Source organism: Esox lucius, chromosome 21 (assembly GCF_011004845.1).
Source record: "Esox lucius isolate fEsoLuc1 chromosome 21, fEsoLuc1.pri, whole genome shotgun sequence".
NCBI lineage: Eukaryota > Metazoa > Chordata > Actinopteri > Esociformes > Esocidae > Esox > Esox lucius.
The window spans coordinates 14,553,039-14,604,729 of NC_047589.1; the positions used below are offsets into that span (position 1 = coordinate 14,553,039).

The following is a 51,691-nucleotide window of genomic DNA, read 5'->3' on the forward strand; positions in this document are numbered from 1 at the left end:
TTTATTTGCAGAGCCTAAATGTAAAATCTCCTTTAAATAGACTGTTTGCCCAGAATGTTTGTCTTAAAAACACAGTCAAAGCCAAATCACACATAGCCATCCTAGAGGAAATTTCTAAAGAGGCACTCAAACGTGTGGTTCTGTGGACACTACGTTAGAAAATTAACTATGTCTTCATGAAGGCAACGCACTGTGCAAAAGTAAATAGCATATAAATAGAAATATTCTATTTCTATGGTAAACAGCATACCAGACGGCTGCTAGCAGAGGAATAAGCACAGTTGTGCTTTTCAGACCTTGGTTCTTTTTGACCTATCTGCCATTTCGTTGTTGAGCAGTATCCTAGCAACCGGAGAAAGCTTTGCAGTGTCGCGCTTGGCTGTTTCCAAGGAAACCTACTGGCAAATTTGATAGCTAGATAGTTGGCTAGCTCGTCGTCCTTGAACAAAATAGTTCAAATATTAGGTAAGTCTGCAAAGTCAAAAATACATACTTGTAGACATAATTTGTTTGTACAAACCCTTCAACTATGTCGTAAAGTTTCGGGTGGGTTTATGGAATGTTAGCAACGCCGAACTGCTGTGTCTTATGGCTACAGTACAGCAAGAATGTTCTTTTTCACATGCGACGGGCTGTAAATCTAATAACATAAACTACGCAAGTTCTTCTGCCAGTCTAATTAAGGTTGAGAAATGAATATTTTGTCTTGCTAGACTTGTCACTATCAACAATTCCACAACATGTTTTAATTTAGATATTTGCTGTGACAGGTATAATGGGGATAGCACTAACTAGAGCGGCCCAGTGGACCACAGCAAGTTCGGGGACAGGCAAACTGGAGATCACCCCAATCAACGAGTCTCTGCTGAAAGAAATAGCGCGGTTTGTGGAACAGTTCAGCGCCAGACACCCTCAGGAGGCTAAGCACGTGTTCAAACAGCCTCTGCAGTGGGCTACCTCGTTGGAGGCTTGCGATTTCAAAACAGAGTATGACATCAGGTAACGTAATCATTGAGGCAACTTATTAATGTAATTTTGCTGACTCAGCATGTTGACAAAGAGTCTAATAGTATTTTGAGCTCTGCAACAGATTCATACTGTACACAGACCCTAATCAATTTACTTATGGGCAAACGAACATGTGCCCCTAGATTTTTATCATACTACTTTACAGCAAAATATGTCTTCTTTGTTTTACTTTTCAGCGGCCCTACTGTGAAGTCGCAGGAAACAGACATAGATGGACATCCTATGTTGCAGCTCACCCCTCCGAGCATTTCTGTGCGCAGCCTTAGTCAGCTCTCCAAATTAGTAGAGCTAGCACAGGAAAAGAGGCTCAAAGAGGTCCGAGCTTGTCTGGAAGGTAAACCATGGAAACCACAGAACAGGATTGGAATCCAATTTGCATCCTGAGTAGTCAGGACTATATACTTCCCATAAACCCACAGACATAATTTGTTTGTCCTTCTTATCTTCTACTTCCATCCTATTAGAAACTGCCATTAGATTTTGTTTGCAAACCGTCAGTTACATTTACTGTAGCCCAAGGCCATAATGTGGTACTTGATAAAAGCTATTAGTGTAAAAAACAAAGAAACACGTATGTCTTTCTCACCATTGACCAGGTCCCTCTTAAAATTCCTATTCTAACTTCTATAGGACATTCTAATCAAATAAAAGTAACAGTCTGATAAAATACATGAACCCACATATGAAGACAGGACTAGCCCCCCCGCCCCCCCATCATAAACAGAAAATGACTGTCATTTGTAGCCAACAGAGACCCTGTTGCAAAGATGCTGGGGCCTAGCTTTGCCACCGTGGAGGGTGAGGACAGCTCCGTGCTGCGTCTCCTGGAGAAGGTGAGGGAGGGGGACCTGGCCAAGGAGACGGAGACTCAAGTGAGGCTACTCATCCTACTGCAGCAACTGGACACGCATCTCCTCAGCAACTCACTCAAACAGATCTCTCAGTGGGTGTCTCTCCCTTCTTCCCTCCGTCTGCATCTCAAACAATAACAAATCAGTTTGTCTCCCGCTTGACTTGAGACCAAACATAATGGTTTGACTCTGATTAGGAACAGTTTCTTACCAGACGTAATAACCGCAAATGGACCTAAGATTAATTGTCTGTATTTAGTTTTTTTTTTTTGTGTTGTTTTTGTTGTACAGGGAGGTTAGACTCAGTCCTGCTGCAGTGAAGAATGATGTTGAGCTGCTGAAAAGCTTCTGCTGTGATGGGGAGAAAAGGGTGTTGAAGGCAGTTCAGTACACATCAGGTTTGAGTTATCTTCACATTCACAGTTTGTTTCTTTCTTTAGAAGGTAATTGCTATTAGGGGTTAATACTGAAATATTCCACAAAATATGAAATGTCTGTTTAACCCTCAAAACGCATGGAAGTCATTATATATGTCAGATTTCAGTTTACTGAGACATTAATCAATTTTTTCATTTGCCTCAGTCGCCGCAGTAGATTTGCAATGCCATAACAATTAACTGTCCGTCGGAAAAAGCGCCACCCCCTGTACACCACAGTGATAAATGCTGTCTTTTGAAAAATGTGTCCCCTTACACAGAGGAAAATGGAAACCGTCTATGCAAATAGTCTCCAACCTGTGATACTGGGCACGTTATTACAGTGAAGTATGTCACGACACTCTGCAGCCTAGCTAGTCGAGGATCATTTATCAGGGAGTGAAATCACAGTATGCTCTAAATAACCTGGTATGCCGTCTTCAGACCTGTTCTCAATCCCAAATGTCGTCCTATTTAGTGCACTACTTGTGACCTGAGCCGCGTATATGGTCAAAAGTAGTGCGCGGAATAAGGGGAAGAGTGCCACTTGGGACTTGGACTTGTACTTCTCTTTCTCCGTGGCGGAGTGATCTGTCATCCTTGCTGGCAGTTCAGGCACCCGCGATGATTTCTACTTCTGTGATGCTGCACTCTTTGAACCCATATTGGAACTTTATCCCCCCAATTCCTCCCCTCATATGCACCTTAGGGAAAAAAACACACAACCTGACCTAATTCTCTACGGAGCACTACTGTATGGTGGAGTGGGGGTTGATGAATGTTCGTTGTGCGATGAACTGGCGTGTGTTGTAGTACACTGTCGTCCGTATTTTTCCGTAGACTACGAGTTTGCCAACGGCTGTCGAACTCCTCCTTGGAGGCAGGTGCACGGAGAGATCTGCTACCTGGTCATACAGACGTGGGATACACAGCCGCTGTACGTTACCTGCAGCACCGCTGGAGTCTTTCTCAACGGGGTGAGAGTGCTAGATAGATTACTCACTCTGAATCAACCTCAAGTTCCATCACACTGTGAACCACATTAATTGAGGGTTATGTGAAAAGCGAAGAACCAATTGGAAAACAGAAGTATTTCCACAGAAATGCATTCATTTTCCGTTTCCGTTTCACTGGATTTTAGTCAGTGTTTCTCATATTTGTGGGGTACTCATTCAAATGTACAGGATGCGTTTTGTCATGAATGCTGTAGGCATCAATGGATGTGTTATAATCTAGATGTTTCAACACACATGTTTCTTTGGCAGTTGTTATGAACTAGCAGGGCAAGTTGTCAAGAAAATTAATCTTGCAGATATACAATGTCCAATGGGTCTGTTAATGATGTCCCGCAAAGTTTCCAAAATATTAGGTAAGTGTCACTGAAAAGTTTAGCGATTTATGTACTGATGTAACATTTACTGTATGGTCGGATTCCAAGTTAGCCCCGTGTTGTTAAACATTTACAACAACCCCATTGACCTTAACGCGTGTGCAATTAATCACAAGAGAACATTTTAAATGCGTCAGCGTCTTTCACTCTCTGTCACTGCCTGCTTGCCTGAGTTAGTGCGTTTCCTGTGCCCCTGTTTCCTCACCTGGAATTGGTTCAGCTCAGGACACTGAAACCCATGTTCCAACATGTATGAAGTTGATATTATATACACACAAAACCTCAAAGATTAAAAAGTTTCACATAATGTCTGTAGTGGTTATGGGCGGTGGTTTTCAATTCCAGCCTGTGAAACTGCATTTTAAAACCTTGGAGGTCTCAACTCAGTTCTGACAGATATCAAAATGAGCTAAGAGAATACTCGAAGGCCCTAATGGTAATACAAGTCTATTAATTGATATGTCCAATGTCATCCTTTTCTATACAGGGCATAAGGCCAGAAGCTGAGGAAAATGCTTTTGACAGAACAAGTGAGGTTTACAAAGACCTGGTAACACTTTTGAAAAGCATGTCTCCCCATTTTGCTGTGAACATCCACAAACAGGTAAATTTTTACGTGAAGTAAGCTGGTGTTTATTTAAGGTCATATTTGCTCCATCTGTAACCCTATTAAGCAATATACATTTTACCATCGATGGCCATATGTTGTGTAGAGTGTTTAGGATGGTGAATAAGTGTCTGCGCTTGTCCTCCTTTGTGAGCTAGTGTCTGGTTGTCACGGTGAAACGAAAATGTTCTGAAGACGTAGCCTTGCTTTCTAAATCACCAGTTCAGTTACTCACACAGACACAAAGTGATGCTTCGCTCTGAGACGTCAGTGATTCATTCGATAGTCCTGTTTATGATTGGATGAATTAGCAAATCATCTCAATAATGGCTTCAAGCTGTGGGGGAAAAAAATGTTTTCATTAGAATTTCTTGACTTTTTTTGTCACGAGTGAAACGAGTGATGTATCATTTACAAGCCTACTAGCTATATGGTTCCTGGGGCCAAATATTTACAGACATTTTACAGAGTATATGATGTGTAGACTCGCTCTGAGGCATGAAGTGTTTAATATTATTAATAACAAGTATATTGAGTCATTTTTTTCCCCCCTTATTTGTTCATTCTTCTACGTGCAATATTTTACAGTAAAGACATGTTGTTTTAACTAGGAATATTAGTTTTCCACTTTGCATCATTCATTTCTGTTAGCGAAGATGAACATGATTGATGTTGCTCTTACTGATTTCTCCCGGGCCCCTTTATGATAACTATAATTTTGTCCTTGAAGCTATTGAAACGGAAATTTGATTATTAAGTCTTTCCTGTACCCCTTTCTGCAAATCGTTTATCTTTGACATAAATTAAGATGTTATCACAAATATTCATTTTGAAGATCAAAATGCGCTGGACAAGAATATTGTTGGTCTTTCCGCCCACCATTTCAGGAAGTAGAATAGCTCAAGATAAAAGAAAATGTGTCTTTGACGCATGATTCCCTTTTGATGGGTGTATTGGAACTGCCCTAACATCTCCACTACTTAATCTATAATCCATTGAAATGACAGAGACATTTACATGTTGTAAATGCACTGGCCTATAACAACAGTTGTTCTCCTCATTTTCAAATAATGACATTATCAAGGAGAAAGAGGCGCCTTGCCATCACTTTCACTTGGCCAGCCTGTGGGCCTTCTTTATAGCTGGCGTTAGAAGTTTTAGTGTCACAGAGAGATGGGTTGAGTTGTGGGTAAGCGAGGCCCGTATAAAGCCTAATGGGATATGCCAGTCTGCTCCGCTCTTCTCTCTCTCAAACGGCCATCTAAGCTTTACTATTTTACGAGTCCTGTGTCTGTGAGGAGTGATGCCATGCCATGAGCCTAAACCCGTCGACTGGTTTGAGAATGAAGGACAGTAGGCTGTAAAACACCACTGGGAATGAGTTTGCGCAGATACAAATCAAATGACAGTTTTTCTCAGTTAGTTTTTTGACTCCTATGAGGTTACTACATCCAGAATACCTCGCACTGATGTTGAAAGGATGCAAGGGAGGGTTCCGAACTCCAATCTGGTATTTTTAGGCTCTGCCAACCGATTTCCTTTCTGTATTACTTAAGCACAGCCCTTGTGTGCGAATGGGTCAGCTTGAATCAGCCCGTAAACGTTGATTTGTCAGCCGATGGAGACGTGTTCTATTTATTGACATTATAATTACACATATGCTACCTGTTCAGGCTGATATTACTGAATTAAATTGCACTCACTCTTGAGGACGAGATTACTTCCCAGTGAACTCTAGAAAGAAGAAGAAAGCGGCCCTAGCCTGTGTCAGGCCAGAAACACTATCTGAAATAGCTCCGGCTGGGTCTCTGATTGCATCGCTAGGAGCCCTAAGTAGTGTTGTTCCAAATCAGCATGAAGCCTGGCAGCTTGATAGCCAAAGATAACAACACCAATCTCTGAACATGATCTACTGGTTTCCAGCTTCACGTAATCAGATTATTTTTCACAGTTTTATTAGATGAGACATTCTCAATCAAAAAAGCAAGCGGCGGCCAGGGGAGGAAGAATGCAGCAGCAGGGACACATACCACACAGGCGCTGCTCAACGTTTCGTACTAGTGTAGGACTGGCTCTTTTTTGAAATTACGACGTGATTAGCAATTGGACATGGTGTCGGTGTGTTATGCGTGCGTGATCACATGCGAATATGCAACACCACTCAGAGAATGTTATTTTTCAAATCTTGAAAAGTTGAGCTCTGCTGTCGTGTTCAGAAGCTCCCCTTTTTGACAGCTACCATCTAGCAGAAAGCTGGACATTTGTTGCATGTTATTTTCCATCACCGTGTGGACATGGTAATTACAGTACACACACGTCTAATCAACATGTCAGTATTTGGAGTTTCATATCTCATGGATGGTTTTGACACAATTGGAGAAAGGAAAATAGTGCAGGATAGGGCCAGATGGAGCAGGACAAGGCAGGGCCAGATGGAGCAGGACAAGGCAGGGCCAGATGGAGCAGGACAAGGCAGGGCCAGATGGAGCAGGACAAGGCAGGGCCAGATGGAGCAGGACAAGGCAGGGCCAGATGGAGCAGGACAAGGCAGGGCCAGATGGAGCAGGACAAGTCAGGGCCAGATGGAGCAGGACAAGGCAGGGCCAGATGGAGCAGGACAAGGCAGGGCCAGATGGAGCAGGACAAGGCAGGGCCAGATGGAGCAGGACAAGGCAGGGCCAGATGGAGCAGGACAAGGCAGGGCCAGACAGAGCAGGACAAGGCAGGGCCAGACAGAGCAGGACAGGACAGGGCCTGACAGTGCAGGACAGGGCCAGATGGAGCAGGACAGGGCAGGGCCAGATGGAGCAGGACAGGGCAGGGCCAGATGGAGCAGGACAAGGGAGGGCCAGACAGAGCAGGACAAGGCAGGGCCAGACAGAGCAGGACAGGACAGGGCCTGACAGTGCAGGACAGGGCCAGATGGAGCAGGACAGGGCAGGGCCAGATGGAGCAGGACAGGGCAGGGCCAGATGGAGCAGGACAAGGCAGGGCCAGACAGAGCAGGACAGGACAGGACCAGACGGAGCAGGACAGGACAGGGCCAGATGGAGCAGGACAAGGCAGGGCCAGACAGAGCAGGACAAGGCAGGGCCAGACAGAGCAGGACAGGGCCAGACAGAGCAGGACAGGGCAGGGCCAGACAGAGCAAGACAAGGCAGGACCAGACAGAGCAGGACAAGGAAGGGCCAGACAGAGCAGGACAAGACAGGGCAGGGCCATAGCGTTTGGAGTGGTTTTAGTCCAGCACACAAAGTTTCTCCATTTCAGGTATCATTAAATAAAATGTAAGGTTGGGCACCTGAAATGCAGCCTTGGTGGACTGAGTTGGCCCAGATTGTTTCAACAGCAGGTAACTCAGGCTTTTATGACAAACAAGCTGGCTTTGGAAAGTGACCAGGTGTACTTGGCCAAGGAACACAGTCATGGCATTCCATGTTAATTATTTTTCCTCCATTACTTCTGAAAATCACAAAAAATATAACTCATTGAGAGCAATGGCAGTCCAAGGCAAGCTATTTTCTGCCTTGCAGGTGTCTGCGATAAAAAAAATCCCTGCCTGCAAACCCTTCATGTTCGTCTTGTTGGCATTGTAATATTAGGTTGTAAAGTAGCTTAAGAAGACCTTCAAGAACTTCAGAAATCATCTATGTATAAGAGTGACACAAGGGCTCCACTTTCTTTGTGCCAAGCTCCAAGGTTATAGGCTGACGAGCGAAAAGAAATAATAAACTTTTGATCCTGTTCTGCCAATCAAAATAGAGGAACCTCTTCTGTGTTCATAAGCTCTGGGAAAGTTTTAATAATATATACAGTATCTCACAAAAGTGAGTACACCCCTCACATTTTTGCAAATATTTGATTTTATCTTTTCATGTGACAACATTGAAGAAATACACTTTGCTACAATGTAAAGTAGTGAGTGTACAGCTTGTATAACAGTGTACATTTGCTGTCCCCTCAAAATAACTCAACATAGCCATGTGACTCATTAGTGTTACAAGGTCTCAGGTGTGAATGGGGAGCAGGTGTGTTATATGGTATATAGGCCTGTTCTGAGTGGAACCTGTCCTGTTAAACTGCTGTATGGTCTTGACCACCGTGCTGCAGCTCAGTTTCAGGGTCTTGGCAATCTTCTTATAGCCTAGGCCATCTTTATGTAGAGCAACAATTCTTTTTTTCAGATCCTCATAGAGTTCTTTGCCATGAGGTGCCATGTTGAACTTCCAGTGACCAGTATGAGGGAGTGTGAGAACGATAACACCAAATTTAACACACCTGCTCCCCATTCACACCTGAGACCTTGTAACACTAATGAGTCACATGACACCGGGGAGGGAAAATTGCTAATTGGGCCCAATTTGGACATTTTCACTTAGGGGTGTACTCACTTTTGTTGCCAGCGGTTTAGACATTAATGGCTATGTTGAGTTATTTTGAGGGGACAGCAAATGTACACTGTTATACAAGCTGTACACTCACTACTTTACATTGTAGCAACGTGTCATTTCTTCAGTGTTTTCACATGAAAAGATGTAATGAAATATTAGCAAAAATGTGAGGGGTGTACTCACTTTTGTGAGATACTGTGTGTGTATATATATATTCCCATTGCTCAATGAGAAAGGCACACTTGTTATTCTGCTGCAGCCAGGAATGATAAGAACATTTTGTATTATTATTAAAACATTGATACAAACCCTGATTATTTTTTATATGGTTCTACTAAGAAGAGTTGAACGGCACCCTGTCAGACACCAGGGTGTGATATGTCTCTGAAATAACTGAATAACAAGGCAGTGTGTCAAATTTAGAATGGAAAATACACTTTATAAGTTGAAATAATCACAAAAGGACCAAAGCCTTTGTGAAAAGAATAATACTTTAGGGGAAGAACTTTTTAACGATTGAAGTCCATATAATTTTACAACCCAAATTTATTGTATATTTCACTGCTTGCATTTCGGTGCAAATTGACAGGTCCTTTCTACAAAATCCCCCCCCCCTTCTCCTCAACAGGATTTTGCCTTTCAAGAGGAACCTTCATCGACACAAAAGATCCAACATATGGAATCGGTTGATGCAGAGGAACAAGGCCAACCCCAGAGGTCTTACGATCACCAGGAAAAGAATGTGCATGAGAAGGCGAGACAACAGCCTGTGCAGAACAAGCTGGGCGGCAAAAAGAAATTAGAACCATCTTTGAAATGGAAGAACCTCGGTCTCGCATCTCCTTATGAGTATGTGATAATTCCACCCCATATATTCAATGTCTTTGAAATATGCGCAAAGCTACCACGTACTGTGCATGGCGGGAACCCTCTGCTCCAATAGATTAGTTTTTAAGATGGGGGTGATGCTGGAGTCAAGCACTCCACTGGCTGAATCTGTCTCAGCTTGTATTCCTATCCACATGCCAGCAGTCACACACCATAAAGAGATGGTTTATATGGCGTGTATATTTTAGGGCAATCACAATTATTCCTGATAATATAGACAATCCCAGTTAATGGGTGTTTTCACTGTGTAGAACCCTTGTGCTAAATTCACAGACAGGAAACTTGGGTGTTGGAGGAGAAACTCACAGAAATGATTAATGTCACATGTTCTTTGATTGATAAATAGACCTAGTAGGGGTTTGTGCTTTTTCATCTCTACCTTGTGATACTTGTCCCCATTTTTGGCAGGCAACTGGTGCCGGAGTTAAATCCCTGTCCTATCCCTCAAAGCACTAAATAATGATGACATTACAATAACTATTTTCCAAAAAAGAAAAAAGGAATAGATAACGATTTCTGCTTCTTATTTCATTTTCCTAGGGAAACCAATGGCCAGAAATCCAAAAGGAGTGCTGTGGCTGTGAAGTCTGTGGGGACTCAGGAGAAGATGCAGAAGAAGGCCAATTTCTCAGTGTCCTCCCTACCAGGTCGGCAGTCGTCTATCAAAACGTAGGTCTTTCTCCACATTCTCCTCACACACGAATGAGGAACCATTAGATTTCTAATAAGTAATAGAAAAATAGTGGCGCAATGCTTTGACCTTCTGGTGATCTTTCCCGTAACAGTGGTATAGAAAGTGTTTTTATATAAGCCGACGTACGGGTCTGATGTGCTCTGTCTGATGTGCTCCGTCTGGCAGTGAGGTTTTCAGCTGTCTCCATTATTCTGACTGCCAGTGTATACAGGGCCACTAGTAAAGTGACTGGTTCGACATCAGTCACCGTATTCCCGATAGGTTTTCTCCGCCGTGCAACAGTGACGGTTGCTATTCGCGCAGAAGGGGACATTTGGTAGCAGGCTGGCGTTCCTCATGACCAGTGGTGATACAAGGGGACAGCCCTGGGATGGCCGTTACGGATTGGTTCACTGTTTATCATGGCACCGCTGCGCTGCCTCGGAAACCGTCGTATTGGCCGATTTCCTCTGATAATGGCCTCCCCTGGAAATGCTATCTGTGTACATGGGAAACGTTTCCCAAAGGCCCCATTTGAGCATGTACCAAATTTAATTTCCCCGCTGTGCCCAGGTTTCATGATGCAGTTATTCGAGTGGCCCAACTTACTTTCAAAGGCCTCTGAATTTCTGTTTGCGTGTATAGAACGAAGGCCAGGGAAGAGAGAGGTCTGGTCTATTTAGGATGATGATGACGACTCCAGTTCCCCCATTACTTCGGCCCCTCTCTCTCTTTATGCCTGTCTGCTGCTGCTTAGATGCAGAGGAAGTTCAAACCTGATACTTCCATTTAAGTTTTCAATCTTAATGTTCCATGATGTATTAAATAAGCTTGCCGTTATTTTAAATCACAAAAAGGACCACACTCATATTTTCTAACATGTAGAATTGATTTCCTGTGTGTGGTTATATTTGTATAGTTGTTCCACGTAAGACGATTTGGATTTGAATGCTTTCACAAGGAAAGGCCACTCGGTTATGTTCTGTGTTGATTTTACGCCCAACCTAGACGTTGATTCTTATCTGTTTCTGTGTCTGTCTGCTTCAGTAAGACCCCGGGAGGAGAAGGCACCGTCCGTGACTTCAGTGAGAGTTCATCTGAGAGCGAGGAAGACGAGGAGCAGCCAGAGCGTCGAACAGAGAGTAACACAGACCTTCCCTCCGAGTACTGGCAGATCCAGAAACTCGTCAAGTACCTCAAGGTGTAGTACAGCGAAGCCTGCGGAGGTCCGACTTAGACTTCTGCCTTTGGAGTTTAAAAGTCTAATGTTCTATCAGTCAGTCCAAAGCAGGTAGGAAACAGTCAAGTCCACGTTCCTTTCCCGTCGTCCGTACAGGAATTTGGATGCAGTGTGGAATCTATATTATATATTTTTAAATAGTCTAAATGAAGTCATTTCTTTAAGGTAAGACTTGTGACAGTCATAATGGTCCGGTTGTCACCTGGGAGAAAGAACGTAATTGCCAAAAACATTATTCCACATGTATTGTTTTCATTCATTTCACGACATCAAGATCAATAACGCAAACTGACATTGGGGGGAAAAAAAGTTATAATGTGCTCCTGTTTTAAAGCGCCTGCTTTGTAGTATGATTTTAAGTGGTTGGACTTGGTCTGTGGATTCCTAGTTTTTGACACATCCTAGGCCTGTTTGGGTGCACATGTGAGCCAACACAAGAGTGGAGAGGAGAGCTGTCTAAATGCAGCAGCTGGATGCAATGTTTGCCCACACCAGAAAGCATAAATGAAACGCGGCTCTGAAAGTTCTGACAGTGCATATGGTGAATATTAATGTGTCAAAACACAAAAGGAGAGAGGACCAGAACGCCAGTGACCCAGACTGACTGAATACCTCCATCCACTGCCGCATCTGAGAGGAACTCTCCCTCCTCTCACTCACGGGCGCGCTCTGTGGTTACAATTCCGTTTATTTGGACTTGTGCATGGATACCGTTCAGAGCAGTGACACGATGGCAACTGTAATCATACGATATTATGGTTCACCGTTTATTGCAAATCTGGACACTATATTGTTAAGAGAATAATAACCCAAGGTAGCTACTCACTTTAAATTCCAGTTTAGGAAATATACTTAAATTAACATCTGTAATAAAAAAAAAATTATGACCAAGTCGATTTACAGTAATGATTTTTTTTTTTTGGTATTGTCGTATCTCTTAAGATCTAGCACTGTAAAATATGAGATTTGCGGGCTGAGATACAGTAGTTGGCCCTGTCCTTGTTTTTACACACTGCACTGCCACTGGTCCCCCCTAATAAGATCATGCATAGGACAAACGGTGGTAAATCTCCTAAAGAAAACATTCATGCAAGTTCAGCTCCAGGTAGATATTTTTAGCTTAAAAAAACCTCAGATAATGAATGAAAGTTCCCTCTTAGGAAAGAGCAGTGATTCTCTTTTCCAAAACCAATTTTAAAATATAAATGATATAAAAGGGCCAATTTCAGATAAGGGAACTTTCAAAGTTAATTAGGTTTCTACATGTTCTGCTTTTCGGCTGAGACTGGAGTGCATTCGCAGTGAGAGTTTATCCCTTCTACAAGATGCATTTGTAAACCTGCACTTCCCAGGCAGCATTCTATTTGTCTGGAAACCACCATGGAGTTATTTATGGGGTTTGTCCAGTAGTCATTTTATAATATCATTACCATCAGAAGCTAAAAACTCGAGCCAAGTTAAATATCTGTTTTATTTTAGGAGTAAGAACCTTATTTCATTTTTTTGTCTCCTGAGCTGGACCTTATAGACAGACATTTGTACTTTTAGAAGCTTTCATAAAAGCAACACTGGAATGATCTATGTTGTGTTTTATTGCTTATTTTTCCAAGGATATGTAGCCAGTCTTCATGCTATGTGTAGGCCTACACTCCACGCGGAAGTCTTAAAAACAAATGTGCTTGTCTGCATACACAAACAGTATAGCATTTCATGTGTCCTGACCTTGCTCGCTGCAATGGTGTTTAATGATCTTAACATGTTGCCTGCCTACTTGGCTTTAAATTAACACGTGTGTATGTATGTTTGTGAGCGTGTGCGTGTTTGTGTGTGTTTGGACTATAGTATAGAAGTGTTTTTTTGTGTTGTGTTAAGGAACGAGGCATATAGACCATACAGTGTGTTTCAAAACAAGCAGATTGCCTATACGTTTTGTATTCTCCCACAGCATACATAGGCACCATACCATGTAATTGCCATCCGTGTGTACTTTAGGCAACCGCAGGTTATTTCTTTTACAAGCTAAAGCTAAACTCCCTCATTAGCAGTATAATTGCATATACTGTACATGGCGTACAATCCGTGTTACATAGAATATCCTTTCACAGTAGCTGCTGCCAATTACTATACTTTGTGCTCTGCTGTTTTTGATGAAGTGTTGAATTATTAGGTTAATTGTAAGTGGTGCAAAGAATTATTCAGTTGCCAACATTATTATCAGGTCTTTTACCGACCTCAACATGTTGTCTAGGTGACTCCTAAATGTTGCTGCCATGTAAGAAAACATTAGATTCTCTTATATGCCCTTAATTTTAATTAAGGTATTAAAAATTTTATTAAGGTATATACCCTTAATTTTTTAATAATTAAATGATGTGTTGTTTTGTCCTAAAGTAACACATCCTTTCGATATATAGATACACATGCATGGAACCATTTCATAATGAAAACATTATTAAACTATTAGATATGGCCTCATGATCTACACACACTGATAGTGAGCTGTGTTCCTGTCCATCCACGATGCAAATGTTTTTCACCCTGCTTGAGGTTGTCTACCCTCTGCTGGTCAGTAGAAAAACTACAAGTCCCATGTTCTCTCTGGAGAACTCTTTTCCTACTTTAATTACCTTAAGTGTCCTGCTGTGCAAAAGAGCCAGGATCATTGACTACCCTCACAAACCTAACAACTACAAGTGAAACATAATTTGCAAAGAATGTGTTTCACAGGTATCCCTATTCAGCTTTTGTTTTAAATACTTTTTGATAAATTAAATACAACACGGTTTGAACCATTCTTTTTGGAAATGCATAGAAAACAATTGGCCAACTACTGCACCAGACAAAGGATCCTTTTTTTTGTAAAATGTTGTTGCAAATGTCTAGAGAATGTTTGACAGGGCGTCTGTATCCATTTCCATACTTTTTAGTCACAGAAAATACCACAAAACAACTGGACAGCCTAAACAAGCGTTGTTATTCCACTAGCCACTACAAGACGACAGGGCCAGTAAAGCTCAACATTTTTATTTTATAGAAGCTCCTGTATGTCCAATATGAAGTAAGGGAGAACAACCAATAATTATTTCCCTATTCGTTCCCCATAATGGACTTGGCAGTAGACAGCTACATTTTTTTCTTCTTCTGTACCCTACATGGCTAGTCTGCTCTAGAAATGGCAGAAGAGTAAAACCACATGCGTCCTCTGGGATGATGCCTCTGCCAAGCTGGTTGCTTCCTTCGTTCTTGTACACTGACCGAGGTGGAAGAACACAGACAGTCGAAACACAGGCAGTGTCTCTCCTCCGCTAATAGATCCAGTTTTGTGGGTACGCACACACATACACACGTGCAAACTGATCTCATGACCTTTCTTTTTTCCAAGTCTTTTTTGACGATTAGTTCTGAACAATAGCCTAATCCAGGGAGACAAAATGTCATATAACATGTTAAAATTAAGAATGTCTAGTTAACCACCTCAAATAAATCGGATACAATCGTGTTTAATTGCTTTTAAATCTGTTTCTGTATTGGATAACTGGATACCTTCTATACAATGGCCGTAACACCTAAACACCCTTCATGTGAAGTCTACTTCCCAGGATACTTCTTAGTGGTTGTTGCCTTAAGCACTTGCTCTTTGTTTGTATTGTATGTGTTTGGATAAACAGACCATAAGACATTCTTCTTTTATAAATTGGTAATTGACTACATTTACCAGATCATAAGGGTATTTATGAATTCCCTTCATTCTTTCCCTACTTTGTAATGTGCAATATTTAAAGATATTTTTCCTCTGAATGTAATTTATGGGAAGGAGCTTTAGTCATTGCTATTGTTTTTGCCAAATCCTGTGGTAGTGAAGTTTCTTGAGAAGGGTCCTAAGAAAGAGGTGTCACCTGGGATTGAAATACTCTAAACAAAACGCAGTCTTTGCAGTCCTCTCTGTTATCCCCCTGTTGTGACTAGTGCAAATATATGAAGTATTGTTATTGTCTTTGCCTGACCAAAAATGCCCTCAGGTAGATAAATCCTGGATAAAAATGTTGTGTCTCATTAGGCTTTGTAAACCCCAGTCATTAGTTTTGTTTACAGTTTTTTCATGTGTCTTTCATAAGCTGTAATATTTAGATGCCGGCGGAGTTTGCTTATTTAATGGCACCATATTCCTAAGAAGTAGTGGTAAAAAGTATTGTGTTATGGACAGTTTGTTGTTTTTGGGGGGAGGAGGGCTGGTCAAACTCTAGGTTTCAATCAAAAGAAAATCCATTCTCAAACACAGGAGAATATTCTGATCATTCTCGATTGATTAGAATGTTAAAGACAGAAATTCCAAGAAAAGAGCAAATGTGATTCCTGTTTTACTTGTTGAAAATGCATGTTTGTACTACATAGCATATTTCTACCTGAACATTCATAAAAACATAGGCTACTGAACATAGCACAGATTCTTTCCAAACCAACATAAAACAAGACAGGGGGTTGATCATCAACCCCCACCCCCCCACTCCCCCCCCAGGGTTGATGATCATTGGGGCGCTGCTCATCAGAGGCGTCAATCCCTCGTGTACTGCGGTTTGGAGTCAAGTGACTCTCCTCATCTACGAACAGGGCCCGACACATTCCTGAATCATTCTTCGGGGTGCTAATGGGTGTACAAGGCTTATTCTTGTTTTCTTTTGCCCTGCCTGGCTCCGCCAATGGTTTTTCGCTGCCTTCTCCGCCTGCGCATCTGCCCCTAACATGTTAGCTGGAAGAGGGTCAGATACCTCAATCATAAAATCGTGTCAGATGTTGTCAATGTATTAAAGAATGTCTATGATACTTCTCTAAACCAAAGCTAACAAAAATGAAAGCATATGATCTCTTTTCGGTATCAGTTCTAAACATAGCGTTTAGTTTTTTTAAAGGTATGATACCAGCCCCATTGAGTCCTTTGAAGAGTGAGAAGTGGTGTTGCAGACAAAAGAAGCAATAGATCCACTGCTGTTAATAGTCGAATGGTTCACATTTAGGCCAGTGCCAGAATATGGGTAACACATGTGCCCGTTATCCCCCTACGGTGTGTCAGGCATCCTCTTTTTAGGATATGAACGATTTGATCAAACGACACCACGGTTCACCCTGACGCACCACGTTCTGATTCAGCTGGACCCGCAAAACATGAACTGCATAGAACTCCCAATGTCGAAAAGACATTACCTTTAAAGGATTCTTTTGTCTCACGTTAATATGTTTATTACATAAGAGGTTTTAGTCTCCTGCGTGGGTAGAGTAATATGTTTGGGATGGTCCTGGGTCTGAGATGTTTATGAAGTGTGCAACTAATAAAAGCAATAATACAAGCAACTTGCAGAAGTAGTGCCTTAAGAACTAACTGTTCTCTGTCAATCTGTGGTTAATTTAAACAATAATAGACAAAAATGAAACAATACCATTCTGATTGTTCACTTGCCAGGAGATTTTTGACTGGAGGATGCCGTGTCACATTTCAGAGTCGTAACACATCTAGTATTACACTAGCTTACTGCTGTATTTCCTACCTACTGTGTGGGACTTATGCTTCCATCTGGTATCAGATGCTTTTTTTCAGTAGATTATGGACTAATGTAAACCATTTCACAACAACAAAATATAGCAAAAACAAGACATTGTAAAGACAAAAAAAAAAAAGGATCTGACCAACGCGATTGTTTCATCCACCTGGCGCCAGCTTAACCCTCTTTGTTTGCATTTCCCCTCTTAATATTGACTCAATCATTATGTGTACAGCATTATCAAGGTATTACCTATCACCAGATAACCCCATTCATGTTTTTCTATACATACACATTGCTCTTGAAAAGCGAGCTATAAACCCTGGTCTGTTCAATATCCTCTTCCCACATATTGAGGCATTTGTAGTGGAACCAAACATTCTTTTTTAATTTCCAAAACCGCTTGTTTGCTTAGTAGTAGTTACTAAGATGCTAATTGGGTAGAAACTAGTTTTGAATTATTGTGTGTGTGTATAGCAACTGTCAAAACAGACTTTTGAAATGCTAACTCATTATGTTCAACATTTCTATGTCTTTTTCTTTAATCTCTAACTTAGAACATTGTCTTTTTTTTTTTGGCCATAGGCAGCTTAGTAGTCAGTGTGCCCTTCTTTATCAAATGGTTTCTCTCCACTGCACAACTAAACACTCACCAAACAGTGGTAAATAAATAACGCACTCCAGCACTGTGGTTAAAGGGGGGCTTAGGGAGAGTAAAGAGAGGGGGGAACGATTGAGGGAAACCACTGTGTCCTCTCTTTAATTCCGCTTTTCCTTCTAATTCATTCATTCATTCCCGGTTTCTGTGTTTTGGTTATTATTTCAGGGAGGCAACCAGACGGCCACTGTGATCGCTCTGTGCTCCATGAGGGACTTTAATTTAGCGCAGGAGACGTGCCAATTGGCCATCCGGGATGTAGGTGGCCTTGAAGTCCTCATCAACTTGCTGGATACAGAAGAAATCAAATGCAAAGTAAGTAGCCATTCCAGTCCTAGTCCCCGTTCCCTTCCATGCCAACCGGGATGCCCACGGGGGGAGAAAAAGAGCCGCCCCTGTGGTATGTTCCAGCCAGCCTGGTGCTTGAGATACAGCGAGTCCTGACTATAGTACTGGGGTGCAGGCACGGCTGCCTTTATAGACACAGGGGAACAATTAGACTCCAATAGACCTAATGAGATCTGAGGGCGCGTTTTACAACAGCATGCCTTTATACTGAAAGTCTTCAAAAAGTCACGTCTATTTTTAGGGAGCTTGTCTTGGGGTCGACCTAATGCTTTTTATTTGTGCTCCTGTTGACAGATGTTTACCTCATGTCGCCGCCGGCCTTTCGGATTCCCTTCATATAGGCCAACAGTTTGATTCTTTTTTATTTTTTTTCTGCTAAGGAGATTTAAGGAGATATACTTTGTGGATGTACTGTGTGTGTGTGTGTGTGCGATTTAGATTGGTTCTCTGAAGATTCTGAAAGAGATCAGTCGTAACGGACAGATCCGCCGGGCCATCGCTGACCTGGGGGGCCTGCAGACCATGGTGAGGATCTTGGACTCCCCAGACAAAAACCTGAAATGCCTGGCCGCAGAGACCATCGCCAACGTGGCCAAGTTCAGACGGGCCAGGAGGACAGTCAGACAGCACGGAGGCATCAAGAGACTGGTGAGCACTGGAGGAAAGACATATAGAACACTACTGTGGCTCAGCAAAGCATAGACTTGCACAAAGAAACATAATAACGATGTCATTCAGACAAACACTTTATCCAGAGAGACTTACCGAACTGTCAGCATTGACAGTGACACATAAATATATGTGTATATGTGACCCGTGCGGGAATTGAACCCACAGTCCTGCAGCTGTTGCCAGCAGCACGCTCTAACTAACCAAGGCAACTGCAGAGCCAATTTGGAATCACATGGTGCAGTACAGCAAAGGACAAACTTGCTCTACAAAGGCTGACATGGCAAAGCTCTTCACAGAATAACTCCCACGCTATAGAACGGCACACAGCCCCGTACAGTACAGCCCAGCCCACCTCGGCTCAGTGTCAAAACACAGCACTGCAGTGACTGAGAAAAACAAATCAAGTTACACATCGTGATATCGGTTCAGACTAAATATATTTTAGCGCTTGTAGGCTGTACCTGCACCCAAACTCCAGCATTTTACTTATTGGCTTATTCTCCAGCGTCTCATTAAATATGGAAGCCAATATGTTTTCAGCACGTATTTCGAAGCAATCGTTTTCTCATTATGCCCCTCGTCACTCTGGCGGAGCACCACTTTATAAACCAAGAACCACAAGGCCCCTAAGAATCGTGATAATATCGTATTGTCGGGTCCCTACAGCCGAGCCAAAAACACCTCACAGCACCAGCTCTTCTAGCCACCTCCAGTTTCCACACCCTGGGCTCCCCCTGGTCCAGCCCCCTCCACCCCCCCAGTCTCACGCCACGAACATCAAAGTCAGCCGGGGGGCAGATAGAATGTCCTCAGACATCCTCGGACCTGAGTTGATGTTTATTGACAGAACGACCTGTGATTAAAGCCTATGAGCACTGTATATTTACCCTGAAGGACCAAATCGGATGTGCTCATTGCAGTCATTGCAGAGGAGAGATTAATTTCACGCTAAACTACAGACTGAGACCACCTTTGAACCGCGTAACATGTGTAATAGCTTTGCCTGCTCTGTGTCAGTGGCCGTGCCGGAACTATGGATTAACACAGCCCTGACACGCAGGCCGACGGTCATAGAAGGTCACCCTGGGATTTGAGCGATGTAACATCAACACAAATCCCCTGCTGTTTTTCCACTTTTTTATTCAATCAGACCCCACGGTAATAGGATTGAATTATGCACCTAATCACGGCCAATGACTTTGCTAAAGTTGTTTAAATACATTGCATTAATGTAAACCACAGCTATCTTTTTAGGGATTTCAAATTCACCGAACAAATGGCTCGTTTACTTTTGCAATGTCTGATATTTATTGAAGTGGACGCACGCTATTTGGCCGGATCGCGGCGTGTGCGTTTCCAGGTGGAGTTACTGGACTGCGTGCCCGACTCGGCAGCCCTGACCGAGGAGCAGGAGACGGACGTGGAGGTGGCTCGCTGCGGGGCCCTGGCGCTCTGGAGCTGCAGTAAGAGCACCAGGAACAAGGAAGCCATCCGCAGGGCCGGCGGCATTCCTCTGCTGGCTCGTCTGCTCAAGTCTCCCCACGAGAACATGCTGATCCCGGTCGTGGGAACCCTTCAGGAGTGTGCCTCTGAGGTGAGTCCCCAAGTGCACTGCATAGGGGATAGGGTGGAACCCTTGGTTTAGTGGGCAGAAGCCGGTGTAGGGCTGTGTAGGGCATGACCGTTCACCCTAAAAGGTTGCCGTGCGATTCATCGTTGCTACCTGAAACAGACAGACTGCGTATGTTTTTGACTTCAATGTCCAATTCCAGAGAAGTTACAGGATTGCCATCCAGACTGAGGGCATGGTCGAGGACTTGGTGAAAAACCTCAGCCGCGACAACCATGAACTACAGATGCACTGCGCCAGTGCTATCTTCAAGGTGATCTGGACTGTTTTAAATTCCCATTACGCCTTTCCTTCGTTAGCCCTCTCAGACAAATAACTGGTACTGTGTCCAATGCATTTCATTTGTGACGTCAACTCGCAGAAACCCCCCCCCCACACACACACACCCACACGCACACACATTCTGAATCGAAGTTCATTCAGGGGCCAAAAACAACATCTTAAAAAGCAAGTCCTAATAGCGCACGTGGTCTTTCTCTCTGCCTGTCGGCCTGTCTGTCAGTGTGCAGAGGACCAGCGGACCCGTGACCTGGTGCGTCAGTACGGCGGCCTGCAGCCCCTGGTGTCTCTGCTGGGCCAGGCAGACAACAAGCAGCTCCTGGCCGCCACCACCGGGGCCATCTGGAAGTGCTCCATCAGCGTGGAGAACGTGGCTAAGTAAAGTCCCTCCGCCCCTGGCATTATTATTACCCCTCATTATCACTACAGCCTTAGTCAGTCTGGAGTTTAAGCAGGGCCGGAGTTAAACTGTGTGTTTGCTGGTCATGATCCCATTATTTACTGCAGCGGGGAGGTGAAGGGGCGGGGTGGGTTAGTGGGCGGCGTGTCTTATGTCATAGGTATGCTGGTGTAATTGTTGGTAGCCTATAGAATTAGCCTGGCACTGACTTTGACAAATCACCCGCACAGAAGTACAGAGACATCTAATTAGGTTTATTTTTGTTTGGACTAATGTACGTTCAGCAGTTTCTTTTTTTCATTTCTTTTTTCTTTTTTTTAATACGCCCTGTTTTTCTTCCCCAATCTCATCGTATCCAACTGTATCTACGGCCATGTCTCATTGCAATAGGGTTGAAGATTGTGTTCACGTGCTTTACTCGTAGGCGTCCACACCAAGCCATTCTGCTGTTTATTTCCCCGGGCGATGCTGGCCTATGTGCCACTCCTCCGGTGATGCTGGCCAATCCGCCTGTCCCGTGGAGCTTCCCGGCCCAATCGTCAGCTAGCTGCAGTCATGTCTCAAATGTAGTCTGTGGTGGTCAGCTTGGTGCTACTTAAGAGAGCCTTAGACCGCTGCACTTCCCAGGAGGCCCTATTCAGTCTTTAATAAGTGGGTAGCCATAAGGTAAGGAACTGCCTGGCAGTTCACTGCATTATTGTCCTGCTGAGGTGGTTCCCTATGCTTGCCTTGTCGCACTTTAGCGACTTCTTGTGGCAGTTTGAGAGCCTGTGCGCTCAATGGAGGTAGAAGGGCAGAGAGTGCGTCCCTTCCGGCACATATGGATTCTGGTAACCCCCGGGTGAGGAAGATGTGCGATAACCAGAACGGCCTTGTATGTGCGTTGGAGAAAACCCTCAATCACAAATTAGGTATCACGAAATTGGGAGTCTGGGAATTTAGGGAGCTCTGTTCATAGTTAGTGCAAATACATATGTCCACAGTATGTTTCAGTTGCAAGCTTTAGAAGTTTGGATAAGGGTTGATTTGCTGCAATCACATATGGTGATTTTTACGAGACTCATTTGTTTGTATGGGAGTCTCACTTTTTCCACTACCAAGTGTTGTCACATCTCATCCTTTACATTGTGTCTGGTCGAAGTGATTATTTAAACAAAATGTAACGTTTTGCCACGGATTCTATTAGCTCTGATCTTTTACGTGACTGTTTGCAGAAGGAATGTGGTATTTTCCACTGTTAACTAAAGATGAAGTAAAGTGTTGATTTTATGGACACCCAATGATGTGTTAGTCTTAAGCAGCCTCACATTAGTATTGAACATGGGCAAACAGACAGAGAGAAAGCTGCCTAGAAAATGACTACTCATAATGTCAGAAATGTAAGCTAAAGCTGACAGACTCTTAAATAATTTGTCATGTTACAGCATGCCCACATTTATTTAATTGTAATTTAGCTCCCTTCAACAGTGACACTTTCTGGAATCTTTCCTGGCTGGCTTTATTTTGTTTCAGATGATTTTTTAAGTCAGTCATTTTCCCTAAAAAATAAATAACGCAGAGAAATCGTGCCCTGGCAGCTCTTGGGGGTTGCTGAAGGTACTACCATGAAAAAAATATCTATTTTAGCTGTTATTTCTGTCTTGGTGTGACTCGGGGGACAATACAAGCCATATGCAAGAATTTATACTACAGTAACACCTTCATAAATTCAAGGCTTATTTTCAGAAATGTAGCCAACAAACTGATAAGGTGTCTTTTTCTAAGTTTTTATGATAAGGGTGGCTTTTGGAGTTTTCTATGGTTTTATGTGATGAATTAAGATAATGTGGAAATGTCTAGCAGTGGAAAATTGCTGAGAAATTCTAAAAATAATAGTAAAGGGCCCAGTAGCACTCACACCGTTCTCTATCCACCTCATATTTCATAACTGACAGGATGATATCCTACATTTAGAGTCTACGTTAAGCCTTCCCAACTGCAAGCAAGTGCCTGTTGCCACATTCAATTAAGCAAAGATCCCGTTACAGAAGTATGCCAATAACCCTTCCCTTTAAAGCAGGTGGATATAGATTACCGTCTATAGTGCCAGGTTTTGGATGGACAACCACACCAATGGTTGTCGTCGTAAACAAAAGTGTTTTGTTTTTCCAAAGGGAGATGAGTGTCGGTTGTCATGTTATGTGGTAAACTGTATACAGTATGGATTGTTAGGGAACAAAGTAAACCTTCTAGGCTGCCCTTCAGTTGTCTGGCTACAAAACAAGTCATATTTAGTCCAGTTCTGCTGGATACAATAAACAAAAAACAGCCTTGATTTTGGCCAAGGTGATAAAACGCCAATGAGTAAACTACACTGCCAATTAGTAAACTACACTGCCAGTCAGTAAACTGCACTGCCAATGAGTAAACTGCCACTTATAGGTCACTTGTCTCAGCGTCATTTCTCCTAACATTATTGTTATGCCGCAATAATAATTATAATGAAAGCGTAAAGATAATAATAATACTGATAATCACATGTAAAAGCGCAATAGGGTGACGCTTCATTAACAAACATCAAACACCTCAGAACAGTTCCCTAACCCTCATTAACTGGGGATGTGATAAATGACTAAGGAATCCAGTCAGCGGGAGAGACCCGTAGGATCCTAACACCCGCTCCAATGTTCCCATTTAATAACGGTTACTTTCCTATGTGGACGTTGTGTTTTGTTTTTTGGACGGCGCGGGCTGTTGGGTGTGAACGGAGGTAGACATTTGGCCAGGGGTTCTCCATGAAGGCATGCAGGCGGGAGAGGAAACCAGCGTGATCCAGAGTAGAGCATTGAGTGTTTTAATGCACACTTAAATATGCGAAGTGGATCGGTTCTTTTTTTTTTTTTTTTTTTCTCTCCCAGGGTTATTGGAATAACATATAAAAATGTCAAGGTCAGGTGCAGGCTTGGAATGAAATGACCAAACCATTACTGTCAAACAGAAAAGGCTGTGAACGGTAATAGAGAGTTTCACGGAGTTGTTCGGGGGCGTGTACTCATTTCAGAATCAATCATGGGCAGAGTAGCGTTTCGAGATGAAAATCGTTTTGGAATATATTTTACAGCAGCAGTAATGAGAGTTTCTTTTTTTATGTATTCACGAGCACAAGTACATGAACAAATCAAGCAGCCCTTGTGGCCAGAAGCAGACAGCATGCTTTTGAGTGATCTTTAACATGGCCTGGCTGTACTGTACAGTAGGGCCCTCTTTGTATCTCAAATGGCAACCTACTGCCTATGTAGTACACTACTTTTGACAATATGGTTCTGGTCAAAGGCAGTGTGCAAACTGGGAAATAAGGTGCCATTGGTAATGCAGGCCTGAGATGTGAGGAAGCAGGGAGACCTCCGCTAAAGCCCAGAAGGAGCAGCATGTGTTAGCTATTTGCCTGATTAATGATGCATCAAAATGAGAGATGATTGATGGCTAAAAATATAATTACTTTCATAACTTAAGTGTGTTTGGTTTAAAGCACTACATCGTCTAAATGTCCAGAGATTAACATTTTTATCAGGCCTGCAATATGAAAGGAGATATGAAAAACCTTCATAAAAAAAAGATATCAGTATTCTTGTCCTGCATTAGGAAAGTTTTGGACCGTTGTTTCATGCAGATTTAAAAGCAGATTTATAGGCACACTGATATGAGGTGTTATGGACACACAAATGCTCTGTGAAAACTAAGCTCTTTAACAAAGTAGGAAAGGAATAACTTTGCAATGGAAAATGACCCGTGCCAGGACACAAACTGTATTTGCCAACACAATAATGTTTGAGGTTGAGATTGTGTGGTTCAGTTACTAGCTATCCATCCACTCCTTGTCTTACCTCTGTTCCAGAGTCTATAATGAGCAGACCATAATAAGTTATTCGTAATGATACATCTTTCTTACCTCACGTTTGTATCTACAGAACTTTGCTCACCGGACTCTGGTTCTGTTCAGGCAGCAGTTTGTTCTCCTTCGTTTCGAAGCGAGTTCATTTTTCTGTTCTACATTAGGTGGTAGAATGTATCCATCTGAAATCTCCTAGTCCCTTTATGATCCCCACTGAGCGTCTTGGAGGGTCTGTTGCTTTTCCCCCGGTCCTTGAACGGACTCTTTCATACAGAGCCCTTTCTTGAGCCTGGCTGTGGTATTGAAATAGGGCAGACAGACCGTTCTTTTGCGCCACCAATGTGAATTAATGTGTTACTGTAACAGATGTCTTTACAAAATGAGATGAAGCAACACAATCAATCATAAAGCTGCTACACAGAAGTTGCTCTGTGGATCCTGTGTCTTTTGACAGGCTTTAATAATGCTTCCACTTGTACGAGGAGCTGATTCGGGCAGCTTTGTGTTATATTCCTTCTGCCATTGTAATTACACCAGCTTGGATTGGCTTAACAAAAATAGACATTACTCACGGGTCCATTTATCAAAAGTTTTATGTGCAATTATAAAGGAAATCTATTGTATTAGTGGTCTGCAGATCATACTTCAGTGGTTGCGTTAATAGCGTCGTACTTCAATGTTTAATATTGGCAGAGGTTTGTTTCGGACGCAGCTCCATTCAATATCGTTTTACCTGAAAGAATATGTTTTTGTGGATCTCTACCCAAACCAAATGACCTTGGACACTTCCTACAATAGCCTAAGGGCTTTGCTGCCAGCAACCGTAACTGCGAATAAAAAACAGTCGTAGAACTTAACCGTGCATCAGAGGTTTGTTGAGGTTTTCTGTAACCACATTATATCCCTCTTAAATGTTTACTGTAGTTTGCCCACTCTATAGTTCTGGCAAACAAAGTGAAATCATAGTAAAACAGGGAGTAAATGGGTCCAAGCCACAGCCAACCTCGGTCATGCAAAGTACATGCGTGGGGAGGCCTTTGAGCAGTCGTGGGAAAACTGCCCTGTTGCCTTACTGGGTCTAGTGATGTGTATTGAAAAAGTATACCTTTCTAAATACATGTCTTTTCTTAAGCTATAGAATTCTCTATATTATCCGAATTTCACTTTGCCAGTCTGTGATATTTTCACTTGCTCTGTACACAGAGGATATTGATGAATATGAAAATGATTATACACTATATTAAAATGTGATTACCTTTTTTTTATTCTTTATATCCTTACACTCACATCATGACAATTCATTATTACCAATTATTATTCACACCAATTTGCTAAGATTTTTGCAAAGATTCTTGCCCAATTTTTCACAAAAACTTTGGTAGATATCTGGCCTGATCGAATCATCATACAAGTGAAGAAATATATTTTCCCAACCTATTTTGTAGTTTGATTATCAGACAATGTTGTGTCTATATTGTGGTACTTTGAATGGTTTATGTGATTATGGTGCGGTGAATGTGATGAAGTGGTTGAATTAAGTTGATCAATCAATCAATCAAATGTATTTATAAAGCCCTTTACATCAGCAGTTGTCACAAAGTGCTTTTACAAAGCACCCAGCCTGAAACCCCAAGGAGCAAGCAACAACAGTATCCATGCACAGTGGCTACAAAAAACTCTGTAAAAGGGGCTGAAACTTAAGACGAAACCTAGAGAGGAACCAGGCTCTGATGGGGGTCCAGTCCTCTTCTGGCTGTGCCGGGTGAACATTGTAAGAGTACACATTGTAGTAATTTACAAACACATGTGGGCTGTGTCCAGAGTCTATAAAACATAATGCATGACCGGATGGACAAGGAGAGGGATAGTCTGAGGGGAAGGATTGGTCAGCGCTGTGGCAGCTGGAATCGTCAGGTATCGTCTTGATCTGCAACACCACCAGGAGTACTTTGGACAGGGACAGCTACGAGTCTTGATTCATTGGCTGATTCATTTCGAGATTGATGGATTGACCCCATTTCTATGTCTCCTTTCAGGTTCCAGGAACACAAGGCCTTGGATACTCTGGTGGGTCTGTTGACAGACCAGCCTGAGGAGGTACTGGTGAATGTGGTGGGGGCCCTGGGCGAGGGTGCCCAGACACCTGCCAATAGTGCTATCATCCGGGAGTGTGGAGGCATCCAGCCCCTGGTCAACCTGCTGACGGGAACCAACCAGGCTCTGCTGGTCAACGTCACCAAGGCAGTGGGAGCCTGCGCCACAGAGCCAGAGAACATGACGTAAGTTGCAGAGATGATGTATTATACTAAAGCTGATGAGGCTTTGTGTCCTTATGATAATGTCAGGCTACCATCTTAATCATTTGTCTTTACCAGGTGGGTTTCATGTTTGTCTTCAACGAAGTGACAGTTTTAAAAGCCTTGTTTATTGTAGGCCTACCTGCTGCGATAAATATGGTTGTGGTGGCGTGTCCCACAGTTTTACTATACTTCTGTGGTCATTCATGATGCTGGGCTGGTCAGAGTAGCATACCTTCAGCCTTCCAAGCCCTCATGGCTGGAAAAACATCAAGACTGAAGGCATATGGTCCAGTCCTGCTTCTAGGCTACATTATGTGCCACTGAGTCGGTTTCAGTGCTACTGAAAGCAGAATATTGTACAGTAAGAGTCCCATCTGAATCTCATTGCTTTTATGAGTCTGTTACAGACTGCAAGACCCTTACTTAATTAACACTGGACACAAATAAAGAATTTTATGTCCGATTATGTTTTGTTAGGCAAGCTATTAACGCCATAGTAAGAAATAAAGTAATATGTTTAAGGTAAGCAGAACCACAATAGTGCAATAAAAGCTGCAGAACCGTTGTTTTGAAGAAATAATTTCAGCAATTACACTAGCTAGCTTAAATTCTGAAAGACATTTCACACACAATACAGGCAGAACGTAACATCCCAATGCGTTCATTTAGGCCCATGTTTTCTCATGGAATATATATTTAGGCCCACCCCCCCCCTTTTTTTTGTACATGCACTTAGTTGTGGACAGAACGTCGTTATTTCCACAAATGCTTTTTGTACGTCTTGTGGCAAAGTGACTTATTTTGAGGACCTGTGTGTACAGTATAACACTAAGCAATTAACATAGCTCACATTTGATTGTTTCCTGCCTCAGACCACATACGGTCAGAGCTGGTTCTCAGATTAAGGAGCAGACCAAGGCCTGCTATTGTCACTTACTGACTGACTGGACTGCAAAGGTGGTGTCTGTGTTTGTTGCTCCCAACTTCATGGTGCAAAATCCATGTCGGTTGATATAAACTTTTTTCGGCCTTGTTTTTGTGGTCCAACTAATCATCAAGCCCTCAATGCGTTGATTCAGGTGAGATTGCCTGGGGCTACAACGGAAACGTATGACGTTTGGGGCGCTTAAACACTGGACGAACACGGTTTAAACTGTTGCGCTGTGTGGTTAATGACATCATATACAAAATACACATTCAAATACAGGCAAATATCACATTACAATCCCTTCTAGTACTTTCTGTAGCTTATAAGAAGGAACATAAATGCCTGGAGGCTTTGTGGTCTCCCCGTTTCCATTCCTCATCCAACTGTGAGTGTCCTTCACGATAACGTCTTTTATACCTGCTACTGGCACTTGATATGAAGTTTTGTTTGTTGTTGGGCTGAATTTAGGAGACCCCGCGGATTGGAATCTTACGTTATGATCCCACAGACTGATTTATGTGCAAACGGAAGACAGATGGCGCAGGGGATTTCTCTTGATGAGTGCTTGCTCGTTGCCAGTCACGGAGATACCGTGATTAGGGAGTGTTTAAGTAATTATGACAGCATTCAATGTCGGCCTTGTTGGTTGAAGCACACATGGGAAACAGGTTACATGTTATTTATACCAGACAACGCCGGGCGCACTGTGGCCTAATTCTTTGGGTTCCAGGACCCTGGTTACAGCCCTGACTACAGCCATGTATGCGGCATGAAATATGTCTTAGGCTTAAGTCAACTTCAACTCAGACGCAATGAAATGTAGAAACCTGTCTACTGGCTATGTTTGATTTGGAATGAAGAACCCCTAGACTACTCACCATATTCTATAATTAGTCCATGGGCCAGAGGGCCTAATTTAACACATTTGGCCACTTTGGGGTGGCAAAGTCTAATAATGATGTCCATGTCTGTGGGTTAAATTATGGTATACTACCCAGGTATTGGAGGTAGCTAAATGTGGGTATCATTGCATTGTACTGTTATTTGTTGTGCCAATGTGATTTAGGCTATGAAGTAAAGTTTTGTGTTATCAGCACAATCTTTTAAAACTAGTGAACATTTAAAATGTTCCTAACACACATGAAGTAATGAAACTATTGGAATGGCAAGGTCATCTTTAAGAGTCCTCCTCAGAGGCAGGGGGTCAGAGGTATTACATGTTTGCATTTTGGCTGCAGATAGCCTAATACAGTAGATGATCACTACACCGCTTTTTACACAGAAGAAGGACAACAATTTTCAAGATGGCCACATTTAATTTCAATAGGAATAAGCATTGATTTAGCGAGGCCGTAACTGGATAACTGCAGTTTGCGCATTTTTCATATTTGACCACTTATGGCATGCCCGCATGTGAAAGTTAGCCATTACTTCACTGACTATACTTTGACATGTTCCTGAGAGTCTACTGAACCTATGATGGGTATTAGGTTGTATATCTATCTGTTCAGCACCAACAGATGCTTTTGTGACAAGACAACTTAAACCATTGGCATAATGCCATGCAGCCTGTGAAACACACAGTCCTTTTAATGTTTACATTGTGATGTCATTCTCCTCTGGACACACTCATGTCTTGACGAACAATTTCACAAGCCCCCGGTATTTTAGATATGAATGGCTTACACCAGCAGATTCAGAAGAACCAAACTGGTAAGTAACAAAAGCAAGTCTGTTGTGTGAAGAAAAATGCCTAGTTATTGCCTAGTTTGACAATCCAATCAAATTGGGACAGTAAGGCATTTTCAATTGGCTTTAAAAGTTCACATTTTAAATCTAGTTAGATTAATGAATGAGTATGAATTCTCAGCCTTTAGTTGAGGGTAATTGTGTACATTCAGAAAAATCGTTGTATACATAGTCTGCCTATTTCAGTGCACCAAAATAGTCTGTTATTGGCATCTGTCAACATGAGAACCAAAAATGTTTCAATAGAAGTCAAGGAAGTCATTATGTGGCAAAGAAATGTGATGTCCACCTCACAGTTAGCTAAAAAGTAACTAATAGAGTGTGCAGAGTTCTGGACAAATGTTATACACAGATTAACTTTCAGAGGGATAGAAAAAGAAAAGTGTGGAGGAAAAAAACGAACTGCCCATAATCCACAGCATACCACCTTATTTATGAAATATGGTGGAGGTGTTATGGCTTGAGTATTTATGGTTGTCAGTGAAACTGGTTTCACAGCAACAGGGCCAAAAAGTGGTAAATTCTTCTTGACTGGCTAAGTCAAATCTCCAGATTTAAATCCAATTGAATTTGCCATTCATTTGCTAAAGGCACAACAACCTCAAAACAAACAACAACTAAGATACACAGCATCTATTTTTGGTCAATGGGTGCCTGCTCATTAGGGCATTAGGGGCAGAGGGCCATTTGTGATTCATTATGGATTATGATTACATTATGGATGATACATATGTTGATCATTTTGGTAAACATATTCTTTTACATTTTACTCTTAAAAAATATGTTGTTAAAAACAAGCTTTTCAGTTACAGTTGTGCTCATAAGTTTGCATACCCTGGCGGAAATTGTGCAATTATGGCATTGATTTTGAAAATATGACTGATCTTGCAAAAACAAATTCTTTTTTTAAAGGATAGTGATCATATCATATTACTACATAGTTGTTTGGCTTCCTTTTTGAATCAGAATGATAACAGAAATCACCCAAATGGCCCTGATCAAAAGTTTACATACCCTTGAATATTTGGCCTGGTTACAGACACACAAGGTTACACACACTGGTGAAAATTGCAATTTAAGGTGAATTTCCCACACGTGTCTTTTTAAATTGCAATTAGGGTCTGTGTATAAATAGTCAGTGAGTTTGTTAGCTCTCACGTGGATGTACTGAGCAGGCTTGATACTTGATACATGGGGAGCAGAAAAGAACTGTCAAAAGACCTACATAACAAGGTAATGGAACTTTATAAAAATGGAAAAGGATATGAAAAGATACCCAAACCTTGCAAATTCCAGTCAGTACTGTTCAATCACTTATTAAGAAGTGGAAAATTCAGGGATCTCTTGATACCAAGCAAAGTTCAGGTAGACCAAGAAAGATTTCAGCCAAAACTGCCAGAAGAATTGTTCGGGATACAAAAAAACCCCCACAGGTAACAGGTTGCTTTGGAAAAAGACGTTGCGATTGTTTCAAGGAGCACAATATGACGATACTTGAACAAAAATGAGCTGCATGGTCGAGTTGCCAGAAAGAAGCCTTTACTGCGGCAATGTAACAAAAAAGCCAGGTTACAATATGCCTGACAACACCTTGACAGACCTCACAGCCTCTGGCAAACTGTCATTTGGAGTGACGAGACCACAATAGAGCTTTATGGTCACAACCATAAGCACTGTGTTAGGAGAGGGATCAACAAGGCCTATAGTGAACAGAATACCACTGTGAAGCATGGTGGTGGCTCGCTGATGTTTAAGGAGTGTGTGAGCTCTAAAGGCACAGGGAATCTTGTGAAAATGTATGGCAAGATGAATGCAGCATGTTATCAGAAAATACTGGCAGACAATTTGCATTCTCCTGCACAAAAGCTGCGCATGGAACGTTCTTGGACTTTCCATGACAATGACCCTAAGCACAAGGCCATGTTGACCCTCCAGTGGTTACAGCAGAAAAAGGTCAAGGTTCTGGACTGGCCATCACAGTCTCCTGACCTTGATGTCATCAAGCCACTCTGGAGAGATCTCAAACGTGCGGTTCATGCCAGACGACCAAAGACTTTGCATGACCTGGAGGCATTTTGCCAAGGTGAATGGACAGCTATACCACCTGGAAGAATTTGGGGCCTCATAGACAACTATTAGAAAAGACTGCACGATGTCATTGATGCTAAAGGGGGCAATAAACAGTATTAAGAACTAACGGTATGCAGACTTTTGAACAGGGGTCAGTTAATTTTTTTATTTGTTGCCATGTTTTGTTTTATGATTATGCCATTCTGTTATGACCTACAATTGAATGTGAATCCTATAAGAAATAAAATAAATGTGTTTTGCCTGCTCACTCATGTTTTCTTTTGAACACAACTGTACCTACTACTCTGTCAGCAGAAGGTCTGGGTGTTGGGCAGAACCCCCAGAGCAGGGATTGCTTAGCAATTGTTTGCCTGTGGGGGAGGGCTGCACCAACAAGACTAGGGATTTCATCACAGCTTTTACAGTACAGTGTCAACTGACCAATTTGGGGTATTGAAATGAACAACCAGGTTTCTCTATATCAGGTATTGCTTAGATGGCGCCAGAGAGCAAGCAATATACTCAGTCACTAGATACCACAGGGCTAAAAACGATTGGACAAGATAAATAGTTGATATCAAGGGTCAGAATTATTCCTAGAACTGTACCCAGTGTAATGTCACACTCTTCCTTCTCTCACTCTTTTTAGTTCAATTCAAATTGATTCATTGGCATGACATAACAAGGTACATATTGCAAAAAGTACTATTGGAATATGCATTAATGCACAATACAACATTAATAAAATATTAATAATATAATACAGACTGTCAACAGGACAGTACGTTGCACATAATACTCTCACTTTATTTGTTTCTCACTCCCCTTGGTCCCTCCCTTTTCTCTCCCTTGTCTTTTCCTACAGGATCATTGACCGCCTGGATGGAGTGCGCCTTCTCTGGTCCCTGTTGAAAAACCCAAATCCAGATGTCCAGGCCAGTGCTGCGTGGGCCATTTGTCCATGCATTGAAAATGCAAAGGTACAGGCAGATTGTTCTCACTTGCTGTAACACTGTTTCAATTGCCTGTATTTATTTCTTAACAACAATTGTATATACACCTAAATGTGTTTTTATATATATATATATATCTTATATATATATGTATATATCTTATATTACACACACACACACACACTTTACAACACTGTATATAATATTAAGTCAAAATCTTGCCATTGGAGTTTACTCTTGTTCTATTTCGTAACATATTACATAGCATGTGTATCTACTATATTTCTATTTGTCTGTTAATATTACGCATGTCTGGCCTCCTCTTAAAGACAATCTGTTGTTGGGAGTCTTCAATAGGGGCAGGGCTGTTTCACTAGAGGCTTACATGAACTCTCCACTAATACCAAGCAGAACACGCTGCTCTCTGTTGGTGAACTGGAAAACAGGCAGCCAGGCAGAGACTTGGTGGAGTAATATCCTGTGGCATAACTTCGGATTCCTCTTTCGAAAATCCTCCCTCAACATGCTTTGAGTTACAGTCACAAGGCAGCATCAGCTTCTTAAAGAACGAGCAGGGTGCCCGACAGACAGGTCATGTCTTCTGTGACCCCATGCTACATATGCAATCTAGGCTGCTGAACATACTTGTACTGTAAATTCCTCACAGCCATAGGGCCGACATTATAGCACGCACATACAGACTCCGTTCCAAATTGCAGACTGTTCCATATATAGTGCACATGCTCTATTTAGTGTTAAGGGTGCAATTTGGGAGGCACTTACAGCCTTTTGCGTTCATGTAAAACGTCTGCTATATAACCGTTAACCCCCCCACCCCCCCCCCACCCCTTGGTATTCTGTCAGTGGGTTTGAGTCTCAGGGCCAATGTATTTCCCCGAAATACAAACGTAACATTGTTCTATTAGATTATTGCCATGATTAACGTAAACAGCTTGTCAGTCGGACAATTTATAAAATTTTAAACAGATATTTTGGGCCCAGCTTAAGCAGGTGCGTTTCAGTCAGGGTGAGGAGGAGGTGATCTTTTCGCTAGATTGATTTTATTCTGGCGCAGAAGTGTGGTCGAAAAATGATGTACGGCTACCATATGGAACAGGAGTGCCGATCGGCCGATCGGCTGCCACTGAATGCTAACGCGGTTTGACAAAGTGTGTCTGGACTCTGCAGTGCCATTGTTTCATAGGAATACAATGGCACTGGAGAGTCTTTGGTTGATTTTCTGAGACCGTGGGCAATGATGAGAGCCCGTCGAGGAGAGCGACCGAAACCCGATACTGTGAGGAGCAGTAGTAGTTATTCTGATAGAAAATAAACATGTGGTTTTAGTTATCAGCCCCACAGCGGATTTATGAGTGAATCAGCGTGTAAACGCAGCTGCTGGATTCTCCGGGTCCAGTATATACCTCAACTCCTCCTAGGAGACACTCAGACACATATGAGAACAGTACCCCCCCCCCCCCCCCCCTCGTAACGGGCCTGTCTGGTCTGCTTCGCCAGCTCTGTGCTGTGAGTAAAGCCCGAGTCATTACTGTACGCAGGCAGTCAGCGGGGGCTTTGCAGTGAATCGCTCAATTAGCTTTGTTCCCTCAATCAAGGACGTAACCTATCCTGCTGCTAGTGTAATGAAGTGCATCATTAATTTGCCCCAGACATGGGCAACCGGCAATGCAAGATTTATTTTTCCTCTACATAGTAGCCCAATACGTAGCCACGGCGTATTTAAAGCCTGATTGCTTGCCTGAGAGGGTCAGGGCAAAACGCTACGCCGCGCCGTTTGGGACGGCTTCCTTCCCCGCTCTCTCGGGCGCAGGCCGTGCGTCACGCACACGGACCAGATAATGTGTTTTCTATTTCATCTTCAGGGAGAAAGGATAGCGGGATAGCGGGGGCCTTTACGTGCGCGGCCTGATAATGCGCTGGGTTTTCAGCGGTACGGGGCTCTGCCCAGGCCATGAAAGGGATCCCTAACTAGTCTGTCGCAGCTGGTGGCTTGAGAAGCGCTTCCTCTGTCACCGGTGAGCCTGGGCATCATCAGTATTCCTGAGGAAAGGCTTCCTGTGTGTCGGAGTGGGCGGGGGTCGGCTTCTGGCTCTGGCCCGGCACACGCTGATCATCCTCTGGCACCACATCTGAAGGGAGCAGAGACACACCAGCGCGTCCCGTCCAGCTCTCTGAACCCAGGCCCGTCAGAGCTGGATAGGCCCCATTCAACATCCCTCACCGGGCCGTGAATAGCCCCATGTCTGCTGCCGTGTCCCAGTTTGTTCCCTCCGGGTTGGAAATGCCTGCACTCCTGTCCTTTGTCGACTGAGTGCAGTTTAACTGCTGGTTATTATTCTTTTCTTTATCATATTTAACGATGGCGGTTCCGTTAAGATGCAGATCTTTTTCTACGAGGGAGAATTTAGCCTGGCAACACCATACACAACACTAAAAGAACAGGGTTATGATTCATTACCTAGACAATAACGTCCATGTACAGAAAAGTAACAGAAGCTATATTAAGCCCTTAATATCCCGGACCTAGTTGGAGATATAAATGGAGCATGCTTTGTGACGATTCACATTCTGCCACCTCTAATTATACTGTTTCCATAATCTTGGTTTACTATTTTCATATTACTGGAGACATGGTCCCGGATGCCTCTTTGACACATTCATCCCTTTCATAGCGATTATGTTGAGATGGGATTTTAAAAATGTCCCTATCCACCAAGCCTCACTGCCGGGCCTCGCATGTGCCCACTCCGTGGTTCCTCAGAGAGGTCAACGACCTCCTGGCGCGGACGCCAAAGTCCATAAGTGGCAGGGAGTCCTGTGGTGTCAACTGGCCCACTAGTACCATGAACTGAAATGAGACAGCCTCCATGGTGCCAGGCTGCCCTGTCAGGGGAAACCCAGTCCAACACCATGTGCTGAATCTGAACAGCGTTGGATACATGGAAAGGTCATCAGGTAGGCCTTCTGTCCAAGTATTAGCAAGTACAGGCCGAATCTACATTTGGCCCAGGGATTTCGACATATCACAATAATTAGGTGGCGATGTGCATTGTGGTTCTCGCGATTCTATATTGATTACAAGCCGATACTATGAACCCATGTTCTATACATGAAGATGGATAAGAGAGCCATGAAAATGTTGTATTAAGAAAATTGTGTTTTAATATTTAAAAAGTAGATAGAGAACAAGGTAAAAGAAAATATCCCCCACCACTTACTAATACAGAGCCGTAGAAGAGTCCAAATAATGAATCATTCAAATGTATTGGCTGACACTTAGTATTAGTTGCACTTGACCCTTCTGGTACCTAGACAAAACTCCAAGGAGTGTAGCGTTTTTGATTTCTGTACAAAGCCTTTTAACAAACAGAGGTTCTCACCTATGGCTACTGTCCAACCAGCCCATCCATAGATTGACTGGCCTTTTCCATAGAGGAGAACAGGTCAGAGCCATGGCTACTCCTCTTCCACTGGCCTGACTGGCACCGATGGGGTTTTGATTGTTGTTAAAGCTGATTGAAAGCACCCCCCCCCCCTTTCCTTAGCTTGTATGTTCCTTTTGTTTTCTCTGCTCTGCTTAAATGCCCCTGCTTCCCAGTCTGCCAGGTACATAGTCTCACCCTTCCCTTCATTTCACAGACTGAGAAGCACCAAGCTGCAGTAATAACAAGGCTTTCACTTTTAGGATGCAGGGGAAATGGTGCGCTCCTTTGTCGGCGGATTAGAACTGATTGTTAATTTGCTGGAATCAACAAACAAAGAGGTACTGGCCAGCGTGTGCGCCGCCATAGCCAAAATAGCCAAAGACGAAGAGAACCTGGCAGTAATCACGGACCACGGGGTTGTAGCACTGCTGGCCAAGCTAACAAACACAGTAAGCACACCTCAACAATACATATCGATAACCCTACCCAATTAGCCTTTGTATTTACTGGAAATATTCAGTCCTGTTGTAAATCCACTATCTATTATATCATAATCTCAGTAATATAGTAACTTAGAAGTTAACGTAGTCCACTATCCCATTTGGGATACACCATTAGCTGTTCTCCATGTATTACAGACCGACGACACGCTGCGTCGTCACCTGGCAGAGGCCATCGCCCGCTGCTGCTTGTGGGGTAGCAACAGGGTGTCCTTCGGGGAGGCCGGGGCTGTGGCCCCCCTGGTCCGCTACCTGAAGTCCAAGGACTCATCTGTCCACCAGGCCACAGCTCAGGCCCTGTTCCAGCTCTCCAAGGACCCCAACAACTGCATCACCATGCACGAGAACCGAGTGGTCAAGGTATGTTCGTTAGACCCTGATGTCTTCATTCACTTAGACCACAATCACATGTTCTTCTCACACCTAGTGGTCAACGTGTGTTCTTCTGCCCGCTCAAGCTGTAGTTTTTTTCTCTAATTTTAATTTTGTAAAACTTTCCAAATTTCGTCATATCCGACTGTACCTACGGCCACTATCTCATCGCAACAACTCCCAGCACATTTGGGCAATGCCATTCTGCCTTTCCCCCACGCTGCTCTTCCGCCCAGGACGTCACGCGGTTCAACTCGTATGACGACACACTCACCTGACCCCCTCAGTTAGCTTTCCAGGCACCCGGGCTCTGCGTTGGAAGTCACCAGGGAATTCCTGGTGACGATGCCCGCCCCACTCCTGGGAAAGCCCCTCGATGGGCTTCCAGGCCATGTCACCCTGCACCACAGTCAGGACTCCAATCTGGACTTTGGTGGTTATTTGGGTGGTTTAATAGACCACCATTGGCCGTTGCTGCCTCAAGTATATGAATTTCTATCTTTGCTTATGATCATTTCCTCAAAACACTCTCCTCACTTTCATATACTTAAATATAGAATATCATACAATTTCATTTTATTGTAGTTTACTGTGCTGAAAGTATGTTTTTGGAGGTTTAGTTTCCAGACTAAATACATCATCAGCATTGATGAAAAAGGCTTGAAGCCCAAGCACTACTATGCTTTAGTGATGTGTGAAAACATTAGTAATAAACTTTAAAAAGCTCAAACTATTTCAGAGCCTTTTACCAACGGAGCAGAAACAAAGCTAGTTTTATTCTCGGCAGAAACATGACCCCCCTTTCTAACCGTCATGGGAATTCAGAAAGGCAAACATCTCAGTGTGTGCAAAGTGCCACTTCCCTTGTAGACCCTAGATGCCATTACAGACCATGTCAAAAGGCTGTATCTTGGGTAACCGTTGCTAAGAGTCGTCCCTGGACATGAGAACAGAATGAGTCAGTGACACGTTTTAGGATAGTTATCCAGAGCTAAAGAGGAATAACTATGTCACGGTGGATATACTTTCAATGGAAAGCACTGCTGCTTCATTGAGATGAACATTTACTAATTTACAAATAGTCTAGCCAACAGTACAAATATTTAGTCAAAATCTATTATTCATTGTGTATAGGGAAAGTGTTGAGTTGTTTCATTTCCATTCAGACAAATCTTTGTTATTTTTCTGGACGTTTTCAAAACTAGTGTTTGTATTATTTTAATGGGACATTGGTGTAAAATATATTCTTAGATTAAAACTGTATTTAATGTCATGTTGTGAGGACAGCATAATGCAGTGTTTGAGAAAATGTTCCTGGCTTTTTTTCCTTCTAATTTAATCACATCAATTTTAGAACAAGATTTTCACATGAGAAATCTTTTGTAACCGCACAGAGTTAAACTACTTTTTTTCAACAACAACTGCGATATAAATTATGAAGTGGTTCTGCCGTACCAGCCAAATATTTTTTTCCCATGTTCATTTAATGGTGTACTTTAGCTTGATCTGCTGTTGCAGTGTATGTGGTTCAACACTATCCATAATTGGTAGCTGGACTGAACATTGGGTGTTCCGAAAGAGTAATGTCCAATTTGCAAAAGTCGTTAAGCAGAATGTTTTTTTGTAGTTGAAGCCACGATAAAAACTGGACAGCTGTGTGTTTGTGTATGTACGTGTGTACGTGTGTATGTGCTCGCGTGTCTGCATGCGCTCACATATTTTCAAGTGTGCGTCTCTTTCTGTTTGCCCTTATTAATGTACCAGTGCAGAGTGAGTGGTTTCAACATAGCTCCCGACATTTATTCTGGGATTTTAAAGAGCTTAATTAGGAAAGAAAGGCCGGCCACGTTACGTTACACCACTATTGCGTGTTTAATTTGTTGTTAATCTCGGAGGTGAAAAAAAAGGAAACACAGGCGGCTTCATTGTTTCAGTCAGACCGGGTTCATACCAAGAGTCTGCTGATGTATACTGAGGAAACATTAGGAAACATAATGACACGATAGCAGCACCAGGAGAGGCATCTAGGCCCGCATGTACTGTGCGCTTCCTGCTTATGATCTATTGATTATTGGAACAGAGAATGTGTTAAAACAATATGTTTAATGTATTTTTTATGGGTTTGAGTGGGGTTTATCAAGGTGAGATGCTGTGCTCGCTGTGTCGGTCTGTACAGTTAGTCTAATTTACGACTGAGTGTAAAATTCAAGACTGCCTTGTATTATTGCGGTCGTATTTCAAAGGGGCTTTCTCTGCCATTGAAAAGCTCTCCAAACAGATTTTGTAGGATTTTCTCTGTCAGAGCATGCTTCTCTTTCTCTCCCTCTCCTAAACAGAATTACAGTTTTTGTTATTAGATTTTTTTTCTTCTCTACCCAAATTTTGTGATGTCAAAAGTTTCACGCCCCCAGTCCTGCTGGGTTCAGGAGAGTCCTCCGACGCACATTTAACCAAGTCGCTCCGCTTATCACCCTGCGGACCCAAACTGAAGGTTTTCTCCGGAATCCATGCCCCATGAGTAGAGCACATTTTCCTGCCAACAACAGCAATTAAGTTTGCGAGGGCCTAACCTTCCACAAGGAGTTGCTAGATTGTGAAGAGTAAAGGCAGCCCTGTCCGACATCCACCCCACCAACCCTGGATGGTGCTAAGCCAGTTTGCACTGCCCTCTGACAGTCCACTGGGAAGTAAGCCACAGCCAGGATTAAAAACCTGCTCGCAATGACACAGCTATACTCCGAGTTAGAAATTTTACCGCAGCACCGTTTATGATCCCATCTTCCAAATATTTTGTTTAGTACTGTAAGTAACTTTCCTCCCAAGCATTCTTAATGGTGTATAACTCAGTCCCCTAAGCTTAGCAGAGGAAATTAAGCATTGAAAAGAAAGTATTTTACACTGGAAAACACATTAGTGACCCGTCTGAGTTTCTCCCTTTCCCTGTCTCTAGATTTCATTGCATCTCTTCAAATTTCATAAGCTGTATTAAAAACCTAAAGTAATGTTTAATATCGTATGACAAAATATCATATATATTATATATTGATAATATTTCACAAAAGTGTACAAAATTATTTGTGTCAGTCCCATTTTTAACAGAGTCTTGTTCTTTATGTCTTTGGGTTCTGGAGTGTTTTGAAAATGTGTGTTTTGCCACAGTGTTATATAGCATTTTGTGAAAGTGCTATTGTGTGTTTTGTCATGGTGTTTTTGTGTATTTTGTCCGGCATTCCGTTCCCTGGTTCTTTCAAGGAGCTCTGAGAACAAGCCTTGTTCAGGAATGAGGAGCTTTTAGGGGCCACTAGCTTTCCCAGAGGAAGTGTGTACCAGGGCTAAGCAGAGAAAGCTCCAAGATGAATTGCCCTTCCCGTTTGATTTGACATCTACACTTGGTATCTCACAGTTTTACAAGGATGGTGCCTTATTTTGTCCCTTGTACAAAATCAACACGCCCTCCTCTTTGCTTTACATCGCTTCCAGAGGTTTAAGGATTGTTTGCTATAACTATAAATCCTTGTGGACAGCCAGATTTCTGTATTAAAGAGGGTCTTTCATAAGAAAAGCTTTGGGAAGCAAATTGATGTAAATTACAAAATGCAGATGGTAATTATTGGTAATTTTCATCTGAAGGTATTCCAGGGAAGCCCTTTGCCAGCTCCTAGCTGGTATGGATTTGAAATCTCAAATTGAGAAAAACATTTGAACTGTTGTTGCCATGCGTTCTGTACTCCCTGCACTTTGCCTTCACTGCCATGTTTGTTTTCATTTTCGGCGGTCTACACGCTCAGGCCATACGACAGAACATGAAAAGGGAGAGAGAATAAAAATAGGTAGGGAATGAGGGAGAGGGAGGGAAAGTGAGAGTGAGAGAAGCAGTCCAAATTTAAAACACAGCAGCACCTGAAGGTGAAAATGTGCCTGAAGTTTCTTCTTCGTCATGCTCTATCTGTACCAGGTTTTAAGGTTATGGGCTGGATGAGGTGAGCAGATGAGGCTATTAGTATTTGCCAATGGAGCAGCCCACTGCAGCTAGCTACTGTATGTTTAAAACGTTGTGTATCTTGTGATAGTCCTGCCTGGTGCTCCGACTCGAGCCCCTCTCTGGTCTGGTCTAAGATGAGGAGGAATGCCCAGTCCAGCCACACTCCCTCTGAGGTTGGACTTACTCTGTTGGAGGTGTGTGACTGTAGAACTAGATTAGATTAAGACTGAAAGTACAGTAAACTTTCCACCAGTCAAACCTTCCCAAGTGATTGATTTGAATGGCTGGGTTTTTCTTTACTGAGAGAGTGATGGGGGTGAAAACAGCTAAGCGGCCCTGGCTCGGTCCACGCTGTAGGGAATGTTGTTTACCTTGACTTCCCTCAGTAACTTCCCTTCCCCTCGGCCCAGAGCTCAGCTAAACGCTGCCTGTCTGTGCCGCTCACCCTCAGCATGGAAGGAACAGCAGCCCAAAACATGACGTTGTTTCCCAAACGGCGTCCTTAGGGCACTGCTTTTGGCCAGGGCCTGTATACGGAATAGAATGCGGTTCGGGACGTATCCATGGGAACGCCGGGGGCATGAGGACAGAAGTTCCGGGATCAGGCCCGTAATGCCTGATCGTTCATCAGACCCAGGGGCTTTTCAGGAGGATTTAGAGACCAGTACCCTTAAGGAAACAGCAGCCCGACAGCGGGGCACTTAACACCGTGACACCTTCGTGTGTGTGTCCGTGCCTTGCACATGTTAACGCTGCGGTGTGCAGCGGGGCAGGCCTACATGGCCAAACCCAGCCTGAGAGCCAGTGAGGAGCCAGGGGAAGCAGTCCCCGACTCACTTCTCCTATAGGAGGTCCCTCTGATGTTTTAAAAACCTCAGACCCATCTAATTCATTTTTCAAACGAGGGAGAGCAAGCGTTCGTGTTACTGCGGTTTGGGAATATTCTAACAAGTGGTGTATTATAGTCTTTGAGATCCCAGCTGGGGAGGAGGAAGAGAAAAAAATGCAAAGAGAGACACGCTTATCTTAGCCTAGCTGTGCGCTTGGGGAGACCTTATTTGGCCACGTCTGAATAACATGCTATGAGGTTGGCAAAACGCTGCTTCTGGCACTTCGCAGGCATCCTCTCCTTTCACAAAAGAGACTTGTGTCTGAGCCTAGCTGCATGTTTTCTGGACCTTGTGTATATAAAGTTTGCGTTTCAGAGGTGTTTTGGATGCTATTTAAAAAAAACATATGAAAACCTAAACTGATGTTACTGCCACAAACACTTACTGATGAATTGAAAGAGACCCGTATTCATAGGCCAATATCGTTATTTTTTCCCTCCAATTTGGGGAATGAATGGGACCAGAAGGAAACGGTGGTATTATGTTCTCAGCCTTTTGGTGGTGTCAATGTTCAACCAGACTGTCTGTCTGTGTACTCACTGCTTGCACATGGAAAGAAGATAGAACCCTCATCTTTCATCAGTTTTCCTTTCAGTATGTATCTTTAAGCAGAACATTCTGGGAATGCTCCCTGGCACTGTGTTATGCCGCTAGCTAATCACACAAATGTGCGGAGCAGCTTCGTAACTTTGCGTGTAACATGGAAATAGTCAGAGTTCACCATCAAGCCCAGAACAGACTTGTTGTACATTATAAAAACACTGATAACATGGGAAAAGAACCAGGACAAGTAGTGTTCTGTAAGGATCTGACCAGTGCTGAACGCAATCAAACGGTTGGTTCAAATAGATGGAGATAAGAGTCAATGAGGCATGATGCGAAGGTCTACTGCCTTTAAAGCCTAGATTCACATTAAATCAAACAAACATTCACACACATTATTATTAAGCAATAAGGCGGGGGGGGGGCTGTACCTGACCAGTTTCCCTCGGCTAAAGTCTGTTCTTATATGATGTTAAGTGCCTGGATACAACTACCAGCTTTGGTATGTACAATTATGCTCATATGTTTGCACACCCTGGCAGAAATTCTAAAATGTTGAAAATATGACTGACCATGCAAAAAAATCTGTCTTTGATTTAAAGATAGTGATCATATGAAGCTATTTATTATCACATAGTTGTTTTTGAAATCATAAAGATAACAGAAATCACCCAAATGTCCCTGATCAAAAGTTTACATACCCTTGAATTTGGCCTTGTTACAGACACACAAGGTGACACACACAGGTGTCAATTAAAGGTGAATTTCCCACACCTGTGGCTTTTTAAATTGCAATTAGTGTCTGTGTATAAATAGTCAGGCTAGATACTGAGCCATGGGGAGCAGAAAAGAACTGTCAAAAGACCTGCGTAACAAGATAATGGAACTTTATAAAAATGGAAAAGGATATAAAAAGATATCCAAAGCATGCAAATGCCAGTCAGTACTGTTCAATCAGTTACTAAGAAGTGGAACATTCTCTTGATCTCTTGATACCAAAAGATTTCAGCCAAAACTGAGAAGAATTGTTTGAGATACAAAGAAAAACCCACAGGTAACCTCAGGAGAAATACAGGTTGCTCTGGAAAAAGACGGTGTGGTTGTTTCAAGGAGCACAATATGATGATACTTGAAATTAGCTGCATGGTCGAGTTGCCAGAAAGAATATGCCTGACAACACCTTGACAGACCTCACAGCCTCTGGCAAACTGTCATTTGGAGTGACGAGACCAAAATAGAGCTTTATGGTCACAACCATACGCACTATGTTTGGAGAGGGGTCAACAAGGCCTATAGTGAACAGAATACCACCCCAACTGTGAAGCATGGTGGTGGCTCACTGATGTTTTAGGGGTGTGTTAGTTCTAAAGGCACGGAGAATTTTGTGAAAATTGGTGGCAAGATGAATGCAGGATGTTATCAGAAAATACTGGCAGACAATTTGCATTCTTCTGCATGAAAGCTGTGCATGGGACGCTCTTGGACTTTCCAGCACGACAATGCCACAAGGCCAGGTTGACCCTCCAATGGTTACAGCAGAAAAAGATGAAGGTTCTGGAGTTGCCATCACAGTCTCCTGACCACTCTGGAGAGATCTCAAACGTGCGGTTCATGCCAGACGACAAAAGACTTTGCATGAGCTGGATGCATTAAGCCAAGGTGAATGGGCAGCTATACCACCTGCAAGAATTCGGGGCGTCATATACAACTACTACAAAAGACTGCACGATGTCATTGATGTTAAAGGGGGCAATACACAGTATTGAGAACTAAGGGTATGCAGACTTCTGAACAGGGGTCAGTTAATTTTTTTCTTTGTTGCCATGTTTTATTTTATGTTTTTACCATTCTGTTATGACCTACAGTTGAATGTGAATCCTATAAGAAATAAAAGACATGTGTTTTGCCTGCTCACTCATGTTTTCTCTACAAATGATACATATATTACCAATTCTCCAAGGGTATGCAGACTTTTGAGCACATCTGTATATTGCAATTGGCCACACACCATAAAACCCACAGGTGGCGTTGTGCTATTATAAACAAGTTACCAATGCAATTAGAAATATTCAAAGTAATTTTTTGTCATCACCGTGGGATACAGTCCTATATACCACAACTTTGATTATTCTGGGTTTCAACTATAAATGCAATTATCAACTGGGTGGTGTGAATCCTGAAAGCTGATTGGCTGACAGCAATGGTACATGTAAGCAATAACATGAAGGGATGTGGTATATTGTGAATATACAGCTAAGAGCTGTTCTTAGGCACGACACATCCTGGAGTGCCTGGACACAGTGCTCAGCCGTGGTATATTGCCAATATACAACAAACCCCCAGATGCCTTATTGCACCTATAAACAGGTTACCAACACAATTAGAGTAGTTACAAGTGATGTCATACCTGTGGTCTAATATACCACGACTATCAGCCAATCAGCATTCAGGATTCAAACCATCCGATCTGATGTGTAAGAATCGTATACCACAGCTAAGTGCTCCGTGGTGCGTCCTGCCTAAAAGCAGCTCTTAGCTGTGTCATATTGGCTACACCCCCTCATGCCTTATTGCTTAAATATACAGTATAAATCTCTTAAAGGATCTCCATGATGAATTCTAGCTGGCTGAACATCTGGGAGAGGGAGTGAGGGAGGGAAAGGAGCTGAATAATAGAAGTGCTCTCCTTCATAAGGCACAGAGACCAGGGAGGGAACCAGTTGAAGAAGCAGACACACTTTCATTAAATTACTCGGATTCTATTCAGAGAGGATTTAGGTGTTTAAAAAGATCTTAAGATGTTTCCTGTGTATGCAGAACACTGTGTGGAATAAAAGCCTTTTAGTATTCTGTGTTACTAAAAGGATATGTCATTTTAACATTAACAAGGATGAACACGATTGGTTGACCCCTGTAAAGTCCAATTCAAAATATCCCTGAAGAGTCTTCAAAATAGTCTTCAAACCTGCTCTTTTACAGAGCTTTAAAGCTTACTTTTGCATTTCTTTTCGAAATGTAGAGCCTGAAAAGCAGCTAGTATATACCACGTGATTAACGCACTGTCAAAAATTAATTTTGTTTAGGACTTGTGAGCTTTCGACTGTTTAGTTTAGACATTTAAATGTAGCCTGTTTAGCTCATTATTGATGCAAACCAGAAAACATCCAAAACTAAGTAGTGAGTGCGGCTTAAGAGAACTCAGTGGCACACCATTGTGATTTCATGATGGAGCACACATTGAACACATTTAAAATGTCCAATGCGCCAGAGTGGTTGTGCCTGCATTTACTTTTATTTTGATTTGGAACTGCAGTTGATGTAGTAGCTTTTTGCTTATGAAAAAAGAAAATATGCCATACAAAATGTAATGCTTTTCTATTATACCATACTAAATCTAATGCTGTCCCATAGTCACAGTTCTTTTCTATTATACCATACTAAATCTAATGCTGTCCCATAGTCACAGTTCTTTTCTAATATACCATACTAAATCTAATGCTGTCCCATAGTCACAGTTCTTTTCTATGATACCATACTAAATCTAATGCTGTCCCATAGTCACAGTTCTTTTCTATGATACCATACTAAATCTAATGCTGTCCCATAGTCACAGTTCTTTTCTATGATACCATACTAAATCTAATGCTGTCCCATAGTCACAGTTCTTTTCTATGATACCATACTAAATCTAATGCTGTCCCATAGTCACAGTTCTTTTCTATGATACCATACTAAATCTAATGCTGTCCCATAGTCACAGTTCTTTTCTATGATACCATACTAAATCTAATGCTGTCCCATAGTCACAGTTATTTTCTATGATACCATAATAAATCTAATGCTGTACTATAGTCACAGTTCTTTTCTATGATACCATGCTGAATTCTGGATGAAAGTTGTGTTATATGGGACCATGTACCACTAGTATGCCAAAAAATATGTTTAACTCTTCTAATTGTTTTGGTAACCTGTTTCTAATAGCAATAAGGCTCCTCTGGGTTTGTGGTATATGGACCTCGTTGTTCAACTTTATCATAGCCAACATACATTTCTTTGGCTGGCTGAGCATCTCTTAACGTTGTACCAGTACTGTGTATTTCGGAACCCTTCACTTCCTCTTGATGTTTTTGTGTTGTAGAATTAATTTGTAATTGATTAAATCAAACATGTTGCCATCAATCTACATACAATACCCCATAATGACAAAGCAAAAGTATGTTTTTAGACATTTGTGCCAATTTAGTGAGAATAAAACCTTAGCGATCACAGCTTCAGGTATGCTTCTGCCAGCTTTGCACTCCTGGATTTGTGCATATTCTCCTGTCATTCCTTGTAGATCCTCTCAGACCAGACAATCTTTTTCCTCATGTTCTGTCCTCTAGGCGGCATGTCAATTGCCTTTTACTCAGGAGTGGCTTCCGTGTAGATCTGATTGACAGAGTGGCTTCCATAAGGGCCTGATTGACAGAGTGGCTTCCATAAGGGCCTGATTGACAGAGTGGCTTCCATAAGGGCCTGATTAATGGAGTCCTGCAGAGATGGTTGTCTTTCTGGCAGGTTCTCCCATCTATGCAGAGAAACTGTGAAGCTCTCTTAGAACGGCCTTTTGATTCTTGATCAACTTCCTGACTAAGTCCCTTGTTGCCTGGTTACTTAGTTTAGTCCGATGACCCGTTATATGAAGAGTTGGTGGTTCACAACTTGTACCATTTAAAAATGATGGAGCCCACTGTGCTCCTGGACACTTATGTTCCCCAGATCTGTGCCTCCACAATTCTATCACTGAGGTGTAACAGGTCTTTGGACTTCATGGCTTGGTTTTTGTTCAGGCACAGATTGTGGTGAGTGGAACCTAATACATACAGACAGGTTCTTGAGACATAAAGGATGATCAAAGAACCTACAGTAGTATGCATCTGAGCTGAGATTGGAGTGTCTTGGCAAAGGGTCTGAATGCTTACGTAGATGACGTTTTTTACAATGTTTCCATTTTCAATACATTTTAATAACCATTTTTATAAACGTGGTTTTGCTTCTTCATTATAGGGTATTTTGTGTGCATTGATGGCAAAAACAACTTAATGAATTAATTATTATGTCTAGAACATCAAATGTGGAGAAATTGAAGGGGCCTGAATACTTTCAATAGTCGCCGTATAATATAATTATAAGTAACTATTTTAAACATAATTAAAACAGCTTTATATAGCTTTATATATTATTTTATGTAAAACCCCCAAAAAACAGAATTTCTAAATAGAGAAAAACCCCATGTTCTGCAAACAGATCAAAGAGCAGATCCATTCTACAAGCAGCAGTAATAGTCGGATATAATCTGACCTTTGGGGCAGTGGAAGGCTGTCAAGTGGTGTGGTTGGTTCGTGCTCAGGTTTTTAATGCCTAGCTACGCTGTTGCCTGCTAGACAAACACTTTCATCTGAACAAACTTTGCAGAGTGAGGCAGGCAGGCGGGCATGTGCTACTTCCAGCTGTAACCCATGGCCCATGCTCCACGCCTGGTTGGTAGGTTATAACGGGACACACATACAGAGGTAGACACACCACTACAGCCTGTTACAGATAGGTCACAGCTACCCTGCAGCGTACAGTGTCCCTGTCCTCTTGTCATCTCCTCTCCTCCCTTCCCGTTCTCTGTCCTCCCCTCCGTCATCTCCCCCCCTCCTCCCATGTCTTCTCTTCCCCTGTCCTGTCCACCCATCCTCTCCTCCTCCCCTGTCCTCTGTCATCTCCTCCCCTCCCTTCCTGTTATCAGTTCTCCCCTCTGTCATCTCCTCCGCTCCGCCCATGTCCTTTCGTCCCCTGTCCTCTCCACCCGTCTTCTGTCCACCTCCCCCATCTCCTCCCCTCTCCTTTTCTCCTCCCTCTTGTCCTGTCCTTGTTCCCCCTCCTCTCCTGTCATTTCCTCTCTTCTCCTCTGCTGTACTGATTATGAGGAGGTACAGTAGATAACTGTAAAATAAATAATGGAGAATCTAGCTGCTCCTCCCTAAATGTCTGTGAATATCCAGTCCAAGGTGCTGTGCTCAGAGTTCAAGTCTATAGGTTGTGATGTCCTGATTCCATTCTGAACAGGGAGGAGACTGATTGCTCCCTTGCGTTGGATGCAGGCAATGAGGCTTATCATGGGTATACCCCCTAAAAGTTGGATTGTTATTCGTTCTCCTCAACCTACAGTAACACTGCCTTTGATACTGTAGGTACTTCACGGAGTACTGTACTTTGAGTGAAGTGGATTTGGTACCGTTGTACTGTTGTCCGACCCAACTATCTTAAGAATAATGCATTAACTGAAAGTTGCTCGGGGTAACAATGTCTCCTAAATCACTATGATGTGATAGACAATGGGTTACCCTGTCCACTCCACTCTCCCCCTCTGCTGATGATAATGATAAGGAGGAAGATATTATGTTTAACCCTGTCCTGTCTTACCTGTCTGCCATTACAGCTCCTGCTAGGAATGATGGGCTCCACTGACGAGGTCCTCCAAGAGGCATCTGCTGGCTGTGTGGCTAACATCCGCCGCCTGGCACTGGCCAATGAGAAGGCACAATGTGGTTAACCTACTGCCACGACTCCCACCCACCCATCCCCCCCGCCCCCCCCGTCATCACCTCCCGAGTCTGTTTGACATTGGCCTAAATACAGCCTTCCATCCATAGACATTTTACACAATCCCTCCATCCTTCCCTCACAGAATTTATGAGTGACTGAAATCAGATCTGATGACTGATGTATTAATGCCACATCTGCCTTCTATCCTGCCCCTTCATCTGAACTTCATACAAACATAGTAAACTGTCTCACTCTTCTTACTTTTTTGTTGTCTTCATTATATCATAACAGTAAAGTCTCTTTCTCCTCTTTCGTGCCAAATACCCCACCACTGGTCCTGAGAGTGAAGCGCTTCGGAGCGTGTGCTGTAAAGTCACATTCCTTAGGTAGTCCACATCTGGTTGTGTTCCTCACTTCAGCAAAAGCACCACAAAACAGTCGGAGTATATCTGTATACAAATCAAGATATTCTCGTAAATACAGATTGATACTTATAAATTAAATCAACGTTGACGTAAATGGGAAAAATATGCCGTTAACATTTCTGAATAGAATAAAAGGCCCCTCCCGCACTACAAATATGAGTAAATATGAATCTAAACATGTAATTGGTACAAGCAGTTTCCCTATTAATCACAATTACCTAATTTATGTTTCTGTTGCATTATGGGTAGACAGTCTTTTTAGTAATTGGCCAAATTTATATTTTGAAATGTCCTCATTATTTTTGCTTGTAAAAAAAACAAACACTTATTTGTGGGCACTGGGACCACCTCAGAACCCAGAACACTAGTGTGGCATTTGCTCAATAATACCCATTAAATAAGTCTCCCATTAAATAAGTCTTATAACTGAACCTAGAATTCTTCTAGGTTCAGTTAAAGTCAATAACTATTGCTGCCTTTTTATACAAATAATAACAACATAAACTTAGAAATAAAATGCTCTGAGAGCACAAAACAGAAGGGGAATTCATTGAGAGAATGGATTGCTGCTGAAACTCAGACATCCCTGACACTGTGGTAGGAAACTTGAATGAGTGTGTTCGCCTTCTCTGTGTTGTGTCCAGTGTCCCTAGCCCAAACAGGCCATGTCAGTTTCCATTGTTTCACAATGGGCTGCGTTGTGGCCACGACTGCTCCACCTCTCCTCTGGTCTGTGCTCCAGTGTCCTGGACCTAATTAGCCTCCCAGGCTTACTGTAACACTCAGCCACTGGAAACATCCCAAATGGCACCCTATTTCCTAACCCTTTTCAAAAGAACTGCACCACATAGAGAACCGGGTGCAGTTCGGGACACGCTTGCTGAGGCTACGTACTCCTCCTGTCTCCACAAAGCATCTCAGGAGACTTTCGTCATTAATAATATCAGCCTGGCTGATCTAATATTGAAAATTAGCAAAACATCAAAACTATGCAGTTGAGAAATCTCCATCACTCTCGTGATGTTTAAGCAGTACCAGCTGTCACACAGGGTTACATTGGGAACGCAGACAGGGAGAGAGCAAGAAGAGTGAACTGAACTCGATTACTCTGAATAAGGAACTCTTTCCAAGAAGCTGAGGAAAAGCATTGTATTGAAACAATTCAAAACAAATAAATACGCCAGTGATTAATGGCACTTCCATTGCTCATGGAGATGTAATTTACAACCTTTCAAAAAAAAACATTTTTAGGAAACGTTTAAATGAGAAGCATTTGGTAACCTAAACAAGCAGATGTTTGAGCACGCCCCTCATGTTTTGTTCTGTTTCTATGATTCTCTTTGCCTCTCTAGCGTAAGTGTGTATGGGTGTGTGTGTGTGTGTGTGTCTTTGCCTCTTCCTCTGTGGTAAAGGTTTCGATTTGTAGATCGCTGACTGTCTGGAAGGATAGACATCACTAACGTCATTAAACAAATGTTGCATGTTCCACTACAGGAAAGGAATTCATGAGATGTGAAACTCCACTACATGTTTTAGCCATTGGTGGGCGGGGCCAGGCACAGAGCCACAGAGGCACCGCTTCCTTAGCACATTTATCCACAGAGGTTGAAAAGACAAAGATACATTATATTCCTCTTGCTCACAATGCCTTCCCAATGTGTACTGCCCTTGACTTTCCATCTGAAAGCCTCCTTATCCGTAAAGAAATCCCGATTTTCGTGTCTTGACTGTGTTCATTGCGTGTTGAAGAGTTTGCCTGAGCTCTGGTCCTCTGGCCCGTTGGTCTAAAACCCACAGTTCGTTTAAGTGTATTAGCAGAGCCACAATCCCTCTGAGAAAGGAAACTGCCACTTTCTGAGGCCGGCTGGCCGGCACAGGGACATTATTCATGGGAAATTAGAGGTTGTGTCTCCACACCTCAGCAGAGGCAGCAATTACGTCCGGTCGGTCCTTTCCCTTCAGACCCCATCAGTGGAGATCCCGTCCTTCTCACGGCTTCATTGAAAGGGGACAGAAATAGTTAAGGGATATCCCTGGTCACTGCTGATGGGACTGTCGTTCCTCAGGTTTTAGGGGAATGTGA

At 42.7% G+C, this 51,691-nt stretch overlaps 1 protein-coding gene across 1 annotated transcript; it reads left to right on the forward strand.

Moving 5' to 3' along the window:
• The first annotated feature begins 369 nt into the window (after positions 1–369).
• armc4 (armadillo repeat containing 4) lies at positions 370–49,439 on the forward strand. The gene is made up of 20 exons (XM_010885613.3): positions 370–465; positions 771–999; positions 1,206–1,363; positions 1,774–1,972; positions 2,172–2,278; positions 3,137–3,273; positions 4,174–4,290; positions 9,313–9,533; positions 10,113–10,241; positions 11,293–11,446; positions 17,846–17,992; positions 18,464–18,673; positions 20,058–20,291; positions 20,470–20,580; positions 20,830–20,984; positions 26,914–27,156; positions 32,790–32,904; positions 36,584–36,772; positions 36,962–37,183; positions 49,077–49,439. The coding sequence occupies exons 2-20, from the start codon at positions 776–778 to the stop codon at positions 49,188–49,190; spliced, it is 3,186 nt and encodes a 1,061-aa protein (XP_010883915.2). The 5' UTR covers positions 370–465; positions 771–775; the 3' UTR covers positions 49,191–49,439.
• The last annotated feature ends 2,252 nt before the right edge of the window (positions 49,440–51,691 follow it).

Coding starts and splice junctions, on each gene's coding strand:
- armc4 (XM_010885613.3), top strand. CDS start 776: ATGGGGATAGCACTAACTAGAGCGGCCCAGTGGACCACAGCAAGTTCG. Junction 10,242..11,292: donor CGGCAGTCGTCTATCAAAAC/GTAGGTCTTTCT, acceptor TGTCTGCTTCAG/TAAGACCCCGGGAGGAGAAG. Junction 27,157..32,789: donor ACAGAGCCAGAGAACATGAC/GTAAGTTGCAGA, acceptor CTTTTCCTACAG/GATCATTGACCGCCTGGATG.